Raw genomic sequence first — 72089 nt, forward strand, 5'->3', positions numbered from 1 at the left:
AATTACAAATAAATTTCTATGAACTCGATTATATTGATAATATATATATATATAAAGACTTTTTACATCATAAGTGTATTTAATTGTAGCATGTGAGGATAAGTTATTAATTTTATTATCGAATTACTAATTAATGTTTATTAATAATATTTACTTGTAGTTATCTCAAAAGTGATTTAACTGTTTAAACATTTACGCCATTGGTTGAGTTGTTTCCCATTAAAAGGGTACCTGAGATGGATTCAAAACATTGCAAACAGCTGGACGTAATTATGTGCATATATATATACATAATAAGTAATGAAAATGTGATATATGATCTGATAAAAATAGTACCCATTTAATTTGCTATAATAAGTTAAGTTGTTCTAATTAATCATGAAAAAAAATCTTTACGAGGACATTTATTAGCTAGGGAACCGTTAAGATGTCAACGAATGGATAAGAATGAAGGGATATATGAACACTACAACAAATAAAAAAAGAATTTATATCGTCAATTATTTAACAGTAATAATAAAATTATCGTTATATTATATTTTGTTGTAATAATAAATATAAGTATTTGTATCCAACACTCTATATAAGTGTAATTAAATATTTTTGTGATAATAAATATTATTGCTAAAAAAAAAATATTTTTAATAAATATTTTTTTTGTTATAGTGGAATATGATATGAATTTCTTGTTCCCTAATTAATCCTGAAAGAAGCTACGCATGTGAATATCTGACTATCATCTAATATCTTTATCCACTACTGCTTAAATTTACTTGGCTTTTTTGCTTTGTTGATTGGGACTTGCATCAACCATTTTATACCATAGGAAGCTGGATAAAGTTGGTCAACAAAAGACTTCTACTCCATCAAATTACAGAGGGTGACAAATTTTGTTTTATGGGCGATCCACATAGGAAAATTTTACTTTAGGGTTAACACATTTTCTATTAAAAATGACTTTGTAATCGAGATTCAAAATAGAGAAGTACTTATCATTTCATAACAATTTTTACCTTTGATACAGAAGGTAATAAATGCTACAAACGTACAACTACAAGTAACTAATCCTTTTCAAAGTTTCTAACCTTACGTAACGACATCCTTAGACGAAGCCAAAATTCAACACAATCATATGAGGATGCTTAAGGTTAGGTCAATTCAAGCGCCGAGAGGGTAAATGTCAATACTAGAAACAAAAAAAATGTCCGCCCTCAAATCAATGAGAAATTTATGTTTTCTATAATTTTCTCACTTATTTCCCACAGAACTCACTACAAAACTGCATAACAGGAATTCAGAAACAGATTCTCACTGAAATAGTGAAAAACTTTCTAATTTTTCTATATGAAATCATTACTATTTTTTCTGGGAAAAATTTCAATGGTAAAATAGTAATTTTTAGTTGTGTGTGGAAGTTCAACAACAACAACAATAATAATGATAATAAAGATATTTTCACTGCTATTTATCGAACTTTCAGTTTATATCATCTAACATAATTATTTTGTTCATATATCAAAAAATATCTCAATTATGCTATGCTATACTATATCATAAAAAATTGGAGTACGTAAATACTAAATATGGTCCTAGATTACAGAAGCAGGCCCGCTGACAGTAACTAACCTTATAATATATACGAAATTATATTTGAGAACAAAAGCAAAAGGCTAAATAGTAACAAGCTAGAGTAGTGTTTAGAGGGGCTAATGTGGCATAGATATAGCTACGGGACAAGTATATTTATAATTTTATTGTCATGTATTAATAGCTATGGTATAGTAGAGGGCTAGAGGCTAAATATGAAACAAAGAAGGGTCAATTTTGACATGGAACAGAATACAACAAAACTAATAAAAGCTTCGGTAAAAGAAATTAGAAGCAAATAGTGCCAAATTCAAAGGTGTAATGGAATAGTATACGTTCTTCAAGTCTAAAATTTATTAAACACTTTATAATTTTTTTAAAAAGGTTAAATATCTTATAATGGGTATTTTATAATTTTATTTAAATTAATGGAAAAGGGTCAAATATAACTTTATACTATTAAAAATAATTTAAATATACACCTCGTTATATTTTCGGGCTAAATATACCCTTCCTGTTATACTTTTGGTTCAAATATACTCCTCTTATTATACTTTGGTATAAATTCGCCCTTAATTTTAACGAAATAACAATTGAAAAGCTTAAAATGAAATAATTCATTTCTAATTTTAAATATCTGATTTTTTTTAGGAATAAATAAAAATTTCAAGTATTTATTTGAGTTTTTTTTCTTAAAAAAGACAGATTATGGTCCTTTTTTTAAAAAAAAATTAAGTAAATATTTAAAGGACAGCTTACAAGCAAGAAAATAGAATGAATTCTTAATCTCATAATATTACATATATAAGCTGGTTTACAATCATATTAATAAGGTCATATATTGCAAATAAATTGGAAAGAATAAGGCCAGATTTTTACCTTGTTTTGTTGCAGTTTAATCCACCCCACTTTTTTGAATTTTTTCCTTTATTTTTTTAGCAGGGATGTATATTTAATTCTAATCCAAACCTACAAGTTATGGAAGTAACATCATTTTCATGTCTAGTAACGTCCTTTTTTAAACAAGCAGCACTTTTTTATTTTATTTGTCATATAGACATATCTGTTCTAAAAGAATTACTATTAACCAAGTCCTCATGATAATCATATTGCTATCTCTATTATTTGTTTTCCATTTCGTAAGAAAAAAGACTTAGATGAGTATTTAGAAATTTTATATATTAGTATTTAAAATTATGTAATGTATTTTGTATTGTTATTTTTTTAAAAAAAAATTAAATTAATATTTAAAAATTTTATTTATTTCTAAAAAAAATCAGATATTTAAAATTGAGAATAAATTATTTAATTATGAGTTTTTCAGGTGTTATTCCTTTAAAATTAAGGGCGAATTTCTACCAAAGTATAATGAGATGGGTATATTTAAGCCGAAAGTATAACAGGAGTGGTATATTTAACGTGAAAGTATAATGAGGGATATATTTAAACTATTTTTAATAGTGCAGGGATATATTTGACCATTTTCCATTAAAGTATTACTATCCCTAAAAAAATATTTTAAAAAAGTAAATTTAAAATATTTTTCTTACTCACTTCACCTCGTACTCTCGTACCACTGCGATACCCCCTCCCCCAAACCACCCACTCCTTCCCAAATTTTGTTTAGTTATTGTTTTTTAAAAAATAAAAATAAATTCTACCCATCTCATCTAACCCTCCACTTTCATTTTTTAAAAGCATTTTTCACATTTTGAATTAAATATATACATATGTTTTTAGGAAAGTATTTGAAGGATAGGGATGAAGTAAGAATTAAAAAAACTTTTTTAAAAGATTTTTTTTAAAAAATAAAAATATATTGGGGGGGAGGGGTACGGTGGGAGGAAGTGGTGGAGTGAGGTAAAACAAATATTTTAATTTTTATTTTTTGGATAATGATACTTTAATTTTTAATTAATACTTATAATTTATTTAATTTTTGTCGTGAAATATTTTGTCCATTAAGAGTGTCATGTGATAATTTTTTTAAAATAAAACAGAGAATGTACATATATGACGTATCATCAAGAGGGTGTAATAAAAGAGAGATGTTTTCTCAAACTAATGAGTAATAGTTTAAATATGAAAGTCACATTCTCAATAATTTAAATTAAAACTAAAAAAAGAGATAATTTAAATGTGTTTTTGATATTTCATAAGAACATATATTATAAATTAATACTACAGTATAAAACATGAAGGGAAACCTTGAAATAACTGATAAAGTTTCTGCTATGTGACCAGAAGGTCACGGATTCAGATCTTGAAAACAGTCAAGCGGAAGGTGAATTTTCCCCACTATTTATGGCTAATTACCAGTCAAGCCGCCACCAGTTAGCTTATATTAGTTTAGCTACAGTAGTACTATGGAGGTTTCTACTGGTGCCACATGTGTGGTTCAGTGGTGAAACCAGAATTTTTAATAAGGGGTTTAAAATCTGGAAAATTAGACACACAAACTAGCCGAAGGGGGTTCAATATTTACTATTTATACATAAAAAAATATTTTAACCATGTATAAATAGTATAATTTTCCGCCGAACGGGATTCGGATGAACCCCTGGATACCATGTGGGTCCATCACTGTGTGGGTTTATATAAGCGGGACAAAATTAGCTCGTGAAATTATAATTTATTTAAATTTAAGTTGATTATTAATCTCGTTATTTATTAGTTCAATATAATTTATTTTAGCTCATTAATTTTGAATAATTATCTAGTCTTACTTAATTAATGATAAATTTTATTAAAATATATTTGAGAAGACTTTATTTTATTTGATATGTTACACACAATCATAATTTTAAAAAAATATTGTTTTCTTGGACTCAATTCATGTGACACAGTTGGAATTTTGAGATTTAAACTTTTAAATTTTTACTGAAATTCACACATAAAGCAAATAAAATTTATACAATTAAAAATTAGTATAAATTACAATAATTAATAATTTAAAATATTTAAAATTCATATTAAGAAATTTCGATTAAAAAAAAGTTGATTATATTCCAACTATGCCACATAAATTGGTACTAAGCAATTGGATTTTGATCCGCATCTTATGTCATTTCAGCTTAAAAGTAATTTTTGGGCGGATCAATAATCAACTTATTTAATTTATTACTTCATTTATTTCAATTTAAGTGTTTTAATTTGACTGAACACAAAATTTAAGAAAAATAAAAAGAAATCATTAAATTTTATTATCTTAAATTTAAAATATGTGTAATCTTTTAAATTTTCTGATCTACACTTGTCATGCAAGATATTGAATTGAAAATTTTTACTAAAAACAAAAAGAAATATATATATATATATATATATATATATATATATATATATATAGCGATTCATGTGTTTTTTTAGGAAAATTATTTGAAAAAACCAAATATTATTTGCAAAAATTATAATCAAGCTCAACTCTATCTTCAACTTAAAAAATCTCAAATAAAGTGAAAACTATTTTGTAATAATATGCGATAGCTCTTATATGAGATCTAATCTATAAAATCACGTGATTATCTATGTTGAGATATCACTCTTTTGAAAAAGCTTTGATGGTATATTTTAGGCAAATTAGTTAAATTGAGTGATTTTGCTAAATTTTAAAAAATAAAAACATAAAATTCATATTTAATCAAAAAAATATATTCTTAATAAAAAATACTATCAAACGCAATTCTAATTTTAAAATTTTCAAATAAAATAAATAATATTTAATTTTCAAGATGAAATATTTTGTGTCACAGAAGAAAGTTATGGAAGTGGGTGGTGATTGGTATAATTTGGCGTGGTCCTGTTCCGCTAGTATTGGGGAGAAGACGCGTGTAAAAGTTTTCCTTCCCTTCAAACATGTCTTTTTACCCACGCACACACCGCTAAAAACTTGATGCTCTCTTCTTTTCAATTTCATTTAATACTATGCACAAGAATAATATTGAATATGATATATTAATTATGATCAACTATCTATTTGACCATTAGTTTTGACCAGATTTTGAAAATTTGCTCAGATATTTAATTATTTTTCAAGTCTCCAAAAAATAGTTTGTTTTTGAGACTTCTACTCATATAAATTTAATTTTTTTTAAAATAAAATATATGTCCAAATACAATTTTATCCAATAATAACAATTTTTAAAATTTAAATTTTTGAATTTCCATTTCATAATATATAACAAATGAAAACTTAAATTGGGACAAAGAGAACAGTAGTTGTCGAATATTTACATCAAATATTAATTTCGTATGTCATATATTTGGAAAGCATCGAATTCTCAATAAAGTAATTGAATTAGTCAAAGTCATGGTGATATTTTTTTTATGAGCATAAAAGCTTTATCCAATGACAGAAAAGATAGAATGAAAGACAGATAAAAAGGTGGAGAAGTGAAAATAGAAGGACAGACAAGGAGTTGGTGAATAAGCAAATTGTCCACAAATACCACCTTGAATAAGGAAACCCAATCTATGTTTTCTTTAGAGAGATGCAATTAATGTTCCTCTTTCTTCCTTTTTGCCATCACAACACAACTAATTAAGGGTGGCGGGGTGGGAATGGGGGTGGGGGTCCAAAAATATAGATGACTTCTTGTTCTTCTCTTTGAAGACAAAATGAGGACATTCAAGACTTGTAAAGTTTTTCTTCCAACTCGGCACCAAACTCATCATCTTTTTACGCTATCTAATTCAATCCTAAAAATTAATAACGAAAGAAAAATGGTTCAAATTCATATAAAGAGACTAAATCTCTTATCTCTCACCAATTGGCGGGACACTCGACAAGCCAGATTAACTCTCTATTTTCTTACAATATTTTAGAAGAGTGTTTACTATTTTTAGTGGTTTTTTTTTATCATGTTTACAATTTTTAGTTTTTTTCTTTCTTTCTACTATATATGAATGTTCAAATTTATCTAGTACTATCCGAAATTGTTTAACTTGATCATCCATTATAATTTGGCAAGATTCATACATAACCTTGGTGTTAGCAAAGAAATCATATATATATGTCTTTGTAAAAAAAATATTCAAATATGCTAATCTACGTTTAATCACAATTTAAAACTACCTCAAATTAAAGCTATATTAGGGGTCATTGATGAAAATGAGACCTTCCTCGCGAGGGATTGTTAAGATTAGATGCAAAGGAGTTATTATTTCCGTTCATTTTTACTTGTCCAAAATTGTTTAACTTGATCATCCATTATAATTTGGCAAGATTCATTCATAACCTAGGGTGTTAGCAAATATTTTATTTTAAAAAAGATAAACAAAGTGAAACATAGTTTCATGAGAGTAGAATCTTTTGTTTTTGTTTTTAAGGTTTGTGTTAAAAGCAGAGTCCGAGCTTTTTATCTTTGTACGACTTCACTACTCCATAATAGAGAAGCAAGCTAGATAGATACCTTCAATATGGTGTCGAGCCCCTATTTGTGTATATATTTAATTGTTGGTGTAAATATATTTAAATATACAAAAGATTTCAATGAACCAATTGTAACTTGAGAAACTTCCACTCATTTATTTATTTATGGGATAATACACAAGTATTCCTCAACTATAATCGAAATTGCTAAGACAAATCTAAACTAAATTAAGATTTTATTACTTTTTAAATTATTTTAAAGTGTAATAAACACAACTTAAAACCTATATAATCACTCACATGAAGGAAAGTATTTTACACTCGCCTCCACATCAACGCCACGTCACTAAATCGTCAAATATATCGTAGAAGTAATGAATATTGATTTGGAAAGTCCAAATTCAGTTTTGAACACCTATTGTCACGATTTCAACATGTCGTGACTGACACCCACTCTAACTCTTCGGTGGGAAAACCATTCTAACAACTCAACAATAAAAATTGAAATATGTGCACAAACTTAGATATGCGGAAGTAGGATATAAACTAGAATAATGACTGAGACTCCAAAAACTCAAAACAAAAGATTAAATATCAAGAAATGAGGAAACACCCTAGAAAACTTAAAGTCGTCTGTATCAAAACGCTAACAATGTCTGAAAAGGAAAGGGAAACACTCCCACAAGAAAATATAATAATAAAACAGTGACTAAAGTCTTAATCCTAGAAAAGGGACTAGAACATGAAAGAGTCCATGGCAACTTGAAATAAACAGCTCACCCTTAAACTCGAACAAGCTTAATCTTCTAACTGAGGTCTCTCCGCAGTCGGTAGAATATGCCTTATACTCAACAAAAGGGCAGAGCAAGAGTAGTATCAATACGCAAAAATAATATTGTACTGGTAGGATCACGCGGTTAGCCAGTAAGCGGATCATAGACAAGTAAATTCAACACAATAGGCATATACATATACAGAATAAGTCAACAATATCTCAATATCACAACTCAATGTCTTCCACATACTATAATTCACACAACAGTCCTCTCAAAGGACCTACAAACAATCAACTTTGTGCCAGAATGTGACACCCGATCAGAGTATGTGTCGGAACCTTACATCCGATCCAAATACGTGTTGGAATGTGACACCCGATCCAATTATGTGTCGGAACGTGATACCCGATCCCAAGATATCACAATCACAAGAACATTCAATGTTTACAATATTTATACCACCAAGAATAAGTTCATCACAATAACATGCCAGCAAGTGATCATTTCATACATAATCTAGCATTTTTTCCTATTCATATACACATATGCATATCATGAAGCAATTTTTCCTATTCATATACCTCAAATTCAAGCTTTTACAACCTTACAATGCAAGAGTCTTCCCTTTTCGGGTTCGTTCTTCTTGTTCTTGGTCTAGAAAATATTAAATACATATCAATGATCAATAAAATGGCCTAACTATCACGAAATATAACATAATTTCACTCTCTAGGCCAAACCCATGATCATAACCTTACCCTAGGGCTATTTTCCACCATAGATTTTTAGTTCAAACCCTCTCCCAATGATTATCACCCATACTTGTAGTTTCTAAGAATCAAAGTATGAATATAGGGAGTAAAAATCTTACCTTAAGCGTGTAAATTCGTGGAAAATCACCCTAGGTCGCCTTTTGGGGTTTTAGAAACTGATTGTTGCAAAAAAGACCATTTTTGGTCTTTTTCATGACTTAAGTCGCGATTGTCCCGCTCTGGCGGGATATGCGAAAATAGTGACCTCAGAGTTTGTGCTCCAAGCCCCCATTTTTCAACACACCCCTTCCAAAGATGCATTAAAATTATAACCTTCACTCCAAATTCGATTCCGAGAATTTTACTCTCCCGAATGCAATTCCGCGAAGTCGTAAATACTCCGTATTTTCTTGGATATCAGCCTGTCCAATCAAATTATAGATTTTACCTCTCATAATTCACGTGATCACCCTAGACTTCACCTGACTTAGAATTCGTCCAAGTATGGCCTAGGCTTAAATTTTTTGAAGTTACCACCCGAAGTTTTCTGGATCGAAAACCTTCTCCATAGGCCTATTCCTAACGACGGGAACAAGTCGTTATAATAGATACCAATTTATCCATCACTCATCCCCTGAGTGACTAGCTAGGAAAAATACGGCTAAAGTAATGATAGGATAGTACCTATTTCATCGAACAGTTGAGGATACTTATCTCGCATGTCTTTCTCAGTCTCCCAAGTAGCTTCCTCTATCGAACTATATTTCCATTGCACTTCAACCATATTGATATCTTTAGTCCTCAATTTCTGGATGTCACGATCAAGACCTGCAACTGTGTCTTCCTTATATTGAACTTCCTTGTCTAATAATACCGAGTCCCATTTAATAATGTAGTCCCCATCCCTATGGTACTTTTTCAACATAGATATATGAAATATCGGATGTACCCCAGACAAGCTAGGTGGTAAGACCAACCTGTACGCCACTGGCCCTACACAATCAAGAATTTCAAAAGGTCCAATATAGCGAGGACTGAGTTTGCCCTTCGTCCCAAACCTCATCAGCCCTTTAATAGGTGACACTTTTAAAAGTACTTGTTCACCAGCCTCGAATGTCATATCCCTTACTTTTTGGTTAGCATAATCCTTCTGATTACTTTGAGCCGCTAGAAGCTTAAGTTGGATGCTTCTTACCTTATCCTAAGCATCCCTTACTAACTCAACCCCCAAAGGCTCCACTTCCCCAACCTCGAACCACCCTATGGGAGACTTGCATCCCCTCCCATAAAGGGCTTCGAATGGGTCATATCAATATTAGAGTGGTAGTTATTGTTGTAGAAGAACTCATACAAGGGGAAAAATCTTGTCCCAATATCCCTCGAAGTCTATCACACATGCCCTCAACATATCTTCCAACACTTCGATAGTCCTTTCTGACTGTTCGTCTATCTGTGGATGGAAAACTATGCTGAAAATAAGTTAAGTACCCAACTCTTCATGCAACTTACCCCAAAATTTAGAAGTGAACTGTGTACTATAGTCTAAAATGATATAAAAGGGTACGTCATGCAGCCTTACTATCTTTTTCACATAAATCATGGCCAACTGTTGTGCATTATAGTCCACGCTAAACGGAATAAAGTGTGCTGACTTTATTAACTTGTCAACTACCACCCAAATGGAGTCATACATTCCCAAGGTCTTGGGAAGTCCCACCACGAAATCCATGTCTATTCTCTTCCACTTCTATTCAGGAATGTGCATTGTTTGAAGCAAACTTACAGGTCTTTGATGCTCATATTTAACCTGTTGGCAATTCTGACACTTGGCTATATAGTCGATTATGTCTTTCTTATACTAGGCCACCAATACAACTATTTCAAGTCCTGATACATCTTAGTAACTTCTGGGTGAATAGAGTATTGTGAATCGAAAGATTCAGACAGAATCTTCTGAATTAGTCCATCTACCCAGGGAATACAAATCCTTCCCTTGAAGTGAAGCACCCCAATTACATCTAGTGTTGAGTCTAGAGCCTTGACCATCAATACCTTCCCTCTAATTTCATTAAGTATATATCCTCAGATTGCTTGGTCTTGATCTCTTCTATGAAAATGGGCCTTAGATCAACTCCGACCATTATCCCACCTTTCTCTGAGATGCCTAGCCTTATGAATCTGGCCTCCAAGGCCTGAATTTCTCTAGCAATGGGCTGCTTAAAGGCCCCCTAAAAAGCTAAATTGCACATGTTCACCGGCTTCTGGCTCAATGCATCTGCTACCACACTAGCCTTGCATGGATGGTATTGAATAGTGATATCATAATCCTTAAGTAACTCCATCCACCTTCGCTGTCTCAAATTCAATTCCTTCTTGGTGAACACGTGTTGTAAGCTGTAGTAATCAGTAAAAGCCTCACACTTGGCACCATACAAATAATGTCTTCAGATTTTCAGTTCAAACACTATCGATGTCAACTCCAAGTCACGAATCGGATAGTTTCTTTATGCACCTTCAATTATCACGAAGCATATGCTACAACATTCTTATCCTGCATCAACACAGCACCCAAATCATATTGTGAAACATCACAATAAACAACAAAATCTTTACCTTCGATCGACAGGGCCAAAATTGGTGTTGTGATCAGGAGAATTTTGAGCTTTTGAAATCCCTTTTCACACTTATTAGTCCACTCGAATGGTACTTTATTTTTAGTCAACCTGGTCAGGTGAGTAACAATAGAAGCAAATTTTTTCTCGAACCGGCGATAGTAACTGGCCAGTCCCACAAAACTTCTAACCTCTGCCACAAAACTAGGCCTAGTCCAATTCTTAACTGTCTCAATCTTTTGTGGGTCCACCATTACTCTTTCTTTTGAAACAACATGGCCTAAAAAGGCAACTGAAGACAACCAAAATTCACACTTAGACAATTTCGCATCAACCTTTGTCTTCCCAAAACTCCCAACACAATTCGAAGATGATCTGCATGTTCCTGTTCACTCTTTGAATACACCAACATATCATCTATAAACACTATCACAAAACAAATTCAGGAATGATTTGAACACCCATTCATCAAACTCATGAAGGTTGTAGGTACATTGGTCAATCCAAAGGACATTACTAAAAATTCATAGTGTTCATACTTGATCCTAAAAGTTGTTTTGGGCACATCCTCGGGTCTAATTTTCAACTGATGATACCCAGACATGAGATCAATCTTTGAGAAGACTGAAGCACCTTGTAAGTGGTCAAATAGGTTATCAATACGCGACAAAGGATATTTAATTTTGATTGTGACCTTATTCAACTGTCGGTAGTCAATGCACATTCTCATACTACCATCATTTTTCTTGACAAACAACGCTTGAGCACCCCAATGGGAGGCACTAGGACGAATTAACACCTTATCAAGAAGCTCATGAATTTGAGCCTTAAGATCTCTCAACTCTGTCGGAGTCATACGGTAGGAAGGAATGGAAATTGGACGAGTACCCGGTTCTAAATCAATGCAGAAGTCTATGTCTCGGTCAGGAGGCATACCAGAAAAGTCTAAAGGAAAAACTTCCGAGAATTCACACACTACTGGAATATACTCAATAGAGAGAGACTCTACCATCACATTACGGATATGGGCCAAATAGGCCAAACAACCCTGCCCCACCATTTTTCTAGTTTAGAGAAAGGATATGACCTTAGCTGGTTTAGGCTTGTACACCCCTTTTCATTCTAACTTTTCCCTCCCCGGAATCTCTAGAGCCACAGTCTTTGCATTGCAATTAACTACAACAAAGTAGGGGGACAACCAAGCCATGTCTAAGATCACATCAAAATCTGTCATGTCCAGGATCTCTAAGTCAACCCAAGCCTGATATCCCATAAACACAACAGAACAAGAACGATACACATGGTAACTATCACTGACTCTCCAACAGGGGTAGAATCATGAACAGGAGCATCCAACATATCACGCAATGCATTAAAACCCAAGGCATATCTTACAGACACATAGGAATAAATGGAAAATCGAATCAAATAAAACAGTAATCATCCTGTTACAAACAAAAAATAATATTTGTGATAACTGCGTCAGATCCTCTGTCTCAGTCTTGCCTGAGAATGCATTAAATTTGGTCCTACCCGCCATATGAAATTTTCAGAAACTTATTTACGTATTTCCTTTCGAGTGAAACATAAATTTGGTCACAACCAAATCCAGAACCTCCTGTTTGATGAGTGTCACACACACATGAAAGTAATTTCCTTCATTTTAATTTATCTGGCATCCAGCTAGATAGTTCATTTGACTGATTTTGTTAAAATTAAATTGAATTAGATTAATTTTCTGTTTCAAAATTAAAATTTAAATATATTCAAAAATTATAAATTATAATTTTTCATGTTAATATGATAAAAAATATATTATAAAATATTAATCAAAGTTTACATAATTTAATTTGAATCTCGAAAAAAGAAAAGTGTCACATGAATTGAAACAATAAGGGGTCGTTTGATAGTTGGTAAGAGTTATATGCATGTATTATTAATGCAAGAGACAGGTTACGATATAATCTACGTATTATTTTATGCATGTAGTTATGCAGAGATTAGTTATTCATTTATTATATATGTATTAATTATTGCACATTTTATCATGCATAAAATAATACATAAATTTTCTCATAACTTATTATACATGTATTAATTATGTGAATTTCTAAATAGCAAACTAAATACAATTATAATTTTATCCATGAACAATTTACCTCCTAATTAGCTATCAAACGTGATATTATTTATGCAGAACTTAATGCCTACACAACTCACCTCCAAACCAAAATAAGCAATAAAAGGGTTAAGATAATTTACTACTAATACTACTTGTAATGTACTATTCTTATTCCTAGCTATGTTAACAAATTGGACTAAGAGCATGTTTGAAAAGTCACAATGTAATTGAAATTTGGTGAAATTAGGTGTAATTACAATTTTTGACATATTTGGTAAATTAAGTAATTACTTGATAAGAGAGTAATTGAGTGTAATTGAAGGAAAGTAATTACAATCTTCAATTCCAAGGGAGGGTAAGAATTGGTGTAATTACATGAAGCATTTTAAAATTCTTCTTTTATTTATATTTATATTTTTTTCATTTTAATTTACTTTTTGTTTCTACTATTTTTTTAAAAAATATTTTTATTATTCTAATATTTTCTAAATATATAATTTTTATTTTTTAAGTTATATTTCATTTCATTCTCAACCTTTACTTTTTCATTCCATGCAATTTTTCGTATTATTTATTTATTTCTTATCTATTTCTTTTTAAAAATAATTTTGTTAGTATTCTAATTTTTAAAATCATATTTATGTACAATGTGTTAAAATTTGATATAAGAGCATTATGTTAAATTTTTTGTTTTGAATTTAGGATTTTAGTCATATTTTCAAACTTAATTTGTTTTAGTACTATTGACTTCATATTTCACATTGCAAAATATTTAATTTTAGTTAAACTTGATAGATTATTTTTTTGTCAAATATTTTAATAATTTTATGACATTATATTTATAATATTAACATTTTTGTCAAACATACATTTCATGATGTTCATAAAAATCTTATACTTTTAGTTTATTTGATTAAATTATTTTAAATATACTAATTTAAAAAATATAAATAAATTATTTTTTATAATATTAGTAAAGAACATATGTTTATTAATTAATATTTAATTTAATATCATTTATAAAGATCCTTATTTGTCTATTATAAATTTTAAATTTAGAAAATTAATTTTTATTTTTAAAATTTAAAATAACCTTGTAATTACACTTGTGCAATCAAACAGAATAATTGTAATAACACTAGAATTACACTGTAACAAATAAACAGATTATCATAATTACTAAATTATATAATTACTAAACTAATAATTATTAAATATCCTAGTAATTATATTAATTCCAATTATTAGGTGGCTTTTCAAACAGATCAGACCGTAAACTAAATTTAATGGTGGTGGATAAGGATGAAATGTGTGAAAGAAACTTAAAAAGAGAGATTCCTAGCTCCTACTCCTAGGTTAGAAGCTGCTATATGTTGATTAATATGCCCCTTGTTTTAAGGAAAATTAATTAATTATAATTAAAAAGAAGATGCGCATGATGTGGAGAAGATTCCCCGTCATAAAAGCCCTTTTAATTAAAATAATGCATTTTGTTTCATTTTGGTTAAGCTAATTGGTGCCATGTTTATCCCGACAAATCAAGCTCATGTTTCCAATCTTCCAACTTGGAATATTATATCATAATTATACATACATCTAATGAAATTAATTAACTTTTTGTTTTATAAAATTAAATTGACCTACAATAATAGTCACTAATATTTAGTCACAAGTTTACTATGGTAACTTTGAAAAATTATATTATAAACATGTCACAATCATTACAAATATTTTTACACTAATATAGTGTGTATAACACAGTGGCGTAGCCACGTATAGTAACGGATAATCAATTAAACATTCTTTGTCAAAAAATCATACTATGTACATAAAAAAATCATATAAAATATATAAATAAAAAATATATTTCAAACGTATATATTAAATCTTGAATATTCTTAACGAAATTATTTTTCATACGTAACAGATTCTTATTGATTTATAACAGCTAGACTATTGGATCAAAAGACAAATTCTTGGCTAATAATCAGAATCATCCCCTTGATAGATGTACATATATTTTATTTAATTAGTTTACTAGTATGTAATGTCATTAAGCTATCTTTATCATGCTCTTAACTGCTGTACGTCCACCTTTTATTTTTCCCTTCATAAGATAAAGTTTTTGCTGTAGTGGTCCTAAACTCCTAATTAGTATATACTATACTAACCACACCTTAATCAGCTTTTAGTTCCATCTAATTTTGTCTGTACACTCATTTGCTCCAAATAATATGCCCTTGTACGTTATGTATAATCTGTTGTGTATCCAAATTATTCAGGTCCGAGTCTTATAAGATACAAAGTCGCTTTTATTAGGGAGTTTTGTCCTTTAAAATGAGATTTTTCAGCATGAATTTAGATTTAGTTAAACTTCAATATGAATATCAAACAACAAATGAAAAACACAAATAATGAATAGGGATTTGTGCGATTGTGTCCTTAGATTCGTGATGGGTGATCAATATTGTCAAACATCTAATGAAGATGGTCTCTCTTAGTAATAATACATAAATCAAACACTGGACGGAGCCAGCAATTTATGAAAGAATTACTGTTTCAAAAGATAGTAGATTTGAATGGAGTATATGTATACACACGTTAGTCTCGAGTTTACCATAGAAAGTATGTGGCTCAACAGTTTCAAACATTATTTAAAACAGATTATAAGCTGAAAGTCATTTATTATTTTTTGGCTTATAAGCGGCTTTCAGCTTATAAGCTATTTTAGATTAGCTAAGCCAAACAGATCTAATTATTTTTTGTGGCTTATTTTAAGTACAAAAAGATTTTAAGTTGGCCAGTTACTCCAAAAAATTGAAAACAGCTTATAAGTTATTTTTAGCAACTTATAAGCCAATCCAAACGGAGCTCTTAGGCAGAGTTTACATTTGAGAGGTGAATGATCTAAATCATCTTTTCAATTGACCCATTTGTACCATTTATATAGTAGAATTTTTCTTAATGTTAGGGAATTTCATGGTTAATATATAATCAAAAATATTTATTTTTTTACTATATTTGCACACTATAATTATGTTTCTGATGGATATTTAACAACATTTATATAATGTGTTGATTATAAATATTCATATTTATTATCGCGACTAAATATAGTATATTTATTTTGTCTGGTGAGTTTGGGCCAACTTTGCTTCGTTCTGCGAATTCCTATTGCGCATGGATATTTAATATAATATGTTTTTGATGGATATTTAACAACATTTATGTAATGTGTTAATTATAAATATTCATATTTTTTATCGCAACTAAATATAATATATTTATTTTGTCCGGTGAGTTTGGGCCAACTTTGCTTTGAATTCCTATTGCGCATGGATTAAATCCTACTAATCCATCTTTTTTTAACCCATCTATACCTAAGAATTCAACCATCCATAATTTACGCCGTAATTTGTGCCAAAATATTGCTAGATTTTGACTATAAAATGATGCCCTAGGAATCCATTAACCAAATACTAATATCATATTCCACAAACTTCCGGTTAATTTTGATCGTGGATATCAATTTTCTACCATACATGTGTGACCATCTACTCACATATGGAGTCGGAATTTAAATTTTATGGGTTCAAAATTTTAGAATATTAATATCATGTGTTAGTAACTGGACCTCGAGTTTAATTTTTGTACACAGTAAATTTCTTAACATAAATACAGAACTTGGACTAGAGTATAGAGTTTGACTGAAGTTCATAAGTAATCTTTTGGCTCCTCCCCTGCAGTTACTCAATCAAAACGAACTTGAATGAATTATAGAAGCAATGTATTTACTTACATTTGTTATGGGACACCTACTTTCGGATTATATCGGAAAGTCTCAATTTGAAAGAAAGCTCTAGCTATTAAAGGTGACTTCATTTCCCAAGCTCAAACTCAAAACTTTTTATTATAAATGGAGAGGTACTTATCCGTCATCACACCCTCAACCTTTGGTGATTTAATTTTTTTTTTACCAACCACCTTTTGGAGTTATTTAAGTTCAAAATGAATGTAACATAAATATAACAATCTTTCTATGATACATCAGGCCAGTTTGAATTTAAATCTGAAATATTTAATTAAAAGATTAAAAAATTCAACTATCTCATCGCAATCTGTTAATGATGTTTTTATTGGAAACCAGAGCCTTCACACTTTAATTAATTGCTAAAAGGTGAAAGAAGAAGCAATTCTCAAACCAATAATCAACTTAAACAACATAAAGTAAGATAGTTAACTTCCACCAACTTTAAGCATGCACATGGGCATCCACTTACTTATCTTTTTGGTTTTTTCCACAGGATCCATATGGAGCCTTCCTAAAACCTTTTCCAACAACTAAGGTACAAATTAATTAAAGGCAAATCTAAGATTTAAAATTAGTGGGGCTCAGAATAAAGTATGGTTTTAGTGTTGTATACATATCAAATTAAGATTCATAATCACATCATGAATTTGCCTTTCCTTAGAGGAAGTGTTGCCATTGCCATGTATGTAATAATACAAAACAAAGTAATTGTTCTTTTTTACTATAACAATAACTTAGATAAGAGGGCGAGTAAGTCGTATATTAAGATAGAAGATTAGTAGATAGTAAAGTATTGTCTTACTTTCGAGGGTTCAATCCTGCTAGTGGCTCGTACATACCAATCGTATTCTTGTAGTTATAGCGTCCGATATCTATTATCATTTGTTTATTACGTTTGTCTACGGTACTAGTTGGTCTGGTGGATCCAAAGACAATGGTGTAGGTAGTGTGGAAGCTTTATTAGGCAGGTGAGTCAGTAGCTGCAGTGCATCTTCTTCTTTTAATTGTGGTCCAAACTTAGAGTTCATTGCCGTACGTGTCGATCTCATGTTAACAATTCTGGATACACCCCAAAAGAATTAAAGGGAAAAAAAAGTGTAGTAGACCAAAGGAGTTTTATGCAAATCTACATTACTCATGTGTTTATTAGAATGATCGATCTATTTTTTAATTCTGAGAAGAGCTAGCTCTAAGGATTTAGATTCTTTATTTCATAGAGAATATATGCAAAAGATAATGACTCTAGCTCACAGTGAATTGACAGCATTTCCGAATATATATAAGTTACTTTAGTGTTACATTGGTCATAAAAGAATACTTGTAAAACACTAGGTTTATAGATAAATATTGGATAACTATAACTAGGGGTGTAAAATGGTTGGGTTGGATTGAAATTGGAGAAGTTAAAAATTGGTTATATTAAAAATCGGCTCAAGAATTTACTTTGGGCTAAATTGAATTAAGTTATGTTAAACTGAGCTAAAAAACGGATTGAATCATGATTCACGATTTGACTCCTTTAATCAAAACAACATTGACATCTTTAATCTAAACAACACTGACACACTGATGTAATGTAATTCATAAAAGGGAAGAGAGTAATTTCACCAAAAGAAAAGCCAAGAAATAAGAGGCCTGAGACCTGACTCGAGACCCAGGACCCAACCAGGGACCTAAGACTTGAGCCTTGACCTATGATCTGACCCCGTGACTCCGATCCAAATTTTGATCTCAATCCAAGAGGCGACTCTGACCTCGACCCTAGGGTCCCGAGATTGGATCCCGACTCAAGGTCTAAGATTCGAGACGCGAGATTCGACTATGATCCCGACCCCAACTCAGGACCCAAGACTCAACACCGATCCAAGACATCAGATTGGAGATCTGATCCTGACTTGAACACGATGTCAACTCGAGACATGGCCGCGACTTAGGTTCTGAGGTTTAAGCTTGAGATCCAAATCGAAACCCAAGACTTGAGACTCAAATCCTAGTTCGAGACTAAATCCAATATCCAAACCTGACTCAGAACCTTTATATCCTTGATCTAAGACCCAAGACCTAATTTGAGACTCGATATTGAGCCCTAACCTTGATTGAAGACCCGACCCCGACTTTGATTTGGGACCCAAGATCGGACCCTATTTGAAATTTGAGATTTGGTCCTACTATATGGATAAAAAAATATTTGAGCAAAACTTGTGATTTAGCTAACAAAGACAGAAAGCTCATTCTATAAAATTAAACTGGGTTGAGTTGACAATCATTCATTTTTTCTCTTCACATTGTTTTCCTCACTTTTTTTTCAAATCTCTTTCAAATATTGCTATATGTATCATGTAAAACTGTCTGACTTTGTTTCTTCTTCTATATCTATGGTATATTAACGTCCATATTAAGTCATTATACATGTTATACAAGAGAGTACTACTAATAGAATAATTGACACATCTCATATTTTAGGAGACAAGAAAAAACCTCGATTGAATTTTTCAGTTAACAAGCACAACAAACAAATACATTATTTATACATTAAGGGGCCGTTTGGTGGTTGGTTAGAGTTATGCCGGTATTAATAATGTAGAGTTTAGTTATGCAGGTATTAGTAATGCAGAGTTTAGTTATACATGATTTATTTATGAATGGTTTAGTTATACAGGGCTTAATAATTTCTTGGGCTTAGTAACATTTTTATACATTATGTTATATAGATTTTAAAAATAAAAAGAGAAAATAAAGAAGTTTTTTGTGGTAGCTGGGGAAGGAGATTAAAAAAATAACAACAACAACAACCCAGTGAAATTCCACAACGTGGGGTCTGGAGAGGGTAAAATGTACGCAGACCTTACTCCTACCAAAGTAGGACGGCTGTTTTCGAGAGACCCTCAGCTCAATAGAAGCATAAAAAGAGGTCAAATAAGGCTAAAAAGTTCAAAGCGATATGGGAAAGCAAATAACGAAAGCGACGCAGATAAAATAGAGTAATCAAAGTATAGAAAGTAATAGATAATAACAGAAATCAAAGCACAATAAATTATAGTGCACTAATGCGCCTACTAATACGGAAGAATAACGAGACTATGCACTAGCATTCTACCCTAATATGGGTCATTCACACCCTCCTATCTAAGGTCATGTCCTCGGTAAGTTGTAACTGCGCCATGTCCTGTCTAATCACCTCTCCCCAATATTTTTTCGGCCTACCCCTACCTCTTCTGAAACCATCCATGGCCAACCTCTCACATTTCCGCACTAGGCATCTGTGTCTCTCCTTTTTACATGTCCAAACTATCTCAGTTGCATTTCCCGCATCTTGTCTTCCCCGAGGCCACTCCTACCTTGTCCCGAATATCCTCATTTCTAATCCTGTCGCTCCAGTATGCCCACACATCCATTTCAACATTCTCATCTCGGCAACTTTCATCTTTTGAACGTGAGAGACCTTAACTGGAAAACATTTTGCCCCAAATAACATAGCCGGTCTAACCACCACTTTGTAGAACTTGCCCTTTAGTTGTGGTGGCACTTTCTTGTCACATAGCACACCAAAAGCGAGCCTCCATTTCATCTACCCTGCCCCAATACGACATATGACATCATCTTTAATATCCCCGCTGCCTTGCATGATAGACTCAACCATACACCATGATACCTCACCTTGAATTTGTCGCGTCAGTCCATCCATCACCAAGGCAAATAGAAACGGACGAAGAGCTGAACCTTGATGCAATCCCATCACAACTGGGAAAAGCTCTGAATCCCCTCCTATTGTCCTTACCCTGGTTTTGGCACCCTCATACATGTCCTTGATCACCCTAATGTACGCCACAGGTACACCTTTAGCCTCCAAACATCTCCATAGTATCTCTCGTGAAACTTTATCGTAAGCCTTTTCTAGGTCGATGAATACCATATGCAAGTCCCTCTTCCTCTCCCTATACTGCTCCACCAATTTCCTCATAAGGTGGATGGCTTTTGTAGTTGAGTGTCCCGGCATAAATCCGAACTGGTTCTTTGAAATAGATACGCCTCTCCTCACCCTCATCTCTACCACTCTTTTCCACACTTTCATAGTATGTCTTAGAAGCTTGATACCTCTATAGTTGTTGCAGCTCTGGATATCCCCCTTATTTTTGTATAGAGGGATCATTACGCTCGACCTCTATTCTTCGGGAATCATTGTTGTCTTAAAAATGACATTAAATAACCTAGTCAGCCACTCCAAACCTACCAAGCTCGCACTCTTCTAAAATTTCCCAAGAATTTCATCAGGTCCGGTCGCTCTTCCTCAGAGCATTCTACGCACAACACCCTTAACCTCTTCGATCGTAATACTCCTTCAACACCCAAAATCGTGATGCCTCCCTGTATGTTCTAAATCTCCCAACACAATCTCTCTGTCCCCTTCTTCATTCAAGAGTTTATGGAAGTATAATTGTCATCTCTGTTTAATGAGGATCTTCTTTACAAATATTTTTTCCTGTTCGTCCTTAATACACTTCACTTGATCCACATCGCGTACCCTTCTCTCCCGCGCCCTGGCTAGCCTGAACACTTTTCTATCCCCACCTTGCTACAACCCTAATACAACTAGCCGTCGTATCCCACATACTGTTCACATCTCTACTACTATCCCAGACCTCCATATCCTCCAATTTCTCTCCCATCTCTAGGGCGATAGCCGTGGTCAAACTCACCTATCTGATCCTAGTTAGGTCATCCCCGACCCTCTTTTTTCTCGTCATCTTAATCCCTAAATCTATCAGCAAAAGTTTATGTTGGGTCATAAGGTTGTCGATCGGAATGACCTTACAGTCTTTGCACAGACCTTTATCATTCTTCCTAAAGAGTAAAAAATTTATCTGAGTCTTAGCCACCAAACTACGGAAGGTTACCAAGTGGTCTTCCATCTTTGGGAAACTCGAATTGGCTATCACCAACCCAAAAGATTTTGCGAAATCCAAAAGTAAAACTCCTCCTCCATTTTTGTCCCCGAAGCCAAAGCCTTCATGCATATCATCATACCCTCTCGAAATATACTCAATATGCCCATTGAAATCCCCCCCCCCCCACAAAGAGCTTCTCAGTAGGCAATATGTCTCCTACTAACTCGTCCAAATCCTCTCAAAAGCATCTGTTATCCTCCTCGCATAAACCCGTTTACGGCGCATAAGCACTAATAATGTTCAACGTGATCCCTTGAACGACCACCTTAATCAACATCATCCTATCAGTGACTCTCCTAACCTCCACCATTTGATTTCTTAAATCACTGTCTACTAAAATGCCTACCCCATTCCTATACTTCGATCTACCAGAGAACCAAAGATTATACCCGTCTACCTCCTTAGCTTTGGAACCTACCCATTTGGTCTCTTGGACACAATCTATATTAATCTTCCTCTTCTGTAGAATCTTAACTAGCTCTATGGATTTTTCCATTAACGTCCCAATGTTCCACGAACCTACTCTCAGTCTAGACGCTTTTTTAACCCACTTGCCCCTCCTTACCCTCGTCCCTATTCCTGGGTGAGAACATGACCCTAGTCTACCATCACTACCCAAATCCACGAAAATGCGTATGAACTAATAAATTATTCAAAGGTCTAAAGTCAGCAAAATGTAACTACAATTGTATGAACAAAGAATAGATATGGAAATCGGAGGTACCAACTCCAGTTGAGATGAACTTGAATGCCGCCAAAAAACACTGTTCACGTCGGAGTATTGTTCACATCGGAGTTACTATTCACGTCTTTCTCGGGAGCAGCCAACAAAGTTAAAGGAGAGGTAAGGATGCTTCGAATCTCACAGTAGAGTCAGCAGAACATTTGAGGCTCGTGCTTAAGGAAGACGACAACCGGAGTCGATGGATTGCGGGAAAAATAGTTGTATCAGGCAAGATTTCGTCGAAACCTTTATCGATTTGGCTGGCGTCGAGCTGATACTTAAAAGAGACAACCAAATCTGATGAAGCGTGCCCTATTCTGTAACCTGCAAAAGATGAAAGCAAAAGAGAAGCAGATAAATATATGTTCGCTTTTCTAGATATAAAAATATAGTGACGTGTGTTCATTGTAAAATATTTGTAAAAGTTTTATGGGGTGCTCTATTTGGATTGCCTGATTATCTTGTATCTGTTATACGTTTTAGTTTGCAAAGATACCTGATTCAAAGTTTAAAATAATGTACAAAGATAATCATGTCCTTCAACATTCAAAACAAGTGTTTTCCATTTTAAATCCCACAATTTCATTATTTATGAATTTTAATATCTAATTTTTCAGGCGTGTCCATATGAACCTACTATATATATTTTTATTTTTAATTTTGTGCAAATTCGTATTTTTCATGTTTTTCATAATTCAACAAATTCTTTTAATGATTAACTAGTAGCAAACGAAAAATTTCAAAAAAAAAATAAAACACAACTTTTTAGATAGGAAAAAGAATAGATATACAAGTTCTCTCATTTGTGTTCAACAAAGCAATGTATATATAAGTAAAATTGGCAAATGGATTGACTCAGCCCAACCTAATTCAAGTCTAGTGGGCCAAAGAGTTTGATTGTTTAAGATGGGTCGATCCTTCATTTTAAGGATTTTAAAATGTTCTACTCAATCGAGTCTTAAAAGGGTCGCGATTTATTCCTATGGGATTTAAGTAAAATATTCTTTTTAAAAATCTTTTATTATTAGAAAATTTCTTTTCAATCTACATTTGAACTTATACGTATGATAGTTTATTAAAAATTTTAACATACAATTATATAAAAGTATATAATTATACGACAACGAATAACATATACAACATCATCAAAAACGATTGAATTTGTTGATAAAGTTGTCTTAATTAACATCATCTTCGTCTACATTCATATGTACATTAAATTAATAAAACAATATCAAATAACTATATATTAAAAATTAGTAATATTTGAATTCACTTAAAAACATTATTTCTTTGAATTTGGATAGAGTCGTGCAACCGATTTCGAGTAGCAATAAGTGTTTGAACATTTTCACGATGAATGTATTTTTATACTTGGTGATTAAGAATTTTAGTATTAGGAATTTAACGCTAAATGATTAAATATTATGTAAGATATTAAGACTGACTTGATAATTATTATTCGTAGCTTTTACTTATTTTTTTTACAATCTCATTAATGATTTAAATTTATATTAAATAGTATTTTGGGCCATGACCTGGCCCAATCCAACCTTGGTTAAGCCTTTCCCAGCGGACTGGGTTGGGCTTATAAGACTCAATTTTAGATAGGATGAACTATCATATTAGACATGCATCCATACTATATATATTAATTTTATTTATATTTTTAGATAATTATGCGTCTTATCATTAATTAATTTTTTTATCATATATTGAAAAAAATACACTTAGATACATGGAAATTATACTAAATACATGTATTTGTATATATCTGGTGTGCTTCGTATGTATCAGGGAGATCATATATATAGGAGAGTGGCGAGCGAGAAGGGAGGAAGACAGGCGAGATTTGTCTATGTATCCCAGATACATGCGAATCCACTTAAATACAATGTATTTAGAACAGACTACACTATGTAAGACAATATTATTTGACATCTATTCTCTAGTCTTGCATTGATTTACACAGTGGAAATATATTATATTATATTATTTTATTTTATAATGTTTAGTTCTGTAATTAATACTTCCTTCGTTCCATATTAGTTGATCATTATACTAAAAATAGTTGTCCCATATTAGTTGTCCATATTATTAAATCAAGAAAGTATTAATTAATTTTTTTTAAAGTGTTCACATTTGTTTGTAAAGTTCCTAATAAATTTTTTAAGGGGTAAATTAATTAAATTATTTTCTTATTTATGATTTCTTAAACATCATGCAAAATGAAAAATGATCAATTAATATGAGACGGAGGGAGTAAGTATTAACCGTACTTATTTTGACATGCTTGTACTTTTAGATTGTGACTACTTTTATTATGACTTGTTAATTAACAATATTTAATTTATGGAATTTCATTTTCATTTTTGTTGAATATTTTACCATAGTGTTATCATTCATATCATTTTGGTGTTATTTTCTCTTTAAAAAGTACCTTAGATGGTTATATCTTATTATAATTAAAGAAGTATTTGAAGTACAAGTTATATATATTTTGAATGAGACTTTATTGAAAGAACCCAAAAAATAATTTTTTTTGTTGAGAAAACCTGACTTTTATTGTTTTGATTTATAAATTTAAAAAACTGACATAGTTATTTAATTTAATATTTAAAAATTCTTAACCTGATTTATACACACCCCTAATTTTCAATAACGACTCAATTCTAGCTAGAACACTTCATGTCTTATAATAGTTATTTTAACTCTTTTCTTTCTACTTATCTCAATATAAATAAAGTTGGCGTAATGCACAAATTTAAAGAACTTTTACTGTATTCAATTTAAATTTTGTAGAAATTAAATTATCCGACATAATTGTGCAGTTCCCTCGACGTTAGCTTAAAAGACTTTTTGCATGTTGTACATAATTTTATAAAAGGACAGCCCGGTGCACTTAAGCTCGCGCTATGCACAGGATCCGGGGAAGGGCCCGACCACAAGGGTCTGTTGTACGCAGCCTTACCTTGCATTTCTGCCAGAGGCTGTTTCCAAGGCTTGAACCCGTGACCTCCTGGTCACATGACAACAACTTTACCAGTTACTCCAAGGCTCCCTTCGTTGTACATAATTTTATAGAGTCCTAAAAATTGAGAACTTTTTAGTAGGAATCTCTTTGCTATCTTAATGGGCCTAATCTAGCACTAATAGGAATTAATTAGGTCATCGATAAAATTATAGATTATTTTTAATTTATTTTATATTATAAAATAAAAAGTTAAACTCAATACGACGACGTTGCGTATCATTAGCATTTCCTAACCAAGTCCACCATTCCACCTACCCATAATCAATATCCCCCATCTCCATTCCCGCCGGCCACTCTCCATAGTTTCCGATCTAAAATCTCTCACTACTAAAACCCTAACAAAATCCCTAAATTGAGTTGATACAATACAATGGGAAAAGGAGGTGGTTGTGTTCCCAGCAAGAAGAAGATTTCCAAATCTACCTCCCAAAACCCACCACCCATCCCCTCCGGCGAGCCTGATTCCGCCACAAACGACGTAGTTCCTTCAACCGAACGCTCCATAGACACATTAACACCGGCAAACACCCAGAACCTGAAATTATTCATCATATTTTACTCCATGTATGGACACGTTGAGAGCTTAGCAAGGAGAATGAAGAAAGGAGTTGAAGCCGTGGATGGTGTGGATGCTGTTCTTTATCGGATACCCGAAACCCTATCCGAAGAGATTCTTGTTCAAATGCGGGCCCCGGTGAAGGATGATTCAATTCCGGAAATACCCTCACCGGAAGAGCTTGTTAATGCTGATGGGTTCTTGTTCGGGTTCCCGACGAGGTATGGGTGCATGGCGGCTCAAATGAAGGCGTTTTTTGATTCTACTGGGCAGCTATGGAGTGAGCAGAAACTCGCGGGAAAGCCCGCTGGGTTTTTCGTCAGTACTGGGACTCAAGGAGGTGGACAAGAGACCACTGCGTAAGCTTTAATCATTTTTGAATCGTTAAATTGAATAGATATTTTGATCGAGTTGTTATATAAATATGATCAGTTTTTGTGAACATTTTACAAGTAGGTAAAGCCAGTATGTGCGTGTTGTGTAAATAGAGTCCGTCCTAGATTGAGGTAATGTGTGCACCCACGCCATTGATTATGATGGATCCTCCTATTGTGATCACTTGTCTAGCTGAAGTACTCAAAACCATTGCTCTTCAGTGATGAAGTTAGCTGCGTTTTTCCTTTCTAATGGCAGTTGAGCAATGCACAACTTCAGACCATGCTGATTTTTTCCGTAGTATAATGATCATGTCTGAAGCAGAATTATGAAAAGAAGCCAATTTTTTGGAAGGAGAGAAATCATCAATCCCATTATGTTAATCTGTATTGCTTAAACATAAGTCACCAATTAGATGCAACCCTCCACCTCAGTGCAGATGGGTGGGAGGAACGCATTGAGAGCACATGAAGCTCTACTGCCTAAGACATGAACCTTTAAGGGGTCGTTTGGTTTGAGGGCAAGTTATGCTAGAATTAGTTATCATGGTATTATTTCTTATTGACTATTTGGTGTATCAAAAATAACATGTATTGCATAATTTCTAAGAAGAAATTGTTTGTTTACAAAAATATTCTCCACCTTATTTAGTAGAAAAAGAGTTTTGAGGGACCTTAGGAGTATTTTGTCATTTTTATTGTTTTATCCTAGTCTAACTAATCCCAATACTATCATTCCACCATCTGACAGGGATTATTTATCCCATACTAATTACTAATCCTGACATAACTTATTCCGGGATTAGTTTGGTGGATAAGGCAATATTAAATTTCTATCCTAGGACTATCTATGGTTGTCCAACATACCAAATGTCCCCTCAAGTCTCTAAGAATTCGAACCATCTTATTCGATTACATCTGGGATCAAAGAAAATTATTAGTGGTTGCTGAAATGACGGCTTGTTATTAAAACTGGATTTTATTGCTGATAAATGACACCACTCTTCCTTTACTAGAAAATTGTATTGTCCGTCTAAACAGAGATGAGCTTAACACTGGTCAACACTGGATTATGTCTGAAATTTACATGATGTTAAAAAGAATAGTTAATCTTAAATCCCTGCTGTAAGGTGGGTGTTTCTATGTACAAACATTTGAAAGGCTAGGTGAATCTTTCATAAGTTCTTTTTAGTAGTTTGATCGGTGTTTAACTAGGTATTTCAGAAATTCTTAGAGGTCCAAAATTGCAAATTAATCAGTCACCATCCAAGATATGAAGTTGCTGATGTAGTCTAGATGAAAAACTTGAGATATAATCACTACAAGAATAACTTGAATAGATCATCCATTGACGTAGAAGTTGATGGAAGGAAGATGTGACTACATCTCCCAATTAGTGGAGGAATAGTCGGTGTGTTGTTGTTAACTAGGAACGATCCATTGTTATTGCTGCCTATAACAATGGGAAGGCTTACTTCATACCTTTCACTCTAAGACTAAATTTATAGTCATTTGAAATTACTAACTCATGGTTAGGTGGTTGCATTGGGTTAACCGTTACACCAGATGGTAGATGTAAGTAGATTAGAAACCTGGTACTCTCTCAAGGGAAATGGAGGAAGCAATTTGATATGAAAAAATAATTGAGGGATGCCACTTTCTTTTCCCTTTTATTCTTTTGGAAAGTCAGAAGATAGATATTATAACACCTTGAGTGCTTGCATTTTATTGTTTTTGTGTGTGTGTCATGTGGTGATAACATTTTGCTTCATAATGAATTGTTTGTGGTTAAGATATTCAGGAATTAGGTCAACTAAAAGTTTTTCACATGCTACTTCTACTCCTGAGCCTGTGGATATCTTGCTTTTTATTGACCACCTCTCTATTTCTTTAAGATAATAATTTGAGTTCCTAGATTTTATTTCTTAGTGCTGAGTCTGCTGACCAAGCAAATTTGCTATGTAAAGTTCTAATTTTCTTAAGTATTAATTTTATCTCTTCTAATGATTTGGGAGGATTGACCTGAAGAGGTATCGTGAGAATTTAAAGTTGAACCAAATTTTGGGATTGATGTGTAGCTGTTAATACTGTTATGTTTTCAAATTGGGCACAATTAAAGGAAAAAGATCTTTACAGGCGAATTAGTTGGAATTCAGTTTTAGTCAACGTCATCTACGTGAGGAGGAGAGATTAATACAAGCAAATGGTTATATGGGATTCACATAGCCTACTACCGTTTTGGGATCGAGGCGTAGCTTGCTTAGTTTCTACTGTTATCTTCTCCAAAGTAATTTTCTGATATTACATAGGAGACTACTAGGTAAGCTAATATAAGAAAATCTCAATTTTTTGAGGAATTCATGTGTAGTTCTAAATTGTGCCATTGGTTAAAATATTAAAAACCCCAAATTGGTGCATTCATGTATTATGCACACTGCTACTCTGTGCTAGGTCTACAAAAAAACAGTCAAATCACGTGCTTGGGTAGAACTGTTATTTAATTTCTGGTTACTTTGTAGATCTTGTTGCATTAAGAGTTTCAAGTAGGTACAGACTTAATTGCTTCTCTAGTCACACTAACATCATAAAATACCTAATCAAGTAGCATCAAGATCACTCATTGCTAGAAGTAGGACTTGTTTGTCACCATTTACCTTTTTCCTTTTTTGAAATTAATGGGGCAGAATCTCCGTACTTAAATAGTTGTGCGTCTCTCTAGCTTCTTATCTATCAGTAAGCCTTGTATATTTCCTGTGTCAATGTTACATCCTTGAAAAGTAGGGAAGAGGACACTGCTTATATTGCCATGGTATTTGTATGTAGTTGGACTGCTATCACCCAACTAGCCCACCATGGTATGCTATTTGTTCCCATTGGATACACATTTGGAGCTGGTATGTTCAAAATGGAGTCCATCCGAGGGGGTACTCCCTATGGTGCTGGTGTCTTTGCTGGTGATGGAACAAGAGAGGCTAGTGACACGGAGCTGGCACTTGCTGAACACCAAGGCAAATATATGGCTGCAGTAGTCAAGAAGCTGGTTCAGGATTGATGATGTTGTCTGAAAACTTATCTTTATATTCAAACACAAATATTCGTTATTTTTTCTTTTGTAGATTGATTTCACCTCCATTTCATTGGTCTTTGCGCTTCACATCTTCTCTCTGGAAATGAAGATACTTATTATCTTCTTTACATATACTACATTGTTGATTATCCTCTCCCTCAATTCCCTGGTATCAGTTTTTGCATATTCTACGTTTTCCATGTCAACTATTTTCTCGTGTAAAAGTTTGTACATGGTTATAATGTTTCTTGCCTACACATTGTTGTAGGAGTATTATTTATTATTAATATATCGATATAGGAGCTTATTGTTTGTACATGGTTAAATTTGCTCATTTGACTTTTTTCCTTTTTTAAGTTTACAAGTTAAAACATTTTTCATTTGATACAGGGAAGGTTGGGGGCAATTGGGGGCGTTAAATGAGTATATCATCGATTCCATCTCTGAACCAACTGAACATCCACTTGAAACGACATAATCATCAGAATCGATTGCAATTTCATTGATGGAATAAACTAGTGTATGTACCTTTCTAGGTTCATGGTATTCATCGTAACCGTGAGAGGGGATGGTTTTACCAAAAAGAATGCAATCACACTGGCAAATGGGCGGGTTGAAAATGGATCAACATAAAATGGGTAATAATTCAATCCGTCCATATTTTGTATGGGTAAAAATGAGTTGGGTAAAATACTAGTTTACTTATACATATTTTTATGAATTTATAATACTCTACTTTAAAATTCAATATGGAAAAAAATATATATTTTAGTCTTCATTTGGATGAAAAATATTTTATTTAATTTTATTGTATCATAAAATTAAACTCGACACCTGATTTGTGACCCGAATTCTAAATTGGGACCAGACTTTGAACCAGACTCATGACCCGACTTCTAAGTCGGGATCCGTCCCTGACTTTCGACTCAGGATCCGACCCCGACCCTCTACTCAGGACCTGACATTCGAATTGGGATTCGATCCCGATATCTAAATCGGGATCCGACCTCGACACCCAATCTAGGAGCCAACTTTCAAATTAGAATTAGAACCCGATATTCGATTTTAATGATCGATCCAGAATTCAAATTTGACACTTAATCTGGGACCCAACCTCGACTCTTGACCTGAAATCCGACATCGAACTGGATTCAAACTGACCCTGACACAAATACCCAACCTTGATGATTGATTCCAAACTCAATCCCGACACCCAATTAGGAACCTGACTCCGATGCGAGATCCAAATCGGCACCCAACATCCAAATTAAGACCCGATTTTTGAATTAGGATTTGATCTCGATACCTGACATGGGATTTGACCCTAACATCCGACCTCGACGACAGATTCGAAATCTGATCTCGATATCTGATTTGGGACTTGATCCTGACTTCGGATCTGGACTTGACTTTCGAATTGAGACCTGATTACGAGGGCCAAAGTCTTCACCTTTTCAATTTATTTTTTTAATATTTATTTTTATATTTTTGTAATTATAAAGAATAATAATTAGTTTTATTGAAGAACACAAAAAGGAAGGAAAAATATAACATTTTTATTGATATTATGAATTTTGAGTGAATAAAAGTGGAATCTAAATCTTTATTAAACACATTTTATTCCTAATAAATTATTGGATTAAAGCGTCATTGTTGTTTGTTGGGAGAGGCAAATGTGCAAAAATTATTCCTGAACTTGAAGAAATTAGTTACTATTTTGCTTTGATTATTTGTTAGGATTATATTTAGAAGAAATAGAATCAATAATCTCCTGATAATACATAACAACAACTCCCGTCTCCCCTCTCTCCTCTATTCCCAGAAAGAAAGAAGAAAGAACGAAAGAGGCGATGGCAGACACTCTCGCTGCTCTGAGGTCTTTGATGGCTTCTCACTCTCCTCCTCTCCAGGCTTTAATCGTTCCTTCCGAAGATTATCATCAGGTTTCTGCTCCTTCTCACCATTATCTATTCAAGTGTTGTCTTCTAGGTCTAATTTCTACTGATTTGACAGAGTGAATATGTTTCTGCACGAGACAAGAGGCGCGATTTTGTCTCTGGATTCACCGGAAGTGCTGGTTTGTCATCTTTTTATCCCGCTTTTTTTTTTTTTGCTATTCATTTTCCATATTCTGTTCATGAATCGTGATTACTGTGATATCTTATTTAGTGCATATCGGGATCGTATAAAATGGACGCTACTTAATTTGAATAGTGTTTACTGTGATAGGTATAGCGCTCATATCAATGAAAGAAGCTCTTCTATGGACGGATGGACGCTACTTCTTGCAGGCAGCCCAGCAGCTTAGTGAGCAGTGGAAGCTCATGCGTATGGGAGAAGACCCTGCAATTGATATTTGGATGGCAGATGTGAGTACTCCTTATTGGTTTCTTGCATTTTCTGAAGACTTTGTACATTTAGCAAATAATTTACCTATTTTAGAGTTGGTGAGAAAAATGCTATTCCCCATCCTAATTTATGCAGTGGTTTTGACTAGGCATGGAGTTTTGGTAAGAAATACAGACTTTTTAAACTTGTGGTCCAAAACAATTTGTGGGGATTTAAATCATCTCAGTGAAGGTAAAATAAAAAGTTTTTAAATTATGTTCAAACAAGCAAGTATGACAATCTTTTTGAGATAGATTCAAAATGGAAGTATGCCACATCAATTGAGATAGAGGGAGTGACTCCTAAGATCTAGCAGACTTGAAGGTATAGTTGCTTAGCTTTTTCTCCGCCTAGAGCCAACCCCTTGGACCAACCGCAACATTCGGAACTCAGGGATGATGGCCCCCCTCTACCCTTCTCCACTTAAATACTGGACTAAGTTTGCTAGGAGAAGGGCTTGAACTTATGACATTAGACAAGTCTCTCACCTTTGCCAATTGAGCTAACCCCGGTGACTATATTTGCCTAGTTGGCTTATTCCTGGTTAAATGAGTTTACAATCGGATGGAACAAACTTTGTAGAAAACAAGAAGAAACAGAACATCTGGTATGTCTTTGATCATATCAGAAGAATGTGAAATAAAATCTTTTAGTCCTGATAACTGGAAGGTGGAAGCTCTCTCCCACACCATTAGCAATCAGGTATAGTTGTTACATTTCAAGAACTTTTGTTCCCCTATCCAGATTTTCCCTTTAGTTATGCGGTCTCTTCTGAAATAATGAACGTGTTTGCTATGATTCTTCTTCTGAATTTCAGGTTAGTGAGTAGGAACTTCTTGAGATCCAATTTCATTTAACATATGTGATTTTTGTGCTATATACTAGAATCTGCCGAAGGATGCAGCTATTGGTGTTGATCCATGGTGTATATCAGTAGATACTGCACAGAAATGGGAGCGTGCTTTTGCTAAGAAACAACAAAAGTTGGTTCCAACAGCTAGAAACTTGGTAGATGAAGTCTGGATCAATCAGCCACCTGCCGAAACAAATCCCTTGATCGTGCATCCTTTAGAATTTGCTGGTCGCTCTGTTGCAGACAAGTTGAAAAGTTTGAGAGAAAAGCTTGTACAGGAAAAAGCTCGTGCTATAATAATAACAGCACTTGATGAAGTAAATCTATAAACCCTGAATCTAAATGTATTCATTTTACTGTTTTGGTGATTTTGGTCTTATATACTCTATGTTACTCCATTATGATTGCATTTTGCAGGTTGCCTGGTTGTATAATGTCCGTGGCACAGATGTATCATATAGCCCAGTTGTTCATGCATTTGCTATTGTGACATTGAACTCTGCCTTCTTGTATGTGGATAAAAGAAAGTTGTCATCTGAGGTGCATGTGCATTGCACAATCGTTTGATTTAAGTTCAATTCATTTGCATTTTTTTATTTTCTGCTCTTAAGTAAGCATGTTAATGTCACAGGCAAACTCTTACATGAAGGAAAATGGAATTTTTGTACGGGAATATGGTGAAGTTAGCTCAGATACAGTCTTACTTGCATCTGATCAACTCACTCCCTCCTCAGCTGACAAAACTCCAGCCGGATTGAATGGGGAGACTAATTGTGGCAAGGCTACAGGAAATGGTGAAATTCCATCAGTAGAGTTTGTGCATGACCTCATTTGGGTTGACACTGGTGCTTGCTGCTTTGCTTTGTACTTGAAACTGAATGCTGATGAAGTCCTCCTTAAGCAGTCACCATTGGCCCTTGCGAAAGCCCTAAAGGTGATTCTTACTACCCAAGAATATTCTTATCCCCAAGAAAGTTGTCTCGAGTTTTTTTGGTGATTGTAAGTCTGGTAGGTGTTTCCACAGACTTTGTTGGTTGCTAATTGGGTAATGGATCAGTACCTTGCTTATTGGGTAATGGATCAGTACTACACTAAGAAAAAAATATGAAACAAGAAGAGGGAACGCTAGTCCCTTGTTCGATGTATAAGCAAATAAATACAAGTTTAGTATATCAGCTAAAAATAAGTAGGCTAAGATTATGTTAAAGGCTGCCAGATATTGGTTTATTTTCTATCTCCAGCTAAACGACATCTTTATTCCTTGATCTTGTACAACCTCAATATGGCACAACATTTCATACTGAAGCTGAGTTAAGGATACTTGAATGGAAGCATTGAGCCCTGGGTAATTTCCTTCCATCTTCCTAAATGGGCAGTGTAACCCGGTAACTGTGCGGCTGGTGGAATAGTCAAGGTGCCCGCAACTTAGCGCAGACACCTCCGTCATGAAAAAATGATTTTCATGGCTTGTCATTTTTATTTCCAGTTATAATTTGGTTGAAAACATCTAAATTCAATTTAGAGGTTTTTTTCTTTCTTGAAGTACAATACGGTCATGGTGATTTCCCTTCTTTCCCTCCTATAAGAGATGTGGACAAATGTGTCTGCTTGTAATATTTCTATTCTTATGTATTTAAGCACTTTCCTTGGATTTTTTGACTAAACAAAGCTTAGTTCAATTGGGTCCTATTTTCCTTCTTGTAGTCAGATTTGTTGGCTTCAAAGATTTTCATATGAGCTAGCTTTGTTCTTACCAGCTTAATATTTTTCTGGTAAGGATTATTACACCAGCTTGGATTATGATTCTTATGATTACAAAATCAAATCCCTAATGGTTTTGGGGAGTAACAGTGATCTCCTTGTGCTGCTCTTTGTTGGGAATAATGATGTTATTTTTCTTCTATTCTGTTTGTTATAATGCCCCATTCCTCACTCCCTAATTTCTCAGTCTTCTTTTGCCTTTGTCAATTTATGATCCAGTGCAGAGGAACAGACCACCAAAGATCATTTGGTAGTGCTTCTTAGAAGTTGCCAAATATACTAGGATTTTGGAAATGTAGTGTGTGTTTTGTGATTTAGTTCTTTCTCTAAATTTACTGTTCATCCTAAATGACTGGATTGTATTTCTAGAACCCTGTTGAGATGAAAGGATTGAAGAATGCCCACATTCGGGATGGGGCAGCTGTCGTGCAGTATCTCGCCTGGCTGGATAGACAGGTAAATGATAGCCTCTTAGAGTCTTTAAGGTTTTTTTTGGTCGTGTGCTGTCATTGACAGTTTACTGAAAAGCTTCTCAGAGGTCAAATAACCTTATGGTTAATTACTGCTTATTGCACTTGATATCGTCCCCCAGATTATATGAGATTGTGTTGTTTCTACATGTGGGTTGTTTGTCTTTCTTATCATCATCAATCTCCAGAATATGACAGAGACACCATCCATCTCCAGGTGGATAAGATAGGAGATCTACCTACAGCAGTGGACCCAGGAGAGTCTTTCTTTATAGTTGGAGTTGAGAGGACATCAAGAATTAAATATGATAAACAATAACAAAATAATGCAAGATTAAAAAAAATAACAAATAATCAACAAAAAGAAAACAACATATAACAAATTAACCATTAAAACTTACCCCTCTCCCCCCCCAAAAAAAATGAACTGACCAGAAGAGCAAGCAATGAATGGAAAAAAAAAAAGGCTAACTGGTTTGCCGTGGACAATGTAATTCACAACCATAGTTGCATGCTTTCCATCTTGAATTATTTTTTTCATTACCGAAATAGTACATGAATGTGTATTGCAATGATGATTGATAGTATTAAAAAGGGACAAGGTAGACCTAACCTTATTTTAAAAAATGGGACAAGGTAGACCTAAAATCATATGGAAGGAGGTTGTCTAAAAAGATCTATAACCTCTGGAATGAATGCAGATTTAGCAGAAAAGTAGAGCACAATGGAAGAAAAAGATCCATATAGGTGATACCAACTAGTATCTAGCCATGTTGGTATACATACATTATGCCAAGTGTTTGCTAGGACTGTTTAACTTTTGTTTAGAGTTTTCTATGTCAGGAGAAAAAAATAGACAATCTCTAGTGCTACTGTGCTAGATAACCCCAAACTATCGAGCATTACACTGAAACAGGTCCAAATTGAGTGAAATGGATATTGAGAGAATTCATATAACTGGTCTCAACTTTGGGATTTAGGTGTAGTAGTAGTTCTTGTAATAAACAAATTAATGTATAATTAGTGCACATACCATACTGATTCAAACACCTATGCAGCACCAACCCTCTAAGATGGGAAGGTTTTGCTTTGGATGAACACGCTGACACAAAGATAAGGCACTGGGAATGACCCAGAATCTCATTTAAGATAGAAGAAAGGTCACGGGTTCAGCTATTTGAACCTCTAACCTTTACTTAAAGGATGACGCACTTTGCCGATGCATTGGGTTTGGCTCAGTGAATCCAGTTAGTTTCTTAATTTTATATTGTACTTTTATATAAGCCGCTATTATGTGGTTCGACTTGTCTGCTTAACATGCCCTTTGCAAATAAATTGGGACTTCGCAAATTGATTCAGGACTTCATATGTTTTAGGAGCGTAATGACTTGTCGAGTGTCTGGGACTTGTTTGTCAATACTTCTTCTTAGTTGTCATAGAAGCTTTAGCATTGCAGATGAGGTTCCATTAGAAGACTGATGTAGTGAATGTTTTTGTTTATCACAGATGCAGGAAATCTATGGGGCCTCCGGTTACTTTGTAGAGGCTGAGAGTATGAGCAAGAACAAACTAAAGTAAGTTTGACTTCCTGTATAAATTCAAGGGTTTGGCTGGTTTGTGTATGTTCAGGTTCGAATTGATTTTATTATAGTTGGCGTTGTAGTGCTTGCTGACCTAGATGTTCCATTAATTGATTTTGCGGTTGGTTTCTGTAGGAAATTTAGCTTCCCTTTCATTTATAATTTTTAACTTAGTTAACATTTAACTGAGAAATATTCTGGTCGAATTGGCTTCTCATGGCACTTCTAAATGTAGATGATAATTTGGAGATAAAGCATTTCTTTAATGTTTTTATAAATATATTATCAAGATGTTTTCTAAGAATGAATTTATTTGGGCTAGCCACCTTAATTCTTGGATATATAGATCAAGAAAATGATTTTTTGGTTTTGTAGTTCAAGAAATTGGTAACCTTCTCTTTGTTTTTAAACTTTGAAAAGCTTCTGAAATGTATTCAGTTCCTCAGCCTGATGAAAGTAGGAACTTTGGCCATGATCAATTGAAGGGCATTGTTGCTTCTGCTTTTTGCAGCTCATTTCCAATATGTCAAGTGTTCGATAAGGATTTTTTTTTGAATCATACTGTGGAGTCTTATGCTTTCCCTATGTAGCATCTACTTAACCATTGGTTACTTATGTCAGGGATTCCAAACGACTTACAGAAGTTTCTGCAAGTGATAAGCTAGAGGAGTTCCGGGCATCTAAAGAGGTAGTGGCTCTACGCATGTGAGAAATCTAATATAAAGCTAGCCAGCTTGCCAGTTGCTAATGTATCTTGCATGTGATGTTTTCACCACTTAGGTCCTTGAGCTGACGTCCCTTGGTTTATTTTGATGTACTTGATATGCTAATTTTTACTCAAACTCTATTTATGTTGCAGTAGCCGATTTTCTTTATGCTAGAGGGGCAAAAAGGTATTGTCTATAGGCTCTGTGTTGTAGGGAGGATAAAGAACGTGGGATGAACTTACGAGGGTGGCTGAAAATAAGAAACAAATCTGTGAAGGAATAAAAGTCTATGGACAAAGTCACTTAGGAAGTATGCATAGGTATTGTTAAGGCGCTAATAACATGTAGTAACTTGGTCTTGAGATAATGATGGGGTGGCAAATGTCCAATTGCTTCACCCTGATGAGACTGTTTTCTGCCGTCATTCTCTAACATGTACGGTTTTGCATTTTTCTTGTGGTGGGTCGGATCTAGTTTGAGGATAAAGTTGGTAGCTTTTCAGTATTCTTTCTTCTTTACTTAACATTCCGAGTAACTTACTATCCTTGTATATTTACAGCATTTTAGAGGGCTGAGTTTTCCAACTATTTCATCTGTTGGTTCAAATGGAGCCATTATCCATTATTCACCCGAGCCAGAAACATGTGCTGAACTGGATCCAGATCAAATGTATTTATGTGATTCAGGAGCACAGGTTTGTGAAATATCATTTGGTTTGGTCATGATACATATATTTTGGGTATTGTATTTGCTTACCACCTCCTAATTCTAACTTGTGATCTTTTAAAATTGATGGTTTGGTGGTGTTGTTGCTGAAGTATCTAGATGGAACAACTGATATTACACGGACTGTTCATTTTGGAAAACCTACTCCACATGAGAAAACATGTTACACTGCGGTATGTAAATCCTGTTATGTTATAGATGTGATCCCTGACCATGTTGATTGAGTCATTGTGACCATGCATAGGGGAAGTCAAATTCAAGTTTATCTGTTTACTTTGTTAGTGGACACCACCTTAAGGATTACTGAAAAGCATCAACAGACCCGTGCTAAGATAAACCATTGGAAACATTATCATCCTTGGTATTGTTAGTTGCTTTCCTAGCACCAAGTTATAAATATTAAACTTATTCTATTGTTTTAATATGTGTCCCTTTTTTCAATTTTCAGTAGTCCTTTTGAGTGAAATAACATTATAACATCTGCTTTCTGTTTGGAATGTTCTCTAAGTTATTTTCAAGGCCCATGTTGATTCAAAACTGTGGTCTTATTAAGGAAGAATAAACAATATTTTTAGAAGACAAAGGAAGAGATAGCTTAGTTATAAGAGCCCTTACTTTAAAATGATGAGGTTGGGTTCGAGGCATCAAAGTGGGAAAAGCCACTGCTGGGTAGGGAATTTATCATTACTCCCCTACCCCCCAAACCCACCCACACACATCATTTCTGAAAGACCGTGTTATGCTTTAGAAGAGGCTTTATTCATGCATTTATTTATTTATTTGGGTGTGACCTGGCGTGTAGATGCTTGTAATGTGGACAATAAATATGTTTTGTATCTAGGTTACATTTCTCTCTCTTTATAAGAAAATATTTTTCATAGTACTTTTATGTATCCAGTGGATTGAGTTCTTCAGAACCTTCTTTTGGGGTCAAGAAATCTTTCATCCTTTGCTTTGTCGTATTTTGTTCTAATGCTCAAAGTTGCTTGAATTATGTAGGTTCTCAAAGGACATATTTCATTGGGTAATGCACGGTTTCCCAATGGAACAAATGGTACGAGTCTATGGGATGATTTCTTAGTCTACAAATGTTTGTGGGGGATTGGATATGCAATTATGCACGTCCACAAACTGTATTGGAATAACTTAGTGCTTTCTAGTTTAATGTTGTTTAACTGCTGTGATGCTCAAGATAATTGCAGAACATATAGGGACACTTTTCTTACTTATGCCTTACTGTACTTTATAGGTTATGCTCTTGACGTTCTCGCTCGAACTCCTTTATGGAAGTATGGGCTTGACTATAGGCATGGTACAGGTCATGGGATCGGGTCTTACTTAAATGTCCATGAAGGTAACTTGTGCTTTAGTTTCTGGGAAGGTACTAGTGTAAAGTAACAAGTTTTACTCACTTCCTTCTACTTTTTATCAGGACCTCATCAAATTAGTTTCAGACCATCAGCGCAGAATGTGCCACTACAAGTTTCAATGACCGTCACAGATGGTCAGTCAGATTTTATTTAGTCTTTAAGCAAACTGAAATTAAAGTTTTGCTTTATAACCTTTTCTGATTGCTTTATATTTTTTCTGATCCATCACACAAATAAATGGAGCTTTGCTCCAATATTTATTATGCTGCTCTTGAAGTTTTACAGAATGAAATGATGTAGCTGATAGATGTCCCTATTGTCTTAATAATCAATCCCCAAGTTGCATTTCTTACTAGAAAATTACTACAATGGAGAATGCGGATGTCATCTGTAATCGTGTCTTGCTTTTGAGTAAGGCTGGATAGGCTTTTGTATGTGCAGAATTGCATGTATTGGTTATCTAACAAATTGCTGCTTATTATTTTTGGGAGGGTGATATTAGCGCCAACCATTTGTGAATTTGTCCTTGAAACTTCTTTTTTTATATCCATGCAAATATTTTATTTTGCTAACTTCATGTATAACTTAGTTCTCTTCTCCTAATTTTAGTCTAAGTCATGATTTTCTGGCTTCAACATTTGAAGATCTTAACTGTGGGATAGTGTTTTCCAGAACCCGGTTACTATGAGGATGGAAAGTTTGGTATAAGATTAGAGAATGTGCTTATTGTCAAAGAGGGCAATACTAAGTTCAACTTTGGCGACAAGGGTTACTTGACATTTGAGCATATAACTTGGGTAAGTTTTTCAGCATATAGATTGTTGTATATGTGTATTTTCTCACACGTAGCGGAACACATGTGTGAATATATTTTGCATGTGTATATACCTTGCTATTCTGCACTTTGACGGTCCACAACGAAGGAAGTGGGCGTTTTTTTCTCCGCATTTTGTCTTTCATGCTGAAGATGATACATGATGTAATAATTTACTCTTTTATGTTTTATTGTTTATTGGGTGTAGGCACCATATCAGAGGAAATTGATTGATGTGAGCCTTCTGGTGCCCGAAGAGATCCAATGGTTGAATGACTACCACTCTAAATGCTCGGAAATTCTCGCTCCTTACTTGAATCAATCTGAGATGGAATGGCTGAAGAATGCTACTTCACCCGTTGCAGCTTGAGATGTTCCTCTCTATCTCTCAAGGTTCGGCGTTCAGTGCTCTCAACTGAATAAAGTTTGTAAAATTCACAATCCACACTGCTCCATACAGTAAAATCTATACTTCTTATCATACGTATTACTGCATTTGGAGTTAGTTTTGCGCAACGTTTTTCCTGCTTTATTTTTACTGCTGGATTACTTCCAAGGGTATGTTTGGTTGGTCAAAGTTTTTGAAAAATATTTCCTAGGAAAATGACTTCCATAGTGGAGCTAGGAAGAACAAGTTCTATAAGTGAAGTTTTACATTGATTGTGTCCTCTCCACCTTCCAATACACCTCATTTTCACCTCCACCCCCCCCACAGTCGCAGCCTTCATCCCCAACACCCCCTATTTTCCACCCCAACTTCTCATACTATTTATCTAGATTATATACAAATGATTTTAGGATAATATCTTTCACTTGCGTATCCAACACGAGAGTAATTTTTTTGAAAAAAATACTTTTAAAGAAAGATTCTTCATGCAAAACATTTTCCTGAGTCCAATATATTATCATTTAAGGACATTGAAGCGACTGTGCACAGTCGTAGAGGATTTATCTTCTTTCTTACTGTTAATTGTTAAGTTATTGCTCGTACAACAACAATATACCCGCAATGTAATTTCACAAGTGGAATCTAGTGTTAAGTTATTGCTGGTAAAGTAAGAATATTTTCAATATCAGATTAATGCAACACAGTAAATCAGCGACCTAATGCTAAAACATACTACAAGTTACTTGAGAATAATTAACCTACTACATATAATATAATCACTATAAAATTGGAGAAGGAAAAAAGACAAGAAATTATCTTTGAAGTAGATCAAATATTCAAGTGGGTTAAAAGAGGTAATTGATTAATACTATATATCATTATCCGTTATTTAAAGGATAGCGTAATTATATTTTAATTTTGGGGTGTTGGCCGACCAATTTTGACTTTAATATTATCTCTGTCATGAAATTGGGGACGTAGGCAATTTTTCTTAACATAACGCTTCATTTTATTGTAGTAATTTCAGCTATAACATACAGCATGATTATATACATTATTAACTTTTCACTCTGAATTAAATGAGAAGGCGAAAGCAAAAACAAACAAACATGTCAAAGCAATTTGTTTTAGTTTTACACACACAAGCAAAGGCTCCAACTTGGCCAATTTGAAAATATTTTAAGAAAAATCAAACAATAAGTAAATGTCAATGTTCATCAATTTTATGAGTGATGTCTGCTAAATTTGGATTCCTAATTCAACGTTTTGGGTTGCTTTTTCTATTGATCCCCACCACGATGTTTAATAATTATATCTAGGAATAATAATGGAATATTATAATATGAATATATATATATATATATATATATATATATATATATATATATATATATATATATATATATATATGCCACGCAAATAAATTATTTATTATGAAGAGCAAAAATTAGAGATCAGCACAAAATAGGAGTAAAAGTACACATTACCCAAAGAACTATCCAACAACTTTTAACTTATTTTCAGATCACATTTCACACATTATAAAAGCATCAAATGATACCCATTCTTATCGTCTCAACTTGTTTCAGCTATACTATCATTGTGGGAGACTGGGATCATTTGATTGAACTTAATTTATTTATGTATTATTAAAGTAGAGTGACTAGTCATAGTAGTGAAACGTATAAGAGTTCCGTTGAAATATTAAATTTAGAATTTGTGAAATTATTAGTATCATTTTGTTTGTTTGTTGACCTCGTGTGAAGAATCTTTAGAATTGAGATAATAATAGTCCTTGCTAACGTTTTTGTTTATTAGTAGCAAAGTTATTAGTTTTATAAAACATCAATTTGTTTGTTTTATTAATAGTTCTATTTATGACTACCACAAAGTCATGAAAAAAATATTTATACATTGGTTGGAGCAAATAATTTACAATAGTAATAAATAAAAATATAGCAAAAATGACTTGTCCACATAAAGCTTCACCCCCCACCCAATTTGGTAAAAAAATGTAAATAGAAGATTAAACGGGGTAAGATGTCATAAGGCTAAATGAGAGGTAATTTGTGTTCAACTTTATTGGAACTTTATATATTATTGTGATCTATATTATTTTTATTATCGATATTTTTTTATATAATATATTTACCATAATTTTTATTTGTCAATTTTTTTTTAAAATCATTTATTTAGTTAAGGATTTATCAAAAATAATATCTCTATTAGTGATACATAATTTTATTTAAATAATTATGTATTTGTTATTAGTAATAAATGAAATTTTTTAATCTCACACATTTCTATTTCTACCATACTATAAGAGGGGAGTTACTACGTGAGGCTGACAGGAGGTCTACATGTCTGCTTGTGGGATAATTTTGATATTTTATATATTTTGTTCTTTTGTGGTGTTGTGCTTTAAGTCTCTATGTTTGTACTATTTTCAATTTGGACAAAATTATCTGCGCAATTTGTAATTTCTAAAAGTTGGGATCCATTAACTTTTAACTGCAACACGATTGTTTACTGAGAGAATTGATATGACATTGACAGCCAATTATTTATTTTTTGTGACATAAATTATATTTTGTGTTTAAATGCATAAGCAACATACAGTTAATTAGTGATGAAATATATAATTTTGTATCAAAGTTTTGTTTTCTAAAATTTTCTATCAAAAGATAATTTGGCGTCATTTATTGAGTGTTTTTAGCGACAAATTTTAAGTTATCCGTAATATATTATTTTGACGCTGATACTATATTCAATTTATGACAAACTATTATTTATCTTAAAATTAGTTATAATTTTGGACAAGATAAAATTTCTTCACAAAAAAAAAAAGATTGCTGCAACAACGAGAAGTTTCGTCACTATGGGAAAAAAATCTTCATAATCCTGTAAACATGAAAGGGGAAAAGAACCAAACAATGAAAAGGGAAAAATTAAAAAAGAAATAAGATTGAAACATCTTGTAGGAAATAGGTTTGAGTTTTTCAAAGCACCATTTTTTGAAATCCTGTCGAAGAAAGATGGTGATATTTTACTCAGTCAAAACTTAAAGAATTTAAAAAATTTGCACCCTGGATATTTCTCGCAAATAAGAATTTGCTTCTATTTTTTAGGGTGGTTGGTTGGATTGAAGACATGTTTTTTTTGAATAAATTGATGGGGTTTTCACTTATTTATTTTAATTTTGGAGAAATTTGTTGTCGCGTAAAAAGAAGTGACCCTTTGGAAGAGCACATGACGCCTGGGAGGCCATTAATTATACCTATTTTGGAGCGGTGTATTTTTATGAGCCAAGAGTTCTATTTGCGTGGTGAATAAGAACTAGGAAGGAATAAATTTTAAAATAAAATCAGAAGTACTGGAAAAAGATAATGAGCAAATTTCATAAATGGCAAAGAGATTTAACTAAATAATGCTTCATAGTTGTAGTTTGTCTAATTATATTTTATAACTATAATTTAATTTGCTATGGAGAATTACGTTTGTATTATCTCAATTTTATAAAAAAAATTATACATATTTTATTTTTTAAATTAATGACTATCTAGGCAGAAATGTGATTAGAAGAGTGCTGCAAAACCATGACTCAGTCCACCGACGACCAACCCTTTTTAGTTGCTGGTCTACTAACATCTACTTCAAAATTTCCAACATTATCTTCAACTTGTACTGATGTTTCTAAGCTGGTAAATCCTAGTCTTTCCAAAGATTTTTTTTTTGCGGATTCTCTTAATCAATCGGTTCAACAAAGTCATGACATTCTTAGAAGAAATATCACTATGGTTGGGAGTACCACACAAATCAAATAGACGGAGGAAGAGATTGGTATAGTGAATCAAATTGAAGAGCTTCAATTCGGTGTGATTGAAAAATTTACACAAGATTGGAGTGATTTAGAAGAATTAAGAAGGATAATTCCTCAACAAGATGATGTTAATGGGAGTTGTCAAATTGGCCTATTTCGTACTAAATATATTCTGATCCGTTTGACAAAACAGGAGGACTTTGTTAATATGGTTTCGAAGGGAAATTTCTATATAAACTGCAAAGACATGTATTCTTACCTAATGTGCACATTGATATATGATTCTAGGTTTAAGATTAATGAAGAAACTTCGATGGCCATGGCTTGAATCTCTTTCCCTAATCTATTATCAACTTTCTTTGTCAAAGAGTGTTTGTTCTCTTTAGCTGCTGCTGTGGGTAAATCGATACAAACTGATCAGTCCGTGATCAATAAATCTAGGCCTAGTTGTACTCCTATGAAGGTGCTAGTGGATTTGAAAAAGGATTTTCCTAAGGTTATTCAAATGAACATAGAGAATGAAGCTACTGAAAAATAGGGTCTAACATGATTGCTATTAAATATGATTATGTTCCAAAATATTATTTTGATTGCAAAATGCAAAGACATAACAATGAGAAATGCAGAATGCGCAAGATAACACAACCTAGAAATAAAAATTTTCAACATGATAAAAATGGTGGTATTAAACATTCAGATCTCCCACCTGTTCTCGCTAAACTCTCTTATGTATATGAATTTCAAAGAGGTAAAGCTGGAGTCCTGCCAAGTGTTAGGGTGATTGGTGACCCTGCACAGTGGGATGTGGTGAAAGATTTAAGGCCTTCATAATATCAACTACATGTAGCAGTCAAGAACAAATTTGATGTTCTTACACTAAACGAAGAGGAAAAAGGAAAAAGAAGGAAATTTACAAAAAATAAGATAGCAGAAAAATAATAGCAATAAGAAGACTAGTAAAAATGCAGAAATGTACTAGCAAGGGGAGTCTTCAGAAGATTGGGTCACTAGGTCCTTTGGTAAGCAAAATGATACACCAATAGGCACATCGAAAAATAATAATACTCAAAAACAAATAAAATGAGGTGAAATACAACAGAAGAGCAATAAGAGTGAGGTTATAGGTGGAGATAAAGGGCAAACTCCTATTTTAGGCAACACCAATGTGCATAAACATAAAGTATAGAAGAAAAATAATGAGACGGAGGTCATAGATACAGTTAAAAGGCAACATTCAGAGTCTAGCAACATGAATATAGATAGAGATGTAGTACAACAAAAAAATAATGGAATTGAGGTTCATCCTAATGATTTAGATGAACATGCTATTTCTAGCAATACCAGCAACCAACAAAAGGATATGATATTCAGTAAAGCAGATTATGTTTCAGAGATGGAGTTGGCAATTGTGGAGGTTTCGAACGCAATTCAAATAAATGATTCCCAAATGATTCAAATAGAGCCTCCTATTAGAGTGTTACATCATATTGTGTCCCATAATTTAGGAGAAGTAAAGAATCTTGAATCTGAAGAGAACCAAATTGCTAAAGGTGTTACTGAAACTCGAAAAGTAGAAGAGATGTGGGGTTATGTACCACTTGAGGCAAATATATCTGCAAAGCTTCTAAAAAATGCCAGAAAGGAGAAGAAGCAGGGTAATGTGGAGATAATACTCAGTTCACGAGAGTTCAGCCGAAGAGAGTTAAATCAGTTCCTAAGAAATATGAAAGCTCTAATATGAAATATTAGGTCTGTGAAGTCTTAGCAAGCATTTCATAGAGTTCAAATGCTTCATAATTTTCATAAGTTCACTTTTATTGGACTATTGGAACCTTTTCAAAACTTTAGACATATATCAACAAATATAGGAGAAGATTGAGGATGCTTTTGGCTACTTCTAATTATAATGATAAAATTTATTTTTTTATAAACTATGATTTTACTACTACTGTGGTGAAAGACACTGAGCAGCAACTAACTTTGCAGTTAAACCATCAAAGTCATGTTTGCAGTTTATTTGTTACATTAATTTATGCGAAGTGTAATGCTGATTAAAGACAAATGTTATGGGAAGATATCTCCCAATTGGACATAGGAATAACAAGTCTATAATTAGTTGGAGGGGCTGTAAATGTTGTGTTAAATGCAAAAGAAAAAATAGGCAGTTTATCAGTAAGTGATGTTGATTATAAAGACTTTGAAATATATACATCTTCTTGTGATTTAAATGAAATACAGTTTAGAGGGAGCTCATTTACTTGGTGGACTGATAGAGCTGATAATGATTGTATCTTTGAAAGATTGGATAGAATTCTTTTTAATCAAGAAATACAGGGCTGGTTTAATCACATGAAAATGGAGCATCTAGCTAGAACAGGGTCTGATCATGCCCCTATCCTTTTGCCTTAGCTTTATTGATAATTTGCTGCATTGCAATTGAGTCCTTTTTTTTGCTTGGATCTAAACTCTTGATTAGATGTTTTCTCTTCAATTTCTCTAGATTTTGCAATTGACCCTGCAATGACTCCCAAATCTTGTGTCAAACCCAAAGATAAATATGAGGATCATCAATATTTTTTTCATGCAATTGTATATCTCGAGTGATTCTCATTGATGGAGTGTGATCATCCGTTGTTTGTGCAAAACTACTGAAACAACTATAAAATTATACAAAAGTAAAATTAAAAAAGAAGAAGTTGGAACACATTTTGGGCGATTATCTTGAATTGAGATGACATGATTAGGAGGGAGAGAGAAAAAAAATGAGAGCATTCAAAATTCAAATCTAAAGTGATTGAGAAACCTTAGGAGCAAAATCAATGAGTGGAGAGAGGAGAAATATAATTTGTAATTTGTATAAGATTAGTTATATTTGGACGAGAATGAGTTTTTGTATCTGATAAAATTCATTTAATGTAACTCGAAATTAGTAGCAAATTTCATTAAACTATTCGTAATTAATTGAAACTATAACCCTATAGCATAATATAGTAGTAATGTTTGCAAATCCGCGTAATTTTTTCAAAGATGAAAGGCAAATCCTGATTAATGACGACTGTCACATAGGCGAATATAAGATTCTCTTTTATATATTAAGATTAAATAACATAAAAAATATTTTTTAAAGTACTAAGTAAGTAAAAGGCCATCGATCCTTTTAAAGTTTTTATTTAGATGAAGTACTCTATTTTTTTTTCAATTTTTTATTCGGTGTTCGAAACTTGTGAAGTCTCGACTAAATTCGAATCGCTCATTGCAGGGCTTATTCGAGGGTGACGCTTCCAACAAATTTTCCTTCCTATCCAGAGCTCAAATCTAAAATCTTTGATTAAGAATGAATCAGTCTCACCATTACACCACAATCCATGTCGGTAGATCACTACTCTAATAAGCTGCCTCGGTGTCCATGCAAGTGTTCACAAAAGGCAGAGTTTGGTGATTTGATCCCTCAAAATTAATGGTTTTTAAATCTGTTGACCCTACGTAATGACTACCCTGTTTATTTGTTTCTTATTTTTCCCTTAGAGAAATAAGGTGAAGATTGTTTAGACTTCTCAATTTTTTTTTTTTTTTTGACGCCCCCTCTATTTTCCCTCAATTTTGAACAATAGACATTATTTCTCTTTATTTTAATTAATTTTTTAAAATATTTATTTTATCCTTACATTATCAATATTTTATATATTTTTACTTTTTTAAAATCATGAAATATATATTTTTTAAATCTACGTAATAAATTTTCTATGAAAAAATAAATATTATTCTTGAGATAAAAAAAGTGAAAAATACTGATTATATATATATGTTCTATAATAAGATAAATAGCATTAAATTTTGTGACAAATTCATACAAAAGATTATAATATTCTACTTATAATGTTGATGAATTTGAACAAAATCTATAAATATCTAGGTTAAGAAAATAAATCTTATGTACAACATAAAAAGGTATTACATAGATGAAGGATTGAAAATGTCAAAGATAAAATAGGCATTGCATAAAATAAAGAGAAAGAATGTCTATTATTCATAGTTGAGGTAGAATTTAATCTTTAAAGCAAAATTAGGAGATGTAAATAGTTTTCCAAAAACTAAAAACTAAAAAATCTCATGTCACATGTAACAGCATTAGAGTAATCTGCTTTATTTAATTGAAGAAGTTTTTATAATCTTCCAAACTTAGTGCTAGTGCTTCCTATAAAGCCAAACATAGATGGCTTTTCCTTTGTAAAAATTCAACACTTCCTCTTTCCTACTCCTTTCAATAGTGTTTCAAAAATCTCTTTTTTACCCATGGATAGCACACAACTTCATGTTGCTATAGTCTCAAGCCCTGGCATGGGCCATTTAATCCCAGTACTAGTCTTAGGCAATCAATTAGCCACTCATCATAATATCAAAATTACAATTCTTGCTATTACAACAAGCTCTTCATCGTCCGAAATCGAATTTGCCAAGAACTCCAATGGAAAAAAAACTATCGAAATAATTCCAGTTCCATCGGTCGATATTTCCCACCTAATGGACTCAAACACTAAAGTTTTCACTCAACTACGTCTATTGGTCCGCGAAGCTTTGGCAGGAATTCGTTCTGTCATAGCATCGATGAACCATTGTCCAGATGCTCTCATAGTCGATATTTTCTGTACACAAATATTACCCATAGCCAAAGAATTTAACATTCCTAAGTACGCGTTCCATCCTACTACAGCATGGACGATATCTTTAGCTCTATACTGCCAAGTTTTTGACAAAGAAATTGAGGGCGAATATGTTGATCTTAAAGAACCTTTGAAAATTCCGGGTTGTAAAGCATTACGAGTTGATGATGTGGTTGATCCTATGTTGGATCGAAGCGATCAACAATATCAGGAGTATCTTAAGCTAGGAATGGAATATGCGTCTTTTGATGGAATTTTGATTAATACTTGGGAAGATTTGGAGCCTAATACTATCAAAGCGCTTCGAAATAATGATAACTTGAGATCAGTTCTAAAGGTGCCACATTTTCCAATCTATCCAATTGGCCCCTTGAGGAGAAAGGTTGAAACAATGGAACCTGATGAGGTAATGTTAGAATTTATTTAAATATAAATAGCTAAATAATTAAAGTATTTCTTCCTATAAAGTAGTATTGTTCAATTTGCAGAAGGAAATTAGAACTTGAAAGATTTGTATCCGGTTTCATAACAATTAGTCTCGCAAGGCAGAGTGAGCAAATAATGCTTTCAAAAAGTGTTACTTAGCATATTTTAAGCCTAAATTATTTGTGTTCGATTCCATAACAATTAATTAATCTCACAGGGAAGAGTGAACAAATAATGTTTTCAAAAAAGTGTTACACCCTTTATTCCATATTAACTAATTTTTTTTTTTTTTTGTAGTTCAAAATAAGTGAATTGTTTAAAGTTTAAGGTAAATGTTTGAACTTTTTCTCATTCTTGCCCTTCATTTATATTTTCTAGGTAATAAATTCAAGAGAGTTAATTGCCCATATTTATGATTTTACTTTGAATTACTTCTATTTTCAAGAATAGTTTGACAATTAGGAAAAGGGTAAAAGTGGAAAATAAATGATGTTCAGTTTATGTCCTAAACTTTTTTTCTTAATAAATATGAATTGCCTCACAAATTTAGTTAATATGGAATAGAGGGAGTACTAATTAACGTTTTTTAATTTCTAAATTATTTGTGTTTTTATTTTCCAATAGGTGATTCAATGGTTAGACAAACAAAATCATGAATCAGTTCTATTTGTATCTTTTGGAAGTGGTGGAACCCTATCTTCACAACAAATAATTGAGCTTGCTTGGGGTTTAGAATTAAGCCAACAAAAATTTGTTTGGGTAATACGTCCACCCTGTGATGGTGATGCAGATGTTGAATATCTTAATTCTGTAGGAAAAGAGACACGTGGCATGCAAAAATACTTACCTGAGGGATTTCTAACTAGGACCAAAGATATGGGCCTAGTAGTGCCTATGTTTGTCAAACAAGTTGAGATTTTGGGCCACTCTTCAGTGGGTGGATTTCTATCGCACTGTGGATGGAATTCGATTATAGAAAGCTTGACAAATGGCGTTCCAATAATTGCATGGCCATTATATGCCGAACAAAAAATGAACGCCACCATGTTGGCGGAGGAGATAGGAGTCGCGATTCGACCGGGGATTTTGCCAACGAAGAAGGTGGTTAGGAGAGAGGAGATAGAAGGAATGGTGATAATGTTGATGCAAACAAATGAAGGGGAAGGAATAAGAGAAAATGCTAAGAAATTGAAGATGAGCTCGGAAAATGCATTAAAAGAAGGAGGTTCTTCTTACAACTCAATTTGTGAGCTTGTAAAGAATATTAGGTGTAGATTGTTATGATGAGTCCGTTATCTTTGTGTACGTTTTTTTTTTTTTTGAAATAAACTTATCTTCAAGAGATTTGATTTTATAGTCCTTGTATAAATAATTTGAAAAGACAATTTTAATTTGTAAGTGACACTTTCAATGCATTGAGGAGTTTGGTAATCCTAATTATATCCAAGTTAACAAAGTTATTTACTTTATATTAATCAAATAACCGCTTCATTCCCAAATAAGTTAAGGCCGATTTTATGAAATTATGTTTTTCATTTAAACTTGTATTATATTATCATAATAAATAAAATTAGTTACGGTACCTAGATGAACATGAACTATGTTTCAGTCTCAAATAAGATAAGGTTAGTTCTATGAAATCCTCCTTTTCATTTTAGCTCGTATTAAATCATCATCATACTGAATAAAATTAGTTATGGTACCTACACGAACATTAACTATGCTTCACTCCCAAATAAGTTAAATTCAATTTTATGAAATTCTATTTTATCAAATTCTATTTTTCATTTAAATTTGTATTATATCATTATCATACTTAAATAAAATTAGTCACGCTACGTACCCCATTTTAATCCTTATCGAATTGGAAATTAATTATATATCATCCGTTAATTAGTGGATTGAGTCATTATAATTTAAATTTAAGGTGTCCGTCCATCAATTTTGACTTTGATATTATTTTTTATATGAAATCACAAAGTTGGCAAATTTATCTCAACTTATCCCTGCAAATTATTTCCACTTGGATAGTCTCGTTTCCATTCATTATTGAATGTGAAATCTGGACTAATTAGTATGCTCTACGTACCTACAACATAAAATAATACGTTTAGTCCTTCTCATCGATATAAATAATTGTTTGGCTAACATTTTTACTAATTACAAAAGGAAAATATGAGAGGATTGCCCGAGCCATGGGATTTCTCAACACGTCTCAGTTCAGGATTGGATATTTAGTGTGTGAATAATTTCATTTAGGTTCATTATCGATAAATAATAATTGAGATGAGTCCGACTTTGATATCATATAAAAAATGAATCTTATGTTTAGCTCAACCCTAAAAACTATCTCATAAGAGAAAAATTATCAAGTCATATTAAAAAGAACATTTATGTCTTTTTTCAGCCAATATGAGACTTTTCAACATATATCTATCATTTAAGTTTTTATTATATTTTACAAACATCTTGATCAGTGAGATTAATTCCCCCTAAAGAATTTGAACATGTTACAAGAAACATCAATTTAAGTAGAAAAGGTGGACAGACTATAAAGTATAAGCCAAGATAGGGTTAGTAAAATGCCAAAAAATTGTCTATTTTTGTGATTGATGTCTGTCAATGTATTATTAGGCTTTACTTTCTACTTAGAAGTATATCTTCTTAGCAACCGTTGCGCCTTTCCTTCTGCTTACACCATAATGCTTCGCTTTATTTTTTATCGCGCTACTTCATTTTGACTTTTTTTAGAATTGATATCAGAATAATTATTTGTGAGAGTAATCACTAATCACATTATATTTCAGAATTTATATTATAAATTATATCATAATATATTAGGATTATTTTGAATTAAAGTAATTTTTATTTATTGGGCATGTCTTTATCGTATTTAGACTTAATATACGGAAAAATTAAATACAATTAATTAATACAGAAATCTCTCATTTTATCTCCTCAAAGTTCTTCCAAGAAATTCGAAATTCAATCTCCTCCATCTCTCCTATTTTTCTGGTTCTTTATCAGTTTAAATGAATAGTTTTCAATTCTATTTTGAGTATTTTGATTTTACTTTTTCCTGGGGTGTCATCCATTGCTGAACACATTTTCCCCTCCCTCTTCAACTATATTCAGTTTTTAAAAGGGACAACATCAAATATAGATCCCGTTTGGATGGGCTTTAAGTTGGTCAAAACCAACTTAAAACCCCTTTTTAGTTTTTGGACGTGTTTGCCTAATGCTAACTTTAAGCCATAAAGTTCTTAAAGTCAGTCAAAAATAAAAAGTTAGGATTCCTAATTTTTTTTCTAAGTGCTTAAAGTCATTTTCTTTAACCATAGAAATTACTTTTATATCCCTTATATTTTAACTAAATTCCCAAACTACCCTTTTTATTCTTTTAACCCTAAAATTCACATCATTTTCCTCATTTAAGCACTTTTATCCAAACACTCAACTGCTTATTTATAAAAATAACTTTCAGCACTTCAAAGTTCTAAAAGCACTTCATACATAAAAGTTACTTTTTTAAGCCCATCCAAACAGGTTCATATACAATAAACTAATTAGTTTACGATAAATATGGTCATGTTTTTTTTTACATAAGAAATAGCCAAAATCATAGGAAATGTACAGTGACTGTACAATATAGCTTGCCAAAAGTCATAGATAGTACACACTAACTATACAATATAGATTACTTATAAATGAGCTATATACTGACTTACTGAATATACATTATGATACACTCTATACATCTATGTATACATGAATATACATCGAATATATACCGAATGATCATTTTTTTGATAATTAAAATGACCATCAACTGCTGTAATTATCCCTTTTTAAAAAGAAAAAGAAAATCCATTTCCTTCTCCCTTTCCATGGTTCTCCTTCTTACACAATTTTTCCCAAGAAATTTGATATTCAATTTGATACTCGCTTTCAATTTTCTAATTTGTATCAGTTTCATCAGAGTGATTTTCAATTTTATTTTGAGTGTTATGATTTTGTGTCTTTTTAAAGATTTTAATCGTAATAGATTTCTTTGTTTAATTAATCCTGTTAAAGTCAATTTATTTTACCCATTATCGTATATTAAATGATATTCTTTTAACACTTTGTTTGGATGATTGTTATGTATTGTTTCATAATATATCGTTTTGTATTGTATCGTCCTATATTATTTTAATAAATACAGTGTTTGAATAGATTGTATCGTTCTCCATCGTTACATAATGTCACACATTCATGATTTGAATGATAAACTTACAAGAAAAGTAGGGTACATGGTAGAGCTTCTATGAAAAGGTAGGGTAAAAGATAAAATATATAATTATTCAATAAAAAATAAAGACAAAATGAGAAGAAAATATTAAGGTAACGATGCGATCACACCAAATTGATCGTTACGTACGTAAAAATGGGTCTTTTCGTCGTTACTTAACAATGGATTAAACGATACGATACAATAGAATTTAAATAGTAATCAAAATAAATATTATATTTAAACAAACAATACAACGTGTAACAACCATCCAAACATGCAAGGTGTAAATTTTCAATGTAAGTATTTGATATTAAAATCGGTATCAAAGAATTTTTCTTTTGTGGGAATTGTTTTGTAAAATGGTACACCATTTCATTTACTACAAAAATTATATGCACTCTGGTATTCTTATTTTATTTTAACCAATCAAATTGAAATCAATTTGACTAACAATGTTATACACTAAATGCTTTTTAACTTTTTGGGGTTATTGGTATATAAGATGCTATGTATAAATGATGTATTCTTATAGCTGATTTTTGGTGTATGAAAATGGTACAAAATATGGTATCTATAATTTAGTTTAGCCAATCCTATTGAAATCAATTTATATATCCATTTCATAGACTAAATAATATTTTTTTGGTTTCCCAATGTATGTAATTGGTACAAAAAAATTATTGTGAAAATTGATATGTAAAATGGTATATCCATTTCATTCACTATGAAAATTGTATACAATATGATTCTATGAAAATAATACATAATTTGCTGACCTGGTGAATTAAACAAAGTAGGCTGCTCGTTACCGATTGTTGTGAATTCTGTTAATAATTTTTTTAAGTGTATGTATGTAACAACCCCTGCACTCGTTATGTAACGACTAGGGGTGTACATGAATCGAGTTGGTTCAGATTTTTTACAAACCAAATCAAATTATTTGTGTCGGGTTATTAAATTTATAAACTAAATCAAATCAATAAAAGTTGGATTTTTCGACATCAATTTTTCTTGGGTTTTTCGAATTTTTTCGGGTTTTTTGGGTTTCTCGGATTTTTTTGAGTTTTTCGGATTTTTCATAGTATCTAATAAAAAGCACAGAGCAGTGCTTCTTAAAAAGAGTTCTAGTACAAAATATCAACATATAAGATGAACGCAAAACACTGTTTGAAGTTTTAACTTTATAATATAACTTTATAAGAAGGGCTTTTTTTGTATATTATTTAGATGAGCTTCTCAAGTCCAAATATAAATGTAAGAAAGAAAAAAAAAATTATGAAATTTTTTTAAAAAATATTTATAAATTACATTTTAATAAATATTTTTATGTATAACATAATTTAAAAGTAGTATATCTATAATCGGGTCGGTTTGGGTTCGGTTTGACTTTTTTTAGTTAAAACCAAACCAACCCTATAATGGTCGTTTTTTTTTTCCAAACACCAAATCAAGTCAAACCAAACCACTAATCGGTTTTTTTTTCCGGTTTGGTTCGATTTGTCGATTTGGTGCGGTTTATCGGTTTGGCCTGTACAGCCCTAGTAACGACCCCTCCACTCATTGAAACTAAGGACACATCAAAACTTCACCACCAAAAAAATATATTTTAAAACATAAACTATGTAATAGAACCTGATTCTTATACGTGATTATTCAATATTTAGCAGCACTGTGAAGTCATTATGCCCATTGTCTTTTTGCTCTATAAGAGCCTCAGTATTAGGATTGCGGACATATGACTCTTACGATCGATTCTAGAATTAAAATTCTAATTGCATTTATCCAATTAATCTTTACACCAGATGATTGAATATGGGATACAAATTAATATACAAATCGTACAACACAATCAAAATATTAAAATTTTATCCAAAATACAAACATCAAGAATTAAAAATAAAATATGTAAAAATAACTCAATTTAACATATAGGAGAAAATTTATTATAATACTATTTTCGAGTATCCTCAATAACCTGACTTGAAGACTTATCAACATGAAACATGTGGAATACATAATTTAACGAAGATAGGCAACATATTGCAAAAATCAATAGCCGCATAATTTGAAATCTTTTGAAATGCTGAGCAAAATTTAAAGTTAATATACCATTGAAGAAAGGCATGTATTACCTTTACTGATTGGAATATAAAACATGATCCTTTTTTATAAAGATTAAAGTCATTAATACATTCAAACATTGTATTATCTGTGGTAGTATTCCAAAAGGAATGAAACTCTTTGAATTTGAAGAGAAGTTTCAATGACATTGCCAGAAATAGTAATTTGCGGTTGTTTTCTTTAAATTTTAGGCAAAAGTCCAAATACTGATTTTGTCTTTTAACGAAGGGCAAAAAATTCGATCAATATAGTATATAGAAGATAAATAGATAGAGATTTAAGTCTTTAATATTAGAACAAAAATTAAATAATAATTATGTGAGGAAAATAATAAATAACAATATTGTCTATTATAGAATTTTTTCTCAAGGATACACAGTTCAATCAAGATTTCTAAGCAACCTGCTCTATTGTGTCTACTGTAGAGTATTACACATGCATGCTAAGGAAATAAGGACTAAACTATTTTAATTGTTTTAAATTTTTTTCTTTTATTTCTCTTTTCCATTAACACTTAATTATTAACTTTTTCTTGGAGCAGTATTTCATATATAACCAAACCTATTTGGCCTAATTATGCTTGCACTTCTTGTAGTAAAATAGAAAACGTCAATATAGAAAGAAGACCTAAACCTAATGGAGTTCTAGATGGATGAACTTTTTCGTTGTTTGATTAGATTATTTAATTATCAGGAATAGAAAGACAAAGTACAAGTGGACGAAGCATTAATTATAGAACACGTACGAATACTTCTAATCCTACTATTTTAGAAGTTTTCTAATTGAGCACGAAATATTAATTATAGGAGTAATTTTTTTTATTGAGTTTTTGGGAAGATATTAATTAATTCTTTTTTTATATATTTTAGGAATCTACTGAATATTATAAAAATAGTAAAATAATAATTTAAAAAAATTAATAAAAAAAATAATTTTATTAATCTTTTAATAAAGAACAAAAATTCAAACAATATTTTTAAGCAACCTGCTCTATTGCGTCTATTGTAGAGTCACACATGCATGCTAAGGGAATAAGAAAGATTCAACTATTTTAATTGTTTTTAATTTTTTTTTCTTTTTTTTTCTCTTTTTCATTAACACTTAATTATTAGCTTTTTCTTGAAGGGTAGTACTCCACTACTAAAAACAGTTTAAAAAACAAAGAAAAACATAGCGATGGATTGCGTCACTCAAAAAAGCAACGGAATTTGAGACGTTGTTTGTTGTTTTTTTAATTTATTTTTTTTAATAAAAAGCGACGGACGGGGACTTCTTGTCCGTCGCTTTTTTGGTAGATTTTTGTGCCATATGTAAATATAATTAAAAAATAATTATAAAATATAAATAGTGATGGAGTCCGTCACTTTAAATTTAAAATAATTAAATATTATTTAAAAATTGCATCGCCGTCCGTCATTATTTATTACATTTTATTTATCATTTTTTTTAAATAAGCAACGGACAGCGTCTCCCAGTCCGTCGTTTTTTTGATCAAAATGGTGATCAACTATTTAAAATTTGCTACGGACAAGGCGACGATGTCCGTCGCTTTTTCTGAAATATTACATCTCATTACGCGAGATTTCTTATTTTCTGCTCTCTCTCTCTCTCTCTCTCTCTCTCTCTAAAAACCCCTCCTCCTTCTCTCTAAACTCCCAACCCCCCGCCCCCTTCGCCGCCCTTCGCTGCCGCCACTCCCTCCCCCATCTCCGTTGTTGCCGTCGTCACTTTCCTCCGTCAGCCTTCTCTCTCCTTATTGTTAATAAGGTTAGCTAGTTAGGGTTTTAATTTAAAAAAAAAATTGTTGATTTGTTAGTTAATTTATTTCATTTAATTTGTTTAATGTATGTTATTAACATAGTTAATTTGTATATATGATTTTGAATTGGTGAATGTTAGAAAATAGATTTTAGGTCTTTGCTTTGATTTTTTTTTTGAATTAAATTGTGAATTGAATATTTTTTGAGTTGGAATTAAAGTGTTCTTGATGTTTCAATGTTATTAACATAGTTGGTTAGTTCTTGAAGTTAGAATGTGAATGAAAATTTTAGGGCTTTAGTTTGAATTGTAGTTTGTTTTTTAATTAGATTGTGAATTGGGTATTGTTTTAGTTGGACTTGAAGTGTTATTGAAGATAAAATTAAACTTAGAACATGAAGTAATTAGAAGTTAGAATTTAGGATTTTTTATGTTTGAAAGATATTCAAGTTAGAAAAATATTGAGTTGAATGATTTTTGATGTTTGGTAGATATTCAAGTTATGAACTTGGACTTTAGGATTTTTGAACTTAGAATTTTTTTTGTTTGGTTTGTATAAATTGTGAACTTTAGACTTTGGAACTAATTATAACTTAGATACATGAATTTTAGGATACTTGAATATAATATAGAACTTGAACTTAGAAGAACTTGAATTTTGAACTTGAACTTAGAACTTTGAACTTGAAATTTTGTTGACTTTATAAATCTTGTTGAATTGTAGTCCTTATGAACTAATTAAACTAATTAGAGTTAGATGATATTCAAAGTCATGACTTTAAACTTTAAGAATTTTGAAGTTGGAATTTGAAAATTTTAGGTTTGTATATGTTTGAACTCTTTAAACTTTAGAAGTAACTAGAACATAGAAGTTCATGTGGTTATTAAGTTGAACTTTAGATACTTGAATTTTAGAAATTCAGAACTTTATAAATTATTTTGGTTTGGATAAATTTTGAACTTTTAGACTTTAAACTAATTAATTAGAACTTTATGTTGTCATGAACTTGAACTTTAATTAGATACTTGAATACTCGTATTTTAGAACTTTAATTTGTATATACTTGAAACTTGTAATTTTGTTCTTATTTAACTTAGACCATCTGACTTGAATTAATTAGAAATTGAATTATTTATAATTTGAACTTAATTATAAGTTGAATTAATTATAACTTGAACTTAATTATTATATAAATTAACTAATTATAACTTGAATTAATCATAACTTGAACTTAATCATTATATGAATTAATTAATTGTAACTTGAATTAATTAATTATAACTTGAATTAATTAGAATTTGAACTTAATTATAAGTTGAATTAATTATAACCTGAACTTAATTATTATATTAATTAATTAATTAATTATAACTTGAATTAATGACACTTGTAGTCTCAATGAATTGTAGTCTTTATGAACTAAATAATTAAGCTTGAATATATGTAATTTTGTAGATGGATCATCGTTTGTGGATGTATAACATGCATTATAAAATTGGTGGTGGTTTGAAACCTAATTTTATTGACGGTGTAAGAAGTTTTATCGATCATGCCATGACACTTGATATTTTTAAGAGAAATGGATTGGTTAGGTGTCATTATCGTGAATGTAGGTGTTTGAATTTTTTTAATTCAGATATAGTTATGGTTCATTTGTATGGTAATGGATTTAAGTCTAGATATTTTGTATGAGTTGATCATGGAGAAATAGATGGATTGAATAATATATTTTATAATTTGCTGCCTGTGGATGAATATAATATGCTTGCATCGCATGGTCAAATTAGTGTTGAACATGATAGAATTCTACATGATAGAGTTCAACATGATACATTTCAACATGATAGAGTTCATGAAATGGTCAATGATGCTTTCGGGGTTCAAAGTGGGATGAAATTTGAACAATATTTTGATGAAACTCCTAATGAAGAAGCAAGACGTTTCTATCAACAATTAGAAGAGGCTAGTCGTCCACTATGTGACCGGAGTCCGCATTCTGTTTTGTCAGTTGCAGTTAGGTTAATGATTATTAAATTAGATTGGAGTGTTCCTCATGCGGCTATGGACTCAATGGTTGATCTTTTGGGCGAACTGGTTAATCCTGAGTTTAACATACCTAAAAAATTCATTGTTGTATTAATGCATGCATGTTGTTCTACAAGACTGATAGTGAATTATTTAATTAATTGTATTTTTATTTATAGGAAAAAATTTTGGGATGCACTCTCTATCATCATGAAGTCTTTAAAAAGAGTCATGTGAAGAAAAAAACTAATGCGTTGGATCCAGATGAGTGGGTGGAGGAAAGGGTCAAACGAGCCTATGTAAGTTATTTAACATAATGTATAATATGTTTTTATTCTAACTTTTATTTTTAATATATATAGATATTGATTATAACTTTTATTTTCTAATATGCAGCAAGATTATGAGCGACACATACGTGAGATGGGAGATTCGATCCAGCTAACGCCTGAACAATCCACTAAAATTTGGACAGAAAAAGTGGTTGGAGGGAGTCACAAGTGCCCCATATATATAATGGGCTCTAGGAATGACGTACGACGACTTCAATCAGGTTTAGAAGGTATTAGATCGTAACGTCAAGCTGAGACCGTTGACGGGGTTCAAATAGCTGCTATGTCTCAGCAAATTGCAGAACTTACACGCGCATTAGCAGAATCTGAGGCAAAAAGGGTTGAGGAGAAAAAAAAATTAGGAATCAACAAGTTGAGCAAATCAAAGAACAAGTGTTCAACTTCGTCCGTCAGACTCCGCCCCATTATTCAAGAGGGTCCACTCCGGATGACTTCGACGATAGTGCTGAATACATAGCAAATAGTCCTAATTAAGTTCCCTATTTTAATTTATGAACATTTTGAATGTTTTTGTTAACTTTGAAAGACTTTAAATCGTTCTAAATTATTCGTTTATTCGTTTTAAGTGTTTAATTATGTTTGTTATTATGTATTTTGCCTATTTTGTTTGTTGTTAGTTGTGTTGGAATGGGCTGAATTGCTATGAAGTGAGTTGAATTTTGATTGTAGGTATGCAACAGAAACTGCAGGTTTTTGCTGTCAAAAAAATTGCAGAAAAGCGACGGACAGGTCCTTTAGTCCGTCGCTTTTCTGCTAAATTTTTTCCAGAAAAGCGACGGACAATGACCCTCTATCCGTCACTTTTCTGAAAATTTTTAAGAATACCAAGAACAAAAGAGACGGAAGGAGACCATTAATCCGTCGCTTTTCTGAACAAAAAATTAAAAATTTTAAAATAAAACGACGGACTGTTGTTTTTTTATTTATATTTATTTATATATTTTTTAATTAAAAAAATATTAGGGGCGACGCAGTCCGTCGCTTTTTGCGACGCTGTCCATCACTTTTTTAAAAGTGTCAAGCAAATAAGCGATGGAAGTGACTGCGTCGCTTTTCCGTCGAGTTTGACCAAGAAAGCGACGCAGTTCGTCGCTTTTTTCACAATTTTTTAGTAGTCTATAAATCGTGTGGTCATTTAACTAGTTATTATCTGGGAAAATCACTTTCTTTATTAAAGGAAATTGAAATCAAGAAGAAATTTGACTTTCTGAGCTAATAACTATTAGTTAAGTGATCATTCTGTCAGATATAACAAGTCTTTAGATTTTAGCAACTAATCAAGTACTTCTAGTAATGATAGCAAGGGTATTTCTTTTTTGATACTTCACTTATTAATACAGATTTTCCTGCAAATTAAAGTAACTAAACAACAATTTAATCATAGGGATGGGGAATCAACTTTAGAAGAAAGAATATAACCAACCATTCATTTCATTTTAACAACATACCCAGTGATTCATTTCATTGTAAGACACGACTAAAAACAACTACAGTATGTCTATTATTTACACAAAGTGTAACATTACCTCATCACCACGTTCAGTTATTTGAACTGTTCTCCTCAAGGGACCAATTGGGTAAATTGGAAAATGTGGCACCTTTACAACTGATTGCAACTTTTCATTACTTGGAAGAGCTTTGATAGTCTCTCCCTCTAAATCTTCCCAAGTATTAACCAATATTCCATCGAAATGGGTATATTCCATTCCTATCTTAAGATACTCCTCATACTGTTGATCTCTCCGATCTAACATGGGGTCCAACACATCATCCGGAATTTTCAAGGGTTCTTTAAGACCAATATATTCACCCTTAATTTCTTGGTCAAGAACTTGATATAAGTAATGCTAATGTCCACGCAGTAGTAGTCTGGTAAACATACTTAGGAATGTTAAAATTCTTCTGCTATGGGTAATATTTGTGTACAAAAAATATCGACTATGAGAGCATCTGGACGATGGTTCATCGAAGCTATGCCAGAACGAATTATAGGCAAAGCTTCGCGGACCAATAGACGTAATTGAGTGAAAACTTTAGTATTGGAGTCTATTAGGTGAGAAATATCGACGGAAGGAACAGGAATTATTTCGATAGCATTTTTCCCATTGGATTTCTTGAGGAATTCGGTTTCGGACGATGAAGAGCTTGTTGTGATAGCAAAGAATGTAATTTTGATATTATGATAAGTGGCTAATCGATTGCCTAAGACTAGTACTTGGATTAAATGGCCCATGCCAGGGCTTGACACTATAGCAACATGAAGTTGTGTGTTATCGAATAATCCAAATACCCATTAACAATTTATGGTATGAGTCTTTTATAAAATAAAAAACTCTAGTTCTCAAAATAATTAATTTAGTTGGTGGGCTAAATTTATAATTTACTTAATACCGTATACTTTATACCACTTATTAAAATAGGTTATTTGGAGTTTGTCATTTTAATACCTAAGATTTTTAGAAAAGAAAAGAAAAACTCTGAGGCAAAAACTTACCTCTATCGTCGCACAAGAGCACGTCATATTCAGGTGAGAGTTCTAACTTGATTTTACTGTAACTGATTCGTTTGCTTATTGATGGCTAGATTAGATAATTTATTAAGTAATATTATTATATTAGTTGGTTTGGAATTAAATTGCAAATATTGGGCGGCGGCAATATTGATTCTTAAAATTAGGAACACGAGTTAGTGGGTGTACCTGATAAATTGTTAATGGTGAATAAGGGGTGATAATGGGCAATCATTAAACAATTATATATACGAGTATGGAATGGATAGTTTCTGTAAGTTGGTTTATTGGTGGAAAGTATTAAAAAAAATTATAATGTGGCGTAAGTTCTGATTGGAAGTTGAGGTAAATTGTGAATGTAATTACTAACTAATGATGAAGTAATGAATGGTAGCAGGGGTAAGGATATGCACTTCATATTCTTATTGCGCATTAGTTCATAACAGTAGTTCCGTTTTAAATTTTGTTCCTATAATTATCACATTATGATTCAAGTTGACATATTGGTATATGTAATTAAATATTAGGTGTATTATATTATATGAAAATTATTAGAATTATGATATTGGAGGAATTGGAGCTTAACCTAGGCTTGAGTTTTAGGGAATTGATTATAGAGTTGGGTGAGTTGTTGGGTCTAGGTTAAACATATATATAATATTAGCGTCTACGGATTCGTTTGCTTACGAATATTGTATACTTGATAGATTGAAAACGTGAGGCTTCGAAGAAAGGAAAAGCATTGGTGAATTAGCTTGCTTGACTTCGGTTCTTCGGTTGAGGTAGGTTATAGTTTATTCTATATCATAGATAGACTCTTAATAATGATTGATAGTCATTGAGTAATGTGTGAAGTTTTCTATGCATTTAATTGTTGTGGTTTGGATGGTTGGTATGTTGTTATGATTGTTCTGAAATCCCAAGACCGTGAAATCCATAATCTTGAACTTGCCCTATCAAAAATGGTGCCTTGAATAAAGAAGGCTTGATGAAATATTGTTAATGAAGTGGAATGTAATAATAAAGAATGATAAATTAATTATATCTGGATCAGGTGTCATGAGCCGACACGGTATGTTTGGATCGGGTGTCACATTCCGGCACGATATATTTAAATCGGGTGTCACATTCCGGCACAGTATATTTGAATCGGGTGCCACGTTTTGACACGGTAATATTAAAGAAAAATAAATTAAAATGACTTAATGCTACCTAATCTCCAATAACTCATTTCCCAAAAGAGCGTGATGTGGAGGACTGAGTCCTTATGTGTGATCTTAATATTGTTGATTGGTTATGTAATTGTTCATTGTATTGTCACTTGATCTTGATCTTGTTAGTTGTCACCTGTTAAGTGCTATGGTTGATTTTCCGCTATTACCTTATGCATATTGATTTCTATTTTGAGTCTGCCGATGATACCTACTCAGTACATGTTGTCCCGTACTGGCCCTTACTTGTATTTTTCTTTGTTTTATTTTGTGGAGTGCAGCGAGTATTCCATCGACTTTGACTCGACCTCAGCTCTAGCCAGTGTCCAGCACATCAGGTTCCAGGGTGTGCTATTCCTTTTAGCCCGTGTTGGATTCTCTCGGACATGACATGATGTCCTTAGTTTTCAGACACATTAAGTTATTTATTTATTCTGGTGTTTAATATTTTCAGAAGTAGTATTTTAGAATTAGATGTCTTTGAAGTGATGACTTTCAGATTTTTGGGAATGATATGTAAGTGTGAGTGTCACTCATGACCCATTTTGAATCGTGACAAAGTGGGAAAGAGAAAACTAAAAATGTTGATGAATTTTACAAAGTGAAAGGTGTGGGCTTTATAGGAATCATCACAAAGTTTGGAAAACCATAAATAATTTAATTTCCAGAGGGACATAATTACATGACTAGTCTTTTTCTTAAGGGAAAGAAACAAAGAATATTTCTCTAGCAAGGGAAGTAGGGTCAGCAGATTTGAGAACCACAAATATTAATTCAGGAACATTTAAGAACGTGCAACTGAGTTAGGTGAATCAGGTTCAACTACTGAAACAAAGTGCAAAATAAACAATACAAAATACAATGTTGTACCATGGAAAATCTATTTGCTCAAAGGGGAGTAAAAATTACGATCTACATTGTGTAGGATTTTCAGCAATTTCTACTAATTCAAAAAACAATTTTAGATTATAACTCGATAATTTAACGGACTAACTCTTTAATATTTGATCAACTCAAGAATTAACTCTAATTGTTCTAACAACTCTCCAAGAAGATAAACTCTCTTCTTGTTACAAACCTCACAATAATTACACTTTTAACAATGCTATTAATTATTACAACTGTATAATAATTTTTTTACAAACACAACAAAGACTAATAACTCTAGCATTTAACTGCCAGACATCACACAAAATAACTCATCAATTTAACTCTTACATTAGTTTAAGGTCGGCGAAAATTATGTGTTCTGTTTGTTCAAACACATTAAAACCTCATTTATTTGCACTTAATGAATATCTTAATCTGAATGTTTCAGATCTCAGATAGATCTAAACGAATCAGATCTACAATAAAATTTAATACCATTCAGACTTTGATACCAGCTCTTCCTTCAAGCAGCACCTGCTTCTCCAAAAGATCCATTTTTTTAATCAATACACGACTATGCAGCAAAGATTTTCCATTTTCATTCAATTCACAAATCACAGATTGCATGAATAGAGAACATTAATTTTTGGATAAGGAAATGATGATTATGCGCTTTAATTATTATTTTCTTGAGTACTTGTTATTAATATACTAATTTAGTATATGCGTGTTGTAGGTATATTTTGTGTCAATCAATAAAACAATATATAAGAAAAATAAAGTTATTTAAAAATAACCATTGACATTAAAATAAAAATATTATATCTATTTAAATAATATTATATCCCAAATATATAATATTGCTTGTTGTATCTCACGTGATATTTTTTATAAATAAATAATTCGTTGCTTTATGCCCTTTCATTGTCTATTTCATCATGATAAAATTAAAAGTTTTGTTGTTGACATTCATAATCTTTATTAAAGTGCAACATTTATTTATTCGTGTACAATATGATATTGTGAAAGCAAAGTTTAATTTTAACATAGTTTAATATCAGATAATGTATAACTCAATATAATTATCAAATAATAAAGCAATTAATACATTAACAAAGATCAAAACATTTGTTTATATGAGACCGTATAGGTTAGCTAATCTCAATATTGAAATACAAAATAAATTTTGAAATTAAGTTATAGTCATAACTAAATATGAAATAAAATATATAATATTATAATCCCACAAAAAAATCTCAAAATTGCTATCAGTTGTCTACGAACAAACAACCCCTAAGAATGGAGAAATGGTTGGAGACAATATGAGTGATCCAAAAGACTGTAGTAACTGTGAACATGACAAAAACATGCACAAAATTACTTAAATTTATAAGACTTGTGGAGAGCTAGAAATGTGCATTAATATATTTTGTCCAAAGCTAATTAAGTTCTGCCAAACAATTTCAACTAATAATAACTACAATAAGTGGCTATGAATAGCTTTACTCACTTGCTTCGTGTCGTTGGCATCCCTATTCAATTTGTGGGGAACGTATCATCGCTCAAGTACTAGTAATTCGACAAACATTTTTTAAAAAAAGTTACAAAATAATTAGTCAAAAATTCATATATTGGTACAATTACTATAAAAGAAAACGACAATATCCTAAAAAATACATACAACATGCGAGGATTATGGAGATTGATCAATTCTTTTGCAGAGATCAATTTTATATATATTTCTTGTGCTTGAAAGATAACTCATAATATAGCTAAATTCTCTCTTTTGTTATTACATCAAATTTTTTGGGATTCTGATTTTTCAAGTTAAATATAATTGTAAATAATGCTGGAGCATGAAATAATGTAAGCCATAAGTGTGCTTCTTTGGACAAAAACAATATGATCTACGTGACCTCACACATCTAACCGGGGCCAAAAACCAACGGCTAATATCAATTTTTCTGTTTTCTCGTGACAGATGATTAAAATTACTGTTACACACACTAATTTTACAGGAGTCATATGATCCTTCTGAACTATTTTTTAGTGTATTATTTGGACGAGCAAGTAACCATACTCACAATTAATCCGTAAGGGTGGAATTAAGTAGAATGAACCCATATTTATTTGTCACGTGTATATTCCCACCATGTGGCCTGCCGCATGAGGCTGACGGGGAAGTGAGGCTTGGTACCCAGGCCATTCAAAAGAAAAGAAGCTTCAAGTACCTTGGGTCTATTATACAGGAAGATGGGGATATCGACGACGATGTTTCACACCGTATCGGTGCAGGTGGATGAAATGGAGGCTCGCCTCCGGAGTGCTGTGTGACAAGAAAGTGCCACCAAAACTCAAAGGCAAGTTCTACAAAGTGGTGGTTAGACCGACTCTATTGTACGGGGTGGAGTGTTGGCCAATCAAGAAACTTCATGTTCAGAAGATGAAAGTCGCGGAAATGCGAATGCTATGGTGGATGTGTGGGCACACTAGGATGGATAGAATTAGGAATGAAGATATCCGAGACAAGGTGGGAGTGGCATCGGTGGAGGACAAGATGCGGGAAGCGAGACTGAGATGGTTTGGGCATGTGAAGAGGAGAGACACAGATGCTCCAATGCGGAGGTGCGAGAGGTTGGCTATGGACGGTTTCAGGAGGGGCAAAGGGAGGCCGAAGAAGTATTGGGAAGAGGTGATTAGACATGATATGACACAGTTGCAGCTCACCGAGGACATGACCTTAGATAGGAGGCTATGGAGGACCCAGACTAAGATAGTGGGCTAGGTGGCCTATCTTTTCTCCATAGTAGTCGTAGTCGCGCTCATTTGTTTATTAACATATGATTTTTGCATGGGATTAATGCTTATATTAGTTGGCCCAGTTTACTTTGGGTATCCTATTTTATCTATAGTAGTTAATGCTCTTTTATCCCCGATCTTTCCTACCCTGACTTTATCGCTCTCATTATTCATATTTTTATATTGTTTGCTATATGCCTGGCTCTACTGACCTATGTCTTGTTTTTCTTGTTTCTCCTCCCTTGTTCTTCTCTCTTAAACCGAGGGTCTTTCGGAAATAGCCGCCCTACCTTTTAAGGTGGGGGTTAGGTCTGCGTATACTCTACCCTCCCCAGACCCCACATGGTGGGAATATACTGGGTTTGTTGTTGTTGTTGTTGTTGTGCCTGTGTACATTATTCCTCTTTTTATTTTTCATTAAATACCCCACATTTTAGATGTTAATTTAATTTTTTATTTGGGAATATATATAAATGTCAATTTTTAATTGGATATTTTATTAATAAATTACACTTAATTATTAATTATCATTAAAACTTAAGATGCCAACATTTTTTTTTCTTTTTTCTGTTTTTTTGCTGCCTTCTTCATTGAATATCTAATAATTAAACTGGTGTTGACGTAGGCAACGAAAAACTCTATCGGAAAACTTAATCGCAACAACTATTAACAATACAATTACCACAGTACAGCGTAACTCCCTCAGCCGAAATAACTATCTCCACAATCAAAATTATGTTATAAAACAAACAAACTAAGCAAATTAATAAGAAAGAGAGACAATAAGAGAAAGAGAGAATTGATAGAATTTGTATATTAATTCCATAACACATAAGGCTATTTATAGCCAAATGTGTTAAGGAGAAAGCTATAATAATAGAAACACAATGATGACCATTAAGTGAAAACATCATTGTGTAGGGAAATAGTAGAAGAAATATTAATAAATGGGTAGGAGAAAGTGATAATGGACAGTCACAAACCCACAAACTATTTCACAACACTCCCCCTTGGAAGTCCACATGTAATGTACCTCATTAAAAACTTTACAAGAAACAATATACATAGTTATCTTGAACATCCATAGATGTTGTGCCTTGTTAAAATCTTACTAGGAAAAACCCAGTGGGAAAAAGCCTGATGAAGAAAAAAGAGTACACACATCTGGTACTACGCCTTGATTGTTGCCTCATTAAAAAGCCTTATCAGGAAAACTTAGTGGGACAAAACCTTGGTTAAGAAAAAAAGAGTACAACGCGTATTTTACCTCCTAATGATAACATCACATAATAACTCGAAGGCGACGCATTCCAATTTTGTATCTTATTTTCTCAAAGGTTGAAGTCGGCAATGCATTAATAAACATATCTGCTAAATTGTCACTTAAACGAACTTGTTGGACATTTATTTCACCCTTCTTTTGAAGATCATGAGTAAAAAAGAATTTTGGTGAAATATATTTTGTTCTGTCTCCTTTGATGTATCCTCCCTTCAGTTGAGCTATACATGCAACATTGTTTTCATACAATATTGTTAGAAGGACTCTTTTCAAAGAAAGGTCACATGTTTCTTGAATGTGTTGAGTTATTGATCTTAACCAAATGCATTCTCGACTTGCTTCATGAATGACTATTATCTCTGCATGATTTGAAAAAATGGAAACCATAGTTTGCTTTGTTGAGCGCCATGATATAGCTGAACCACCATATTTAAATAAATAGCTTGTCTGTGATTGACCTTTATGGAGATTAGACAAATATCTTGCATCTGCGTAACCAATCAATTATGACATGAATTCACTTGAGTAAAACAATCTCATATAAATGGTCCCTCGGAGGTATCTAGATATATGCTTAATTCCATTCCAGTGTCTTCATGTTGGAGAAGAACTAAATCTTACTAACAAGCTTACAGAGAAAGTTGTATTTGATCTAGAATTGTTGGCAAGATACATTAATGCACCAATTACACTAAGATATGGTATTTCATCACCAACAAGCTCTTCATCATTTTTATGAGGTCGAAACGGATCTTTATTAATATCAAGAGATCTCACAACCATTGGGGTACTCAATGGATGTGCTTTATCCACATAAAACCTCTTTAAAATATTTTCAGTATATGTTGACTGATGGACAAATATCTCATTTGTAAAATGTTTAATTTGTAGACCAAGACAAAAAAATTTCTTTTCGAGGTCTTTCATTTCAAACTTCCTTTTCAGATATTTTATTGCCTTTGAAAGTTCTTCAAGAGTTCCAATAATATTCAAATCATCAACATATACTGTTATTATGACAAATTCAGATCCAGACCTTTTCATAAAGACACAAGGATAAATTGGATCATTTCTAAATTCTTCTTGTAGCAAATATTTGCTAAGACGATTGTACCACATTCGCCCTGATTGTTTCAACCCGTATAAGAATTTTTAAAACTTTATTGAATAAGTTTCTCGAGAATCCGTGTATGCTTCAGGCACTTTGAATCCTTCGGGAATTGCCAGGGAAAGTTTTTCTTTCAAAATAAAAAGTTAGTGCTTAGGCAATAATAATTAGAAGAATGCCATTAACTAATTCTTGCATTTAACAAGTTGTTTTATGATTTCTCTGGCAGCAACATCAATTGCAACTACCCTTTACTATAGGAAATACTCACTACCCTCCAAGCAACAATGCTCGTACCCAAGGAAAAAGAGAATTTTGAAGCCATTACCTGAAGGTGTTGTCGCTTCGTGTTGACGTGCAGGTAAGTTTCTCATCCTTTCTTGCTTCTTTTTCTAATTAATTATGTACTAAAGTAACAAACCATTCTAACCTATTTTAATAAATATAAGAAAAGTGGTATAGGGTATTAAATAAGTTAACACTTTAGCCCATTAATTAAATTAATTATTTAAAATTACCTATCAACTAATTAATTGAAGTTATCGAATAGTCCAAAATTCTCAATTTAAATATACGGAAGGAGTCTTTTATGAACGGAAGATGACTATTTTCCCAAAATGACCTAACGGGTCATTACAAAATCATATAATAAAATTAAACATCAATTATGATCCTCAAAGGAGTCTTCAACCTCCAAATGAGTAATATCATTGAGGTCATTAAAATTGACATCCTTCAAAGACAAATTCGCTTCAATATTATCATTATATACTTGCGAAGGTCCTGCCTTAACATTATTTTCAAATGTCAAGTGTGACTCTATCAGAGGATTAGAAAAAGAGGCACCACCTTTATTTGTCTTTCTTTTGAAGGAATTTTGATAAAGCCTGACAAAATGCTCAGGCGTCCGACATTCATTTTTTCAGTAGCCTTTCATACCACAATGTTGACAGTTACTTCTTGAAGGATCACTTTGAGAACTCATATTGTTCTCCTTTTTATGTTGACCACCACCAAGACGATTATTATATCGTCTTCTACCATTGTCACGTCCACGCACATTATTGTGGCCTTGATTTTTATTTTGTCTTTTTTCAAACTAGCCATGTGCTTCTACCACATTTGTTTTCGGTAACGGAGCAGTTCCAGTGGGACAGGCTTCATGATTGCTCAGCCACCAAAAGGCATGAGATCAAGTCAGAGTATTTATGAAAACCTTTTTCACGGTATTGTTGCTGTAATATCACATTAGAGGCATGGAAAGTAGTTCGTTTCTTTTCCAACATGTCCTCATCATTTATAGATTCCCCACTTAATTTCAATTGGGAAGTTATTCTAAATACACCAGAATTATACTCAATTACAGTTTTAAAATCTTAAAACGGTAAGTGCATCCACTCATAATGAGCCCTTGGCAATACCGTTGTCCTAAGGTGGTCATACCTTCCTTTTAAACATTTCCACAATTCAAGTGAATCTTTCATTGTCAAGTATTCAACCTTAAGGCTTTCATCCAGATGATGACGAAGGAAAATCATAGCCTTCTCTTTATCCTGACTTGATAGTTTATTTCTTTCGATTATAGCATCACCAAGACCATTAGCAATAAGGTGAATTTCAGCATCAAATACCATGATAAATAATTTTTGCCAGAAATATCAAGTACCACGAACTCCAATTTTGACATGATAAAAACTATCATAAAAATATTTAAATTAGATTAAACTAATAAAATTTTAACGATTGAAAATTAAGAACAACTTATATCGTATTTTAATAAGAAAATTTATTTTCATTAATTAATAAAGTCTACTATCACCTTATATTATATGAATAAGTGGATTAAATTTCAAGAAAATATATCTCAAACTCCATGTCCCTTAATAAATATGTATCCAGTATTAATAATCGACCTTTCATTTCATTTATATCATTCTTAGATTACACTAAATCTTGTGCTTCTCTTATTTTGTACTTCATGCAATATACAATGAATCATCCATTCAAAAATATTAAGATGAAGATAACTTCGCATACCTTATAAGAGACTTCGTGCTAATAATGTGTTATAAAACAAACTAACTTAGCA

At 32.5% G+C, this 72089-nt stretch overlaps 3 protein-coding genes and 1 pseudogene across 3 annotated transcripts; 3 read left to right on the forward strand and 1 right to left on the reverse strand.

The window, feature by feature from the left end:
• Positions 1–25926: 25926 nt before the first annotated feature.
• On the forward strand, positions 25927–30026 carry LOC129874580 (probable NAD(P)H dehydrogenase (quinone) FQR1-like 2). Its single transcript, XM_055949883.1, has 2 exons — positions 25927–26647; positions 29486–30026. The coding sequence occupies exons 1-2, from the start codon at positions 26103–26105 to the stop codon at positions 29712–29714; spliced, it is 774 nt and encodes a 257-aa protein (XP_055805858.1). The 5' UTR covers positions 25927–26102; the 3' UTR covers positions 29715–30026.
• Positions 30027–31492: 1466 nt separating this feature from the next.
• On the forward strand, positions 31493–41101 carry LOC129872287 (aminopeptidase P1-like). The gene is made up of 16 exons (XM_055947217.1): positions 31493–31672; positions 31743–31806; positions 31959–32098; positions 33003–33287; positions 33388–33510; positions 33602–33904; positions 35101–35187; positions 36708–36775; positions 37403–37469; positions 38048–38182; positions 38307–38387; positions 39214–39268; positions 39464–39568; positions 39647–39718; positions 40257–40381; positions 40607–41101. Exons 1-16 carry the CDS (start codon positions 31580–31582, stop codon positions 40766–40768), a joined length of 1965 nt encoding a protein of 654 aa, XP_055803192.1. The 5' UTR covers positions 31493–31579; the 3' UTR covers positions 40769–41101.
• A 7681-nt stretch (positions 41102–48782) lies between these two features.
• Positions 48783–51112, forward strand: LOC129875100 (anthocyanidin 3-O-glucosyltransferase 5-like). Its single transcript, XM_055950534.1, has 2 exons — positions 48783–49673; positions 50318–51112. The coding sequence occupies exons 1-2, from the start codon at positions 48900–48902 to the stop codon at positions 50975–50977; spliced, it is 1434 nt and encodes a 477-aa protein (XP_055806509.1). The 5' UTR covers positions 48783–48899; the 3' UTR covers positions 50978–51112.
• A 10507-nt stretch (positions 51113–61619) lies between these two features.
• Positions 61620–62514, reverse strand: LOC129872539 (anthocyanidin 3-O-glucosyltransferase 5-like; annotated as a pseudogene).
• Between the last annotated feature and the right edge of the window lie 9575 nt (positions 62515–72089).

Source organism: Solanum dulcamara, chromosome 11 (assembly GCF_947179165.1).
Source record: "Solanum dulcamara chromosome 11, daSolDulc1.2, whole genome shotgun sequence".
NCBI classification, from domain to species: Eukaryota; Viridiplantae; Streptophyta; class Magnoliopsida; order Solanales; family Solanaceae; genus Solanum; species Solanum dulcamara.

Coding starts and splice junctions, on each gene's coding strand:
- LOC129874580 (XM_055949883.1), top strand. CDS start 26,103: ATGGGAAAAGGAGGTGGTTGTGTTCCCAGCAAGAAGAAGATTTCCAAA. Junction 26,648..29,485: donor GGTGGACAAGAGACCACTGC/GTAAGCTTTAAT, acceptor ATTTGTATGTAG/TTGGACTGCTATCACCCAAC.
- LOC129872287 (XM_055947217.1), top strand. CDS start 31,580: ATGGCAGACACTCTCGCTGCTCTGAGGTCTTTGATGGCTTCTCACTCT. Junction 38,183..38,306: donor TATGTGATTCAGGAGCACAG/GTTTGTGAAATA, acceptor TTGTTGCTGAAG/TATCTAGATGGAACAACTGA. Junction 39,569..39,646: donor TTACTTAAATGTCCATGAAG/GTAACTTGTGCT, acceptor ACTTTTTATCAG/GACCTCATCAAATTAGTTTC.
- LOC129875100 (XM_055950534.1), top strand. CDS start 48,900: ATGGATAGCACACAACTTCATGTTGCTATAGTCTCAAGCCCTGGCATG. Junction 49,674..50,317: donor AAACAATGGAACCTGATGAG/GTAATGTTAGAA, acceptor ATTTTCCAATAG/GTGATTCAATGGTTAGACAA.